General features: G+C 43.2%; 1 long non-coding RNA gene across 1 annotated transcript; it reads left to right on the top strand.

Moving 5' to 3' along the window:
* Window positions 1-46,237: 46,237 nt before the first annotated feature.
* Window positions 46,238-68,537, top strand: LOC139555198 (uncharacterized). The gene is made up of 4 exons (XR_011670955.1): window positions 46,238-47,346; window positions 59,221-59,375; window positions 62,461-62,557; window positions 68,266-68,537. It is a non-coding gene; the product is annotated as an uncharacterized lncRNA (long non-coding RNA).
* Window positions 68,538-72,089: the final 3,552 nt, after the last annotated feature.

Below are 72,089 nucleotides of genomic sequence, written 5' to 3'. Positions count from 1 at the left end.
TGTTTATTTCACTTTTGTTTATCTATTTCACTTGCTTTGGCAATGTAAACACATGTTTCCCATGCCAATAAAGCCCTTAAATTGAAATTGAATTGAGTGAGAGAGACAGAGAGAGAGAGTACTTGCTTTGGCAATGTTAACACATGTTTCCCATGCCAATAAAGCCCCTTGAATTGAATTGAATTGAATTGAGAGAGTGTGAATGAGAGAGAGAGTGTGAATGAGAGTGTCAGTGTGAGTGAGTGTCAGTGTGAGTGAGTGTCAGTGTGAGTGAGTGTCAGTGTGAGTGAGTGTCAGTGTGAGTGAGTGTCAGTGAGTGAGTGTGAGTGAGTGTCAGTGAGTGAGTGTCAGTGAGTTAGTGAGTGTCAGTGTGAGTGAGTGTCAGTGAGTGTCAGTGAGTGTGAGTGAGTGTCAGTGTGAGTGAGTGTGAGTGAGTGTCAGTGTGAGTGAGTGTCAGTGTGAGTGACTGTGAGTGTCAGTGAGTGTGAGTGAGTGCCAGTGTGAGTCAGTTGTCAGTGAGTGTGAGTGAGTGTCAGTGAGTGTCAAGTGTCAGTGAGTGAGTGTGAGTGAATGTGAGTGAGTGTGAGTGAGTGTCAGTGAGTGTCAAGTGTCAGTGAGTGAGTGTGAGTGAGTGTCAGTGAGTGTCAGTGTGAGTGCGTGAGTGTCAGTGTGAATGAGTGTCAGAGTGAGAGACAGCGTGAGAGAGAGTGTGTGTGTGAGAGTGTGAATGAGTGAGAGAGTGAATGAGTGAGAGACAGTGTGAGTGATAGAGAGTGTGAATGAGAGACAGTGTGAGTGAGAGTGTGTGTGTGAGAGTGTGAATGAGTAAGAGAGAGTGTGAATGAGTGAGAAAGAGTGTGAATGAGTGAGAGAGAGTGTGAATGAGTGAGAGATAGACTGTGAGTGAGAGAGAGTGTGAATGAGTGAGAGAGAGTGAGTGAGGGTGTGAATGAGTGAGAGTAAGATTGAGTGAGAGAGGGTGTGAATGAGAGACAGTGAGAGTGAATGGGTGAGACAGTGTGAGTGAGAGAGAGTGTGAATGAGTGACAGTGTGAATGAGAGACAGTGAGAGTGTGAATGAGAGACAGTGAGTGTGAATGAGTGAGAGAGAGTGTGAATGAGTGAGAGAGAGTGTGAATGAGTGAGAGTAAGATTGAGTGAGAGAGGGTGTGAATGAGAGACAGTGTGAATGAGTGAGAGTGTGAATGAGAGACAGTGTGAATGAGAGACAGTGAGAGTGTGAATGAGAGACAGTGAGTGTTAATGAGTGAGAGTGAATGAGTGAGAGAGAGTGTGAATGAGTGAGAGAGAGTGTGAATGAGTGAGAGAGAGTGTGAATGAGTGAGGGAGAGTGTGAATGAGTGAGAGTAAGATTGAGTGAGAGAGGGTGTGAATGAGAGACAGTGAGAGTGAATGGGTGAGACAGTGTGAGTGAGAGAGTGAGAGAGAGTGTGAATGAGTGACAGTGAGAGTATGAATGAGAGACAGTGAGAGTGTGAATGAGTGGCAGTGTGAATGAGTGAGAGTGTGAATGAGAGACAGTGTGAATGAGTGAGAGTGTGAATGAGTGAGAGTGTGAATGAGTGAGAGTGTGAATGAGAGACAGTGTGAATGAGTGAGTGTGTGAATGAGAGACAGTGAGAGTGTGAATGAGAGACAGTGTGAATGAGTGAGAGTGTGAATGAGAGACAGTGTGAATGAGTGAGAGTGTGAATGAGAGACAGTGTGAATGAGTGAGAGTGTGAATGAGAGACAGTGTGAATGAGTGAGAGTGTGAATGAGAGACAGTGTGAATGAGTGAGAGTGTGAATGAGAGACAGTGAGAGTGTGAATGAGAGACAGTGAGTGTGAATGAGTGAGAGTGAATGAGTGAGAGAGAGTGTGAATGAGTGAGAGAGAGTGTGAATGAGTGAGAGAGAGTGTGAATGAGTGAGGGAGAGTGTGAATGAGTGAGAGAGAGAGTGAATGAGAAACAGTGTGAGTGAGAGTGTGAGTGAGAGAGGGATGCTGTCACTTGAATAGAAAGTTAGCAGAAATCTGAACATTAGTGGGAGATCCTGTTTATTGTCCCCTTGACAGCCGTCTGTCTACCGGGTTTTGAGAGGCTGATGTTTACACAATATCTAAACCAACCCTGCCTATCTATCTCTCTCTCTGGGTACACACGTGCATGCACACACACAAACACACACTCACTAACTCACTCACACACACAAACACACACTCACTAACTCACTCACTCACACGCACTTATATCATCCCCTTCAAATTAGTGTATGAAGGACAAACACTAGAACAGCTCTCTAAAACCCCTCTTTTTCCAACACTCCATCTGGTCCTCCAAATAACAAAACACTTCTTTCATTATATTGCCTTTGTTTGATTTATGTTGCTCCTCCAGGTCATTGTTTAATTTGCACCATTGTTGCAGTTTTTTTGCCCTTGCTGCTCCCAAGCCAGCCCCTAACCCGTCTATGCCCGGGGGTCAGGGAGGCTGGTCCAGCCAGGCCTGTTGCCCCTTTCTGCTGGGTAAGACTGGTGCTCCAGCCCCGTTATTAGTGGAGTAGTGTTGAGACCCATAAACTGCATCCTTCAAAAACTGCAGTGTGATCTTCTAGACACTTATCTTCTCTATTGTCACTTTCACATCAGGAAATCAAAACAACACCTTTTTTGGTAATGGTAAATATTGGTTCAGACAAGGACGGATATGTGGTGTGAGACTGGCTGCAGGCTCCTACTCTGTCATGGTAATGTGGTGTGAGACTGGCTGCAGGCTCCTACTCTGTCATGGTAATGTGGTGTGAGACTGGCTGCAGGCCCTACTCTGTCATGGTAATGTGGTGTGAGACTGGCTGCAGGCCCTACTCTGTCATGGTAATGTGGTGTGAGACTGGCTCCAGGCTCCTACTCTGTCATGGTAATGTGGTGTGAGACTGGCTGCAGGCCCTACTCTGTCATGGTAATGTGGTGTGAGACTGGCTGCAGGCCCTACTCTGTCATGGTAATGTGGTGTGAGACAGGCTGCAGGCCCTACTCTGTCATGGTAATGTGGTATGATACTAGCTACATGCCCCTACTCTGCCATGGTAATGTGGTGTGAGACAGGCTGCAGGCCCTACTCTGTCATGGTAATGTGGTGTGAGACAGGCTGCAGGCCCTACTCTGTCATGGTAATGTGGTGTGAGACAGGCTGCAGGCCCTACTCTGTCATGGTAATGTGGTGTGAGACAGGCTGCAGGCCCTACTCTGTCATGGTAATGTGGTGTGAGACAGGCTGCAGGCCCTACTCTGTCATGGTAATGTGGTGTGAGACAGGCTGCAGGCCCTACTCTGTCATGGTAATGTGAAGAGGGAAAGAGGGATACCTAGTCAGTTGTAAAACTGAATGTATTCAACTGAAATGTGTCTTCCACATTTAACCCTCTGAATCAGAGAGGTGTGGGGGGCTGCCTTAATCAATGTTCACGTCATCGGTGTCTTCCACATTTAACCCTCTGAATCAGAGAGGTGTGGGGGGCTGCCTTAATCAATGTTCACATCATCGGCGCCCAGATGTTCTTGGGGGTTAACTGCCTTGCTCAAGGTCAGAACAGCAGATTTTTCTACCTTGCCGATTCGGGGATTCGAACCAGCGACCTTTCGGTTACTGGCCAAACACTCTTAACCGCTAGAGAGATGGTAGAGTCATTCACAATGCTCCCAAACTGAGAAGATATAGCTTCCCCCCCTCTAATCTCTATTCTATCCTAAGATTAGTTTGTGGTTAGATTGTGTGTGTGTCTGTGTGTGTGTCTGTGTGCGCCAATTAATGTGCCTGTGTGTGTGTCTTCTGCAGTATGAATCATCAGGTCTGGGTTTGATCAGCAGCCGACTGAGAACAACACTGAACAGAATCCAGGAGAGCCTCATCCAAATGGTAGGCAAAAAATCTCTCATTTTCAAACTGTCTTTCTCGCTCTCTCTCTCTCTCTTCCCTCTCTCTCTCTCTCCCTCTCTCTCTCTCTCCCCTCCCCCCCTCCCCTCTCTCTCTCTCTCTCTCTCTCCCTCTCTCTCTCTCCCCTCAATCTCTCTCCCCTCTCTCTCTCTCTCTCTCTCTCTCTCTCTCTCTCTCTCCCCTCGATCTCTCTCTCTCTCCCCTCGATCTCTCTCTCTCTCTCCCCTCGATCTCTCTCTCTCTCCCCTCAATCTCTCTCCCCCTCCCCTCAATCTCCCCCCCCCCCCCCTCAATCGCTCTCTCCCCCCCTCAATCTCTCTCTCCCCCTCGCTCTCTCTCTCTCTCTCCCTCTCCCTCTCCCCTCAATCTCAATTCAATTCAAGGCGCTTTATTGGCATGGGAAACATATGTTAACATTGCCAAAGCAAGTTAAGTAGATTATATACAAAAGTGAAATAAACAATAAAAATGAACAGTAAACATTACACTCACAGAAGTTCCAAATGAATGAAGACATTGCAAATGTCATATTATGTATATATACAGTGTTGTAACGATGTGCAAATGGTTAAAGTACAAAAGGGAAAATAAATAAACATAAATATGGGTTGTATTTGCAATGGTGTTTGTTCTTCACTGGTTGCCCCTTTCTTGTGGCAACAGGTCACTAATCTTGCTGCTGTGGTGGCACACTGTGTTATTTCACCCAGTGGATATGGGAGTTTATCAAAATAAGGTTTCTTTTTCAATTTCTTTGTGGATCTGTGTAATCTGAGGGAAATATGTGTCTCTAATATGGTCATACATTTGGCAGGTTATGAAGTGCAGCTCAGTTTCTACCTCATTTTGTGGGCAGTGTGCAGATAGCCTGTCTTCTCTTGAGAGCCAGGTCTACCTACGGCGGACTTTCTCAATTGCAAGGCTATGCTCACTGAGTCTGTACATAGTCAAAGTATTTGATCATGTATATGTTTTTGCTGTTTGTTCTTTGTTCTTTGTTATAGGGCCAAAAAGACAGGATAAGTGGTTTATCTCCATTTTGGATAGATAATTTGTGTTGTTGTTTGTTTAGTGTTTTCCAATTTTCCCAGCAGTGGTTAGAGTCTATGGATTCTTCAATTACATTGAGCTTATTTCTGACATGCTGTTCCTTCTTTTTCTATAGTGTATTCCTGTAGTGTTTTAGTGATTCACAATAGTGAAGGCGTAGACTCAGGTTTTATGAGTCTCTATGTTTTTGGTTGGACAGGTTTCTCAATTTCTTTCTTAGGTTTTTGCATTCTTCATCAAACCATTTGTCATTGCTGTTAGTTTTCTTAGATTTTCTGTTGGAATTTTTATATTTGATAGGGAAGCTGAGAGGTCAAGTATACTGTTAAGAGTTTCTACTGTCAAGTTTACACCTTCACTATTACAGTGGAATGTTTTGTCCAGGAAGTTGTCTAAAAGGGATTGAATTTGTTGTTGACTAATTGTTTTTTGGTAGGTTTCTACACTACATTCCTTCCATCTGTAGCATGTCTTAATATTATGCAGTTTATTCAGCACTGATGCCTCATGATTGAGTATTGCTCTGTTCAAGTAGACTGTGATTTTACTGTGATCTGATAGGGCTGCAGTGGGCTGACTGTGAACGCTCTGAGAGACTCTGGGTTGAGGTCAGTGACAAAGTAGTCTACAGTACTACTGCCAAGTGATGAGCTATAGGTGTACCTACCATAGGAGTCCCTTCGAAGCCTACCATTGACTATGTACAGACCCAGCGTGCAACAGAGCTGCAGGAGCTGTGACTCGTTTTTGTTGGTTATGTTGTCATAGTTGTGCCTAGGGGGGCATATGGGGGAGGGAATGCTGTCACCTCCAGGTAGGTGTTTGTCCCCCTGTGTGCTGAGGGTGTCAGGTTCTTGTCTTGTTCTGGCATTTAGGTTGCCACAGACGAGTACATGTCCCTGGGCCTGGAAATGATTAATTTCCCACTCCAGGATGGAGAAGCTGTCTTCATTAAAGTATGGGGATTCTAGTGGGGTGATATAGGTAGCACACAGAAATAAATATTTCTCTCTTAAGATCATTTCCTTTTGAATTTCTAGCCAAATGTAAAGTGTTCCTGTTTTGATTAATTTAATGGAGGGAGCTAGGTCTGCTCTATACCAAATTAGCATACCCCCTGAGTCCCTTCCCTGTTTCACACCTGGTAGTTTGGTGGATGGGACTACCAGCTCTCTGTAACCTAGAGGGCAACCAGTGGGTCCGTCTCCTCTATACCATGTTTCTTGTAGGATGACAGTGTCTGTATTTCCGATTTCTTTGATGAAGTCCAGGTTCCTGCTCTTTAGGCCAAAGGCAGATGACCTCGGGCCTTGCATATTCCAGGATGAGATAGTGAAGGCTTTGTGTTCCATAAAGGGTCCAATGTTGTTAATTGTGTGGTTTGGCCTCAGGCCAGTAAGTGTGAGCAGAGCCTGCTGAGCATCTGGTACATGCCATTAGCTTGGGTTAGCGTAAGAGTGGGTGTTGGGCCTGTTTGCCTGCTCACGGCCTGGGCGTATGTGTGACTTCCATGTTGAGGCCCTCTTTGCGGAGGTGGGGTGCTTGGGGTGGGCAGGAGGGGCATAGGTCTGATCTGAGGGGGGCCTAAATGGGGTGTGGGCATGGTTGACTTGGGTGGGTGTTGATTGGGTGGGGGTGTGGATGTGGCTAGTGGTGTTGTTGTCTTGATGTAGGTCCTTTCGGCGTGGGTCCTCAATGTGCTCAAAGGAGTACAATCTGTGTCTTGTGTTTGTCCTCAGTGGGTGTGGGGGGGTTGTCAGGAGGGCTGACAGGTGTGATCAGAGGGGGTGACATCCCTTGGGACCGGGCTTCTTCATGTGTCTGTCCCGCTGTGATGTCGACATGGTCAGGGTCTGGGGTGGACTGTTCTGCTGTGGTGTCAAGACTTTTGTCGGGAGCTGAGGTGGGCTGTTCTGCTGGCTTCTCTGCGGGGGTGGCCACCTCTCTAGTGGGTCGTTCTCTGTCACATGCCATCCCCCTCACCCTCTCCTCCAGCAGTCTGATCCTCTCCTCTAGTACTCTGTTCTTCTCCTGCTCCTGCTTTTTCTCCTGTTGAAGTTGTCTCACCACAGTCCAGAGTGCAGATATGTCTCTCTCCACCTCCAGCTCTCCGGGTCTGGTTAAGGGGGTGTTGTTGTGCTGGACTGTTGTCTGGGTCTGTGCTGACTGGGTAAATGTATCCTTCATTTCAATGAGGGGTTAGTACTCTGTGCTGGGAGGTTGACTTTCCGCTTGGGGTTGCTCGTCTGTGGGGTTATATAATGAAGAGGTCTGGTCTGACCTGCTTGGGGTGGGGGTATCTTTCTCAAGGGAGAGCTTCTCCTGCTGGGCTAATTCTTTGATTAGGTGAAAGTCCAGCTGAAACTGTTTGGGGTTGCCCTGTACCAATACTCTCCCAGACTTATAGAGATTTATATTAACTCAGAGTCCTCGTTGTCTAGTATCCTGAGTTTCCACTCCTCGTTAACACCCCCTCTCTTAACAGAGGGGTAGTGTGCTAATATAGCACAGTGTCATGCCAGGGGATGGTCTGTGTGGAAGATGAGGTTGCTGATGTTCCCATTTTTATAATAGTCAGCAAAAAGTGTCTCTTGATTTTCCATAAGGAGCTTTATTTTGTGCTCTTATCGTGTCTTATCATTCTTTACATACACAGGGTACTGTATTTGAATTACCTCTGAACAGCGGGAGGCAGCTTCTAAGGCCTCTCCATTTGGTTGGAGTAGACTGTGCGACTCTCCTGCCATTGTTGGGCTAAAGGGCTTTGACACCTCTCACTTGACACGTCAGTGCTAATTCAGTCCTTATAAAGTAATGTGATGTATTTTTCATCTTGACTTTTGGAAATAAAATATAGCTTCAGACTAAACATTACTCACTCAGTTCCTGGTTGGATGGTGTTTTCAGGTTTCTGTTGTTTTCCAGAGCATTTGCTGTATTGTGTTGGAATAATAATCTTTGGTAGTTGTAAGCCTTCCAGGTGATTCTGTAATTCCGTCCATAATCAGATTTTAGGTTTTGAGTTTTGATTTGGAGTGAAGGTTATGTTGTAGAGGGTAGCATCCCGTATATGTTCCTGACAAAAAATCCAAGTTTATCTAACTCTAAATCTATATTTTCTTTAAGAATCTTTTTTTTTTCTCTCTCTCTGTCTCTCTCTCTCTCTCTCTCTCTCTCTCTCTCTCTCTCTCTTTCTCTCTCTCTCTCTCTCTCCCTCTCTCTCTCTCTCTCTCTCTCTCTCTCTCTCTCTCTCTCTCTCTCTCTCTCTCTCTCTCTCTCTCTCTCTCTCTCTCTCTCTCTCTCTCTCTCTCTCTCTCTCTCTCTCTCTCTCTCTCTCTCTCCTCCCTCTCTCTCTCTTCTCTCTCTCTCCTCCCTCTCTCTCTCTCTCCTCTCTCCTCCCTCTCCTCTCTCCTCAATCTCTCTCTCTCTCTCCCCTCAATCTCTCTATTTCTGTCTCTCTTCCTCTAATGCACCTATTTTCTCTTACCTGCTTTAAATGTCCATCAATTCCGGCCCTGCCTGTGTGTGTTATCTAAGAGGGAAATGGGGCGAAAGTGCTCACTGCTCGCCGTCTGTGGCCTTATCCCTCATTAAGGGTCATTATATCCTGTCCATAAGACTCTATGTAGGGAATAGGCTGCCATTTGGGACTCAACAACAGTATCCATTAAGAACTCTCAGGAGACCACCAGACCAGGGACGATCCACAATACAACAACACCCTGAGTTGTCATTACTGGGCGTTCATGCTCATCACCACTGTCCTTTCTTTTTCTAGCTTGCTTCTCTTCCTTTTTCTCACTCGCTTGTCCCTCTCCCTCTCTATCTCTCCCTCTTAATCTCTCCCCTCTCCTCTCTCTATATGTCTCTATTTCTCTCTCACCCTTCTCTGTCTCCTTTATCCCTACTGACCTCAGTTTCACATATGATACAATGTAATCCAGCCATCAATTCAACCTTCGACTGAACCATTTGTGTTGACTCTTGCTTTCCTGTCTCCTTGTGATTAACGCCATCTGAGAAAGAAAGCTATGGCCAGGAGAATACCAACATACTTCAACGGTGAGTGAGACTCAGTTGAGGCCATTCTCTTGTATGCTGTGTATTCTGCTTCTTCCAGTTCTTCCTTTATTTTTCTCATTTTGGAACACATCTTTGAAGTAGTTGATTACTCAGTGGTTATCTCTCACTTTAAAGAAGTCTCCTCTGAGTTGAACCACTAGGTCCCGAGGGGGAGAACATTCTGGAAGGGGCGGTCAATTCGGGGTAGTGCTGAAGTGACAGGTTGTCACGACGATCACCAAAGCGTGATGACGTAAGGTCGGTCTATCAGTCAGTCGATGGCTGCAAGAGGTCACGAAAGGTCACGGGTGAGTTTTCAGTCTTCATTCGGTGCTTCTCATGAACACACTATGGGCGAGATAATGTGTTGTCAGATGAGGGACAACCACACAGTTGTGTATCCTCCTCATATTCATCTGCTGTAGCTGATTCATTTGATCCATTACCAGCATCGCACTGAAGGGGGCACTGAAGGTGGGGTTTGTGACTGTTAGCAGAGGGGCCTCTAAATTTCTGAAAACTGTCAGCCCTGAAAAAAACGTCTGTGAGAACACACATCGCCAGGCACACACACACACGTACACACACTTGTGTGGTCCAGCATAGCCCATTTCTGTTGATACTGTAGGGAGGAGGGATGTCTGTCAGGGCTGTTAGATCACGTGACCGGGGACATTGAGCTCTGAGAGGAAGATAAGAGGTGCAGACTGGAGAGAGGGGCTGTAAAACAAAACAGTGCACAAACGCATGTCGGATCAGGGGAGAGGGAGAGAGATCCGCTCTTCTCAGGAGACTAAAGTGGTGTGAGGCCTTTTACACAGAGAGAGCATAATGATACCACTTTGTGACTAACCCTGTCCGCTTGATTAAGCGCTATTTAAAACATCCTCGCTTCAGCTGGCGGCGGAAACACAGAGACGCTCTCTCTAGTCCCTTTACATCGACTCATTCTATCTCCATTTTCATAGCATAACTCCCTTTTTTAACTTTCAAATGTATTGGAAAAAGCTTTTAGTCTTTTGTTGGAAGTACAACGTTAATTAGGGTCGATAAATCATTCATCACTTGAGATACATCCTCATCATTTCCCAAAAGTTATCTCTTTCTCTCACTTTCTCACTATCCCTCACTCTCCCTCTCTCCCTCACTCCCTCCCTCACTCTCTCCCTCTCCCTCACTCACCCTCTCACTCACTCTCTCCCTCACTCTCTTCTTCTCTCTCTCCCTCTCTCTCTCCCTCTCCCTCTCTCTCTCTCTCTCTCTCTCTCTCTCTCTCTCTCTCTCTCTCTCTCTCTCTCTCTCTCTCTCTCTCTCTCTCTCTCTCTCTCTCTCTCTCTCTCTCCCACAGTAAAACCTCTACAGCCTGCTCTCTTCCCCTTTTGTTTTCTTCTCCTAATTTAAACCACTTTATTAAATCAATATTTTCATTATTAGCGTTTATGTGTATATACTATGTACTGACTTTGTGATGATTAAGAATCAAGATCAGTGTTTACATTAGCAGTGTACATTCATTTAAAGTGATAATGCAGATTGGGCTTGACTTTATTACCAGTCATTTGCAATCTCCCCCGGTATAATTACAAAAAGGGACATTCAGATTATAAACTGTATTCTCTTATGGGTGAGTACACACACAAACTGATAAACGCACACACACGCACGCACACGCACGCACACACACAACTGCATAAATGCACAAACACACACGAGGGAGAGACCTCATTTGTAAACACATTATAAAGTCAATTACGCACCGCGTTTCAATTTGCAGAGGAATCCTTGTAGTTTAGCTCCCGTTTGCTACCTTGACTTGGTTTGATTTAAAAGCAAATTCTGTCATTGACTTGCATGCCAATATGTATGACACTCAGACTGAGGAGACATATCTTAGTGGCTGTCTCAATTTCCATGTCTAAGACACCAGACTGGCTGCCACCAGCCTATCAGGAAAGAGAGAGTGAAGTCTTCCCCCTCTTTTTCTCCTTCCCCTCTCCCCATCCTCTCCCCATTGGGGCGGCAGGTAGCCTAGTGGTTAGAGCGTTGGCCCAGTAACCGAAAGGTTGCTAGATCGAAACCCCGAGCTGACAAGGTAAAAATCTGTCATTCTGCCCCTGAACAAGGCAGTTAACCCACTGTTCCCTGGTAGGCCGTCATTGTAAATAAGAATTTGTTCTTAACTGACTTGCCTAGTTAAATAAAATAAATAAATAAAATTCCTCCATATCCTCCATACTTCTTTCTAAACCACATTTTGCTAAATTCTTTATGGTCTTTAAGGCCAGGGGTACTTAACTCTGACCCTACGAGGTCTGGAGCCTGCTGGTTTTCTGTTTTACCTGATAATTAATTGCACACACCTGGTGTCCCAGGTCTAAATCAGTCCCTGATTAGAGGGGAACAATGAACACATGCAGTGGAACTGGCTTCGAGGTCCAGAGTTGAGTTTGAGGGCACTAGACTGTAGAAAAGGAACTGTTTCCCAGACTCAGATTATGCCCATTCCTCAACTGGAAAGCACTTTCCATATCCTCCATACTTCTTTCTAAACCACATTTTGCTAAATTCTTTATGGTCTTTAAGGCCAGGGGTACTTAACTCTGACCCTACGAGGTCTGGAGCCTGCTGGTTTTCTGTTTTACCTGATAATTAATTGCACACACCTGGTGTCCCAGGTCTAAATCAGTCCCTGATTAGAGGGGAACAATGAACACATGCAGTGGAACTGGCTTCGAGGTCCAGAGTTGAGTTTGAGGGCACTAGACTGTAGAAAAGGAACTGTTTCCCAGACTCAGATTATGCCCATTCCTCAACTGGAAAGCACTTTCCTTTAAAATACTCCATTGAGCATGTTTTTTTAGTCCAGGAGCTTAATCTGGATCCAGGAACCTAGCCCTTCCTACCATCTCTCCATCCCTACATCCCTCTATCCCTCCTCCTTGTTCTACACCACTTTCTCAAAGCCAGGGCTCCCTGATAAAACTCTGTATAGAAAAGGACAAACCGATCGATCACATTTCTGAACTCTGCCAGTCTGAGCACCAGGTCTCAAATTCAACCGCTTTTCCACTGACATCCGATAGAGATCACCTTGACCCCATTACCCAGCCACCCATGTAACCTGACCACTGTTCACCTCCAGCAGTTATTAGGCCCTCCAGCAAGGAGGGTGCTGCTAATGCTAGCTAGCATAGAATTTCAATCAAATTCTGTCTCTCGCTCTCTCTCAATTCAATTCAAAGGGGCTTTATTGGCATGGGAAACATAGGTTTGCATTGCCACGGAAATTGAAATAAACAAAAGTAAGAAGAAACAAATTTAACAACATCAACACAATCTATTAGAAATTAGCAGTAAACATTGCACTCAAAAAGGTTTTAAAAAGATTAAGGCATTTCAAGTGTTATATTATCAGCTATGTGTTTAGCAGTGTTTTAGCAATGTGCAAATAGTTGTAGTACAAATAGTGGGGGGAGATAAATAAACAGATTAGTATTGGTTGTATTTACAGTGTTGTTTGTGCTCCACTGGTTGCCCTGTTTTCATGGCAACGGGCCACAAACCTTGCTGCTGTGACTGCAGATTGTGGTATTTCGCCTAACAGATATGGGAGTTTATGAATGTTGGATTTGTTTTCAAATTCTTTGTGGGTCTGTGTAATCTGTAGTAAATATGTGTCTCTAATGTGGTCATACATTTGGCAGGTGGTTAGGAAGTGTAGCTCAGTTTCCACCTCATCTCTTCTCTTGAGAGCCAGGTCTGTCGATGGCGACCTCGCTCGATAGCAAGGCTATGCTCACTGAGTCTGTACATAGTCAAGTATTTTCTTAATTTTGTGTCAGTCACAGTGGTCAGGTATTCTGCCACATTGTACTCTCTGTTTCGGGACAGATAGCATTCCAATTTGCTCAGTTTTTTTGTTAAATCTTTTCAATGTGTCAAATAGTTATCTTTTTGCTTTCTCATAATTTGGTTGGGTCTAATTGTGTTGCTGGCCTGGGGCTCTGTGGGGTCTGTTTGTGTTTGTGAACAGAGCCTCAGAACCAGCTGGCTGAAGGGACTCTTCTCCAGGTTCATCTCTCTGTAGGTGATGGCTTTGTGGTGGAATGTGTGGGCATCGCTTCCTTTTAGGTGGTTGTAGAATTTAACAGCTCTTTTCCGGATTTTGATAACCAGTGGGTATAGTCCTAATTCTGCTCTGCATGCATTGTTTGGGGTTTTGCGTTGTACTCAAAGCATATTTTTGCAGAATTCTGCAGGCAGAGTCTCAATTGGGTGTTAGTCTCATTTAGTGAATTATTGGTTGGTGAGTCGACCCCAGGCCTCACAACCATAGAGGGCAATGGGTTCTGTAATTTATTGAAGTATTTTTGGCCAGATCCTAATTGGGATGTAGGGTTTTATGTTCCTTTTGAAGGCATAGAAGGTCTTTCTTGCCTTGTCTGTTAGATCGTTCAAAGCCTTGTGGAAGTTACCTGTGGTGCTGATGTTTAGGTCGAGATAGGTAGAGTTCTTTGTGTGCTCTAGGGCAATAGTGTCTAGATATCATTTGTATTTGTTGTCCTGGCAACTGGAACTTTTTTGGAACACCATTATTTTTGTCTTACTGATGTTCACTGTCAGGGCCCAAGTCTGACAGAATCTGTGGAGAAGATCTAGCTGCTGCTGTAGGCCCTCCTTGGTTGGGGACAGAAGCACCAGATCATCAGCAAACAGTAGACATTTTATTTCCGAGTCCATGCCGGGTGATGCCGGGTGCTGCAGACTGTTCTTGTGCCCTCACCAATTAATTGATATACAGTGCATTCAGAAAGTATTCAGACCCCGTGACTTTTTCCTAATTTTGTTATGTTACAGCCTTTTTCTAAAATTGACTACATTATTATTTTTCCTCATCAATCTACACACAATACCCCATAATGACAAATGAATTGAAAATAATAACCAGATTTTTTATTTACATAAGTATTCAGACCCTTTGCTATGAGACTTGAAACTGAACTCAGGTGCATCCTGTTTCCATTGATCATCCTTGAGATGTTTCTACAACTTTATTGGAGTCGACCTGTTGTAAATTGAATTGATTGGACATGATTTGGAAAGGCAAACAACTGTCTATTGAAGGTTCCACAGTTGACAGTGCATGTCAGAGCAGAAACCAAGCCATGATGTTGACGGAATTGTCCGTAGAGCTCCGAGACAGGATTGTGTCGAGGCAAAGATCTGGGGAAGGGTACCAAAAATGTCTGCAGCATTGAAGGTCCCCAAGAACACAGTGGCCTCCATCATTCTTAAATGAAAGAAGTTTGGAATCACCAAGACTGTTCCTAGAGCTGGCAGCCCAGCCAAACTGAGCAATCCGTGGAGGTGACCAAGTACCCGATGGTCACTCTAAGAGAGAGTTCTAGAGTTCCTAGGGTGGAGGTGGGAGAACCTGCCAGAAGTACAACCATCTCTGCAGCACTTTATGGTAGAGTGGCCAGATGGAAGCCACTCCTCAGTAAAAGGCACATGACAGCCCACTTGGAGTTTGCCAAAAGGCACCTAAAGGACTCTGACCAAGAGAAACAAGATTATCTGGTCTGACAAAACCAAGCTTGAACTATTTGGCCTGATTGCCAAACGTCACATCCGGAGTAAACTGACACCATCCCTACGGTGAAGCATGGTGGTGGCACCATCATGCTGAGGGGATATTTTTCAGCGGCAGGGACTGGGAGACTAGTCAGAATCGAGGGAAAGATGAACGGTGCAATATACAGAGGGATTGTTGATGAAAACCTGCTCCAAAGCATTCAGGACCTCAGACTGGGGCCAAGGTTCACCCTCCAACAGGACAAAGCATACAGCCAAGACAATGCAGGAGAGGCATCGGGACATGTCTCTGAAGGTCCTTGAGTGGCCCAGGAAGAGCCCGGACTTGAACCCAATCGAACATCTCTGGAAAGACCTTAAAATAGCTGTGCAGCGAGGCTACCCATCCAACCTGACAGAGCTTGAGAGGATCTGCAGAGAAGAATGGGAAAAACTCCCCAAATAAAGGTGTGCCAAGCTTGTAACGTCATACCCAAGACTTGAGGCTGTAATCACTGCCAAAGGTGCTTCAACAAAGTACTGAGTAAAGGGTCTGAATAATGATGTAATTGTGCTATTTCTGGGGGTTTTCCCCAACCAAAAAGACATGTTTTTTCTTTGTCATTATGGAGTATTGTTTGCATATTGATGAGGGAAAAAATTATATTTAATCCATTTTAGAATATGGCTATAACGTAAGAAAAAATTGAAAAATTCAAGGAATCTGAATATTTTACGAATGCACTGTAAATTGCTAAGAGGTTGGGGCTCAATATGCATCCCTGTCTCACCCCACTGCCCTGAGGAAAGACATCTGTGTGTTTATTGCCAATTTTAACTGCACACTTGTTTGTGTACATTGATTTTATAATGTCATTTGTTTTTCCTCCAACACAGCTTTACACCAATTTGTATAGTAGAACCTCATACCACATTTTGTCAAAAACTTTTTTGAAATCAGCAAAGCATGAGAAGGCTTGATTTGTTTTATTTACTTGTAAATAAAGGTGTGCAGGGAGTATACACATTGTTTTCACTGATACAATGTTGTCTGCTGTTGATGATACTGCAGAGGATTTTTTTTAGATTGCTATTGACACAGATTCCACGGTAATTATTGGGGTCAAATTTGTCTCCATTTTTTGGGATTGGGGTAACCATACCTTGGTTCCAAATATTGAGGAAGATCCCAGAGCTAAGGATAATGTTGAAGAGTTTGAGAATAGCCAATTGGAATTTGTGGTCTGTATATTTGATCATTTCGTTTAGTATATCATCAATACCACAGGCCTTTTTGGGTTGGAGGGTTTCTATTTTGTCCTGTAGCTCATCCAATGTAATTGGAGAATCCAGTGTGTTCCGGTAGTCTTTTATAACTGATTCTACATTTAGGCAGTGATCATGTTTTTGTTCTTGGTTCTTTGTTGGAGAAGTGGTTTTTCCATACTTCTACAGTTTGGATAGGTAGCTCTATAGGTAGCTCTATAGGTAGCTCTATAGGTAGCTCTAGAGTTGTTTGTTCAGTATGTTCTAATTTTCCCAAAAGTGATTTGATTCTATGGATTCTTCAAATTCATTGAGCTGTTTTCTGACATGCTGTTCCTTATTTTTTCTTAGTGTAGGATATTTCTGTGCTGTTTTAGTGTTTCCACATAGTGAAAGTGTAAGCAAAAGTTTCCTGGTTCTGTGATTTTTGTTGAGTAGGTTTTCTTTGCATTCTTCATCAAACCCTTTCTCATTGATGTTCGTTTTCTTTTGTTTTCTGCTTGAATTGAAATTTGGCTTGTTAGCCGATAGGTCAGATATACTGTTCATGCTTCCTACTGCTAAGTTTACACCTTCAAATTTTGTCCAGGAAGTTGTCTATAGGGATTGGATTTGTTGTTGCCTAATAGTTTTTTGGTAGCTTTCCACACTACATTCCTTCCATCTATAGCATTTCTTAATATTACTCAGTTCCTTTAGCTTTGATGCCTCATGATTGAGTATTGCTCTGTTCAAGTAGACTGTGATTTTGTTGTAGTCTGATAAGGGTGTCAGTTGACTGTGAAAGCTCTGAGAGACTCTGGGTTGAGGTCAGTGATAAAGTAGTCTACAATACTACTGCCAAGAGATGAGCTATAGGTGTACCTACCATTGGAGTCCCCTTGAAGCCTACCATTGACTGTGTACAGACCCAGCGTGCAACAGAGCTGCAGGAGTTGTGACCCGTTTTTGTTGGTTGTTTTGTCGTTGTTGTGTCTAGGGGGGCACATCATATTCGGGAGGGAATACTGTCACCTGGTAGGTGTTTGTCCCACTGTGTGCTGAGAGTGTCAGGTTCTTGTCCAGTTCTGGGATTTAGGTTACCGCAGACTAGTACATGTCCCTGGGCCTGGAAATGGTTGATCACCCACTCTAGGGTGGAGAAGCTGTTGTCATTAAAGGATAGGGGTTCAATTGGGGGGGATATAGGTAGCATACAGGAGAAAAAGTTTCTCTTTTGAGATCATTTCCCTATGAATTTCTAACCAGATGTAAAATTCTCCTGTTTTAATTAATTTAAAAGAATGGGTTAGGTGTGATCTATACCAAATTAGCATACCCCCTGAGTCCCTACCCTGTTTTACTCCTGGTAGTTTGGTGGATGGGACTAACATTTCTCTGTAACCTAGAGGGCAACCAGTGGATCCATCTCCTCTATTCTATGTTTCTTGTAGAATAACAATGTCTGTATTTCTGATTTATTTGCTTAAGTCAGTCTTTATACTCTTTAGGCCAAAGGCAGATTACCTCATACCTTTAATACTCCAGCATAAGATGCTAAAAGCTTTGTGTTATATAGTGTCCATTCCTGTGGTTTAGTCTCCCCCTTCTCTCTCTGTCTGTCTGTGATTAGTGATTATCCCTCTGTGATGATGCTTTACAGCTCCCTAACCAACCAACCTGGTGAGCCGTGAAACTCAGAGTAAACACTGTCTCTTCAGGGCTAGCTTTGAACAAGCTTTATTTGTGCTGCCGGCAGAATAAACAGCAGCTGTGTGTGTGGTATGTTTGGTACCACATGTGTTTACCTTGTGTGTTTGTGTTTGTGCTGGATTTCAGCATTCAAACTCTGGGTAAGAATATACACAGAGGGTACAAAACATTAAGAACACCTGCTCTTTCTATGACAAACTAATCATGTGAAAGCTATGATCCCTTATTGATGTCACTTGTTAAATCCACTTCAATCAGTGTAGATGAAGGGGAGGAGACTGGTTAAAGAAGGATTTTTAAGTCTTGAGACATGGATTGTGTAGAGGGTGAATGGGCAAGACAAAAGATTTAAGTGTCTTTGAACGGGGTGCTGTAGTTGGTGTCAGATGCACCACTTTGTCAAGAACTGCAAGACTGGTCCACCACCCAAAGGACTTCCAGCCAACTTGACACAACTGTGGGAAACGTTGGAATCAACATGGGACAGCATCCCTGTGGAACTGCCTCAGTGTGAATGCACCAAAGGTTAAATTGTGATGATAGTAATCAGAAAGATTGAATTGTCTGTTAACTTCCATATCAGGTGACTGATTCAGCCACTACAACCATACACCTTTTTTTTTGTCTTTACCAGTGTTTGATTTTGGGGGTGGTTTCCCAGACACAGATTAAGTCTTGGTCTAAAAAGCTGGCTCAATGGATCATTTTTGTTGTTGTCCAGGACTAGGTTCAATATGTGTCCAGGAAACCACCCCTTGAAGTTTTGAAGGATTTGCTTTTACTCTTCAGCTCAGCACCAGTGTTGAATCAACACCGATAGGGGGTCAGAGGCGGGGTGTGAGTATTGATATTCATTGTTGGTGAATGGGGGCTCTGGGGCTGGTTGGAGGTTTTGGGACGGTGGCAGGAATCAGATCCATCCGAGATAATTTCCCCTCTGTAGAGCGCTGGAGACATTCCTGTAGGCACCAGCAATCTGCCAGCTAAAGCCTGCTGAGCTATCCAATACCCAGCCCGCTCGAAGAGTGCACACACACACACAGACGGGCACATGCATAAACTTGAGAACACGCACACATAGACACGCACACATTTTCTGTTCTCATCTCTCTCACTCACGCGTCTCTCTGCTTCGCCTGACAGCTCGGCAGTTAACTTAAGCATGTCGTCAGGTTGTGATTCACCACGCTGAGGCTTGGCACCGCTTGTTCCTCGGCATGGCACGGCCCCTCTCAGGGGGGGCACAGATTAACGCTGGCCAGGCAGTCTCACCAAGCCTCTTGAGTGCTGCTGACTAAGCTCGCCTACCGCCTCCCGTCTTCTCACTTTATGTTTGAATATGGCCGCCCAGGGGGAGTCTCAGTGTATGGTGAAATATGAGGCGGTTTGATGTCGAGTTTATTTAGTTGACGGCTCGCTGACAATAGACCCCAGTCTAGAGGAGCTAGATGTTGGAGGGCTGGGAAATGGACCCCAGTCTAGAGGAGCTAGATGTTGGAGGGCTGGGAATGGACCCCAGTCTAGAGGAGCTAGATGTTGGAGGGCTGGGAATGGACACCAGTCTAGAGGAGCTAGATGTTGGAGGGCTGGGAATGGACCCCAGTCTAGAGGAGCTAGATGTTGGAGGGCTGGGAATGGACCCCAGTCTAGAGGAGCTAGATGTTGGAGGACTGGGAATGGACCCCAGTCTAGAGGAGCTAGATGTTGGAGGACTGGGAATGGACCCCAGTCTAGAGGAGCTAGATGTTGGAGGACTGGGAATGGACCCCAGTCTAGAGGAGCTAGATGTTGGAGGGCTGGGAATGGACCCCAGTCTAGAGGAGCTAGATGTTTGAGGGCTGGGAATGGACCCCAGTCTAGAGGAGCTAGATGTTGGAGGGCTGTGAATGGACCCCAGTCAAGAGGAGCTAGATGTTGGAGGGCTGGGAATGGACCCCAGTCTAGAGGAGCTAGATGTTGGAGGGCTGGGACTGGACCCCAGTCTAGAGGAGCTAAATGTTGGAGGGCTGGGAATGGACCCCAGTCTAGAGGAGCTAGATGTTGGAGGGCTGGGAATGGACCCCAGTCCAGAGGAGCTAAATGTTGGAGGGCTGGGAATGGACCCCAGTCTAGAGGAGCTAGATGTTGGAGGGCTGGGAATGGACCCCAGTCCAGAGGAGCTAAATGTTGGAGGGCTGGGAATGGACCCCAGTCTAGAGGAGCTAGATGTTTGAGGGCTGGGAATGGACCCCAGTCTAGAGGAGCTAGATGTTGGAGGGCTGGGAATGGACCCCAGTCTAGAGGAGCTAGATGTTGGAGGGCTGGGAATGGACCCCAGTCTAGAGGAGCTAGATGTTGGAGGGCTGGGAATGGACCCCAGTCCAGAGGAGCTAGATGTTGGAGGGCTGGGACTGGACCCCAGTCTAGAGGAGCTAAATGTTGGAGGGCTGGGAATGGACCCCAGTCTAGAGGAGCTAGATGTTGGAGGGCTGGGAATGGACCCCAGTCCAGAGGAGCTAAATGTTGGAGGGCTGGGAATGGACCCCAGTCTAGAGGAGCTAGATGTTGGAGGGCTGGGAATGGACCCCAGTCCAGAGGAGCTAAATGTTGGAGGGCTGGGAATGGACCCCAGTCTAGAGGAGCTAGATGTTTGAGGGCTGGGAATGGACCCCAGTCTAGAGGAGCTAGATGTTGGAGGGCTGGGAATGGACCCCAGTCTAGAGGAGCTAGATGTTGGAGGGCTGGGAATGGACCCCAGTCTAGAGGAGCTAGATGTTGGAGGGCTGGGAATGGACCCCAGTCCAGAGGAGCTAAATGTTGGAGGGCTGGGAATGGACCCCAGTCTAGAGGAGCTAGATGTTTGAGGGCTGGGAATGGACCCCAGTCCAGAGGAGCTAGATGTTTGAGGGCTGAGGATGAGGATGTGAATGATAGTGCTGTCGTCGTAACACAGGTATTTATGAAGGAAAATTGTTTTGTTATAGGGGAGGGAGGTAGAATCGTTGTTGGTGGTAGTCATAGTAATGATAGAGCAGTATGCACTGATACACAGTGCCTGTGTAGGTAGCCTAGTGTGGGGTGGCAGGTAGCGTAGTGGTTAGAGCATTGGGACAGTAACCGGAAGGTTGCTGGATCGAATCCCTGAGCTGACAAGTTAAAAATCGTTAACCCATTGTTCCCTTGGTGCCGAAGACCTGGATGTCGATTATGGCAGCCCCCGGCACCTCTCTGATTTAGCATGTAAATCTTGGTGGGGCAAACTCCCATTTTTTTGTTGTTGATGCATGCCAATAAAGCCACTGCACACCACAACATTAAACAATACATTAATTGCACTATAACTATAACGGTGAAAGATGGCGCCGGAGAACAAGGCTGGTGTTTTACGTATTGCTAACCAAGTGTGTTTTTTTGCTCGTTTCTTTGTGTTGTTTGTAACTTATTTTTTTACTTATTTTGTACATAATGTTGCTGCGACAGCAACATCTCTTATGACCAAAAATAACTTCTGGACATCAGAACTGTGATTACTCACCACGGACTGGCAGAATCCTTTTTTTCCTTTAACGAGTCCGACGAGCCCGACGTGAATGATATACTGCTTTCCTCGGAACAGGCCCAGATCCCTGTCATTTGCGTGAAGAGAAGGCAGAGAAAAAGGGGCCAGAGGGCGGGCTGCCTTCTGAGAATTTGTAGGTGATCGAGTAAACCCCGACTTCATTCCATTCTGCTAGCAAACATACAATCTTTGGAAAGTAAAATCGATGACCTACGCGGAAGATTAAACTACCAACGGGACATTCAAAACATTCTTATGCTTCACGGAGTCGTGGCTGAACAATGACATTATCAACATACGTGAGCTGGCTGGTTATACGCTGTATCGGCAAGATAGAACAGCGGCGTCTGGTAAGACAAGGTGTGGCGGACTATGTATTTTTGTAAATAACAGCTGGTGCATGATATCTAAGGAAGTCTCAAGGTTTAGAGTTAGAGTATCTCATGATAAGCTGTAGACCACACTATCTACCTAGAGAGTTTTTATCTGTATTTTTCGTAGCTGTCTACATACCACCACAGACTGATAATGGCACTAAGACCGCACTGAATGAGCTGTATTCCGACATAAGCAAACTGGAAAACGCTCACCCAGAGGCGGCGCTCCTAGTAGCCGGAGACTTTAATGCAGGGAAACTTAAATCAATCTTACCAAATTTCTATTAGCATGTTAAATGTGCAACCAGAGGGGAAAAAAACTCTGGACCACATTTACTCCACACACAGAGATGCATACAAAGCTCTCCCTCCATTTGGCAAATCTGACCATAATTCTATCCTCCTGATTCCTGCTTACAAGCTGAAATTAAAGCAGGAAGCACCAGTGACTCGATCAATAAAAAAGTGGTCCGATGAAGCAGATGCTAAGCTACAGGACTGTTTTGCTAGCACAGACTGGAATATGTTCCGGGATTCCTCCGATGGCATTGAGGAGTACACCACATCAGTCATTGGCTTCATCAATAAGTGCATCGATGACGTCGTCCCCACAATGACCGTACGTACATACCCCAACCAGAAGCCATGGATTACAGGCAACATCCGCACTGAGCTAAAGGCTAGAGCTATTAACAGGATGTGTACTGCGAGCATCCGCTGACCAACTGGCAAGTGTCTTCACTGACATTTTCAACCTCTCCCTGTCTGAGTCTGTAATACCAACATGTTTTAAGCAGACCACCATTGTCCCTGTGCCCAAGAACGCTAAGGTAACCTGCCTAAATGACTACCGACCCGTAGCACTCACGTCTGTAGCCATGAAGTGCTTTGAAAGGCTGGTCATGGCTCACATCAACACCATTATCCCAGAAACCCTAGACCCACTCCAATTTGCATACTGCCCTAACAGATCCACAGATGATGCTATCTCTGTTGCACTCTACACTGCCCTTTCCCACCTGGACAAAAGGAACACCTATGTGAGAATGCTATTCATTGACTACAGCTCAGCATTCAACACCATGACAATGCCACCGGCCAAACTAATCGTTCTGTGCGTAATTTTCTGCAAGACAGGAATGTCAGCGTTCTGCCATGGCCGGCGAAGGGCCCGGATCTCAATCCCATTGTGCACGGCTGGGACCTGTTGGATCGGAGGGTAAGGGCTCGGGCCTTTCCCCCCAGAAATGTCCAGGAACTTGCAGGTGCCTTGGTGGAAGAGTGGGGTAACATCTCAAAGCCAGAACTGACAAATCTGGTGCAGTCCATGAGGATGAGATGCACTGCAGTACTTAATGCAGCTGGTGGCCACACCAGATACTGATGGTTACTTTTGATTTTGACTCCCCGTTGTTCAGGGACACATTATTCCGTTTCTGTTAGTCACATGTCTGTGGAACTTGTTCAGTTCATGTCTCAGTTGTTGATTCTTGTTATGTTCATACAAATATTTACCCATGTTAAGTTTGCTGAAAATAAAACACAGTTGACAGTGAGAGGACGTTTCTTTTTATGCTGAGTTTATTTAGCCTATGTATAGTTGTACTGTACAAGCCTTGACTTCATTAGATTATTCCCGACTGTTTGAAATGCTGTATATTGACCTTTAATTATGCAACGTAGCTTAGAGAAAACGTTTTAAAACATCAAGATATGAATCATGAATTGCCGATAAGTTTGAACATATTTAGATATGCGTTTTAGTCCATATCGCCCAGCCCTAACATCTAAATCTCAAAATCTCAAATTCAGGCTGTAACTCAAATTCTGAAAACACTGTAGATGAGTCAGTATGCAGTACACACACACACACACACACACACACACACACCTTCCGTCTGTCTAAATGATGAGTTGTGAGTTTTGACAGTTTGTCATACATATTGATAGCCTTGCGCAAAGTCATAAAATACAGACAGCAGCCCTGATCCAGGGCAGCTAGTCCTCTAGGACCTGTGACTCAACATCTCTGAGCGACTGCTGTCCTAAAGTTCTTCCTGAGTTCTGTTGCATGACTGCTTCCCACAAAGTGACAGTTCAGTTGTGGTGAGAAGCTGATTTGTATTTCAGCGATTTAAATCTTTCCTTTTTTATTTTTCCCACTCATCACAATAAAAGCGTATTCCATTCTCCTTTTTTAAATCCAGCTGATTTAAATTCCCCATCTCCAGCAAAGCAACAAAGAGAGCCTGGCTCTTTGGGAATCTTGGAAAGTTAATCAGGCTGAATGGAAGCTGGGTATCTTGTAATAAACCGTGAGACTATATGACCCTAAAGGGTAAGCAGATCCATCCGCCATCTTTAGAGGAGGAGCTGCCAGTGATGATGGCGTGGCTGTACATCACAGAACAAATGATAGCTCTAATTCCTTTCGACACACTTCTAATGAGAAGTGAAATTACGATATTACCAGCGGATGAAGGCCGCTGGGATTGCCTAGCGACCAGGCCGCCCTGCATGGTTCTAATTCTCAACGGGGCGGAATACAGAGGAGAGTCATTTCAGGGCCTCTAAGATGGTATCAGAGATGTTAAAAGATCACATTTCTCTCATACTAAATGTCTTCTGTCAAAAGGGTGATTAGATTATGAAGCCCTAAATGTTTTGAAAAGTTTCGTTTTTATTTAATTTAACTACGCAAGTCAGTTAAGAACAAATTCTTATTTACAATGATGGACTACTGGGGAACAGTGGGTTAACTGCCTTTTTCAGGGGCAGAACGACAGATTTGTTTTTACCTTGTCAGCTCGGGGATTTGATCCAGCAACCTTTCGGGTACTGGCCCAACATACTCCATAGCTTTCTCTGGAACTTCTTTACCAAGGCCTGAGACAATGTTTGTTCGAAATTGGTTTCAACCAATAGGTTGAGTGATCCCCCCCCCCTCAGTCCTCAGGAGAGTAGTGCAGACCTCCCTCCGCTCTACCCAGGTGTGGGCCGTGGCAGGGAGGGACAGCAGCTTCAACGCACCAGCCATTCCAGCAGCGAACATGAAAGATGGTTTTCAAAAGGTTCGCCCAAAAATACCTCCAGCAGCGCCTCACAGCCCACTGTTCACACAACCAATCAGTCGCCCCCACTCAGACGGAGACACAAAATAATTCAGTTGTTTTCATCAGCAGGATGGGCCAGCCTGATTCAGCAAGCACTTCTAAAGACCACGGTGTGTTCTGAGTAAACCTAGATTATTAAATGATGCCAGGTGAACCTTCCCAAAGCCAACAATCACTGGGTAGGTCTGGGTCGCTGTGTTTCCACACGTGTGCTGTGGTCAGATTTACGCTGCAAAACAAAATGGGGGGAATGTTGTCGTTATACTAACGACACCACAGATATGTGTTGTCAAGGTCTGGCTGTGGTGCCTATAGCAATACCAACCTAAATGAATTGTTTGAATGAAAGCCAACATAGATAAGCCGTGAACAGACCGTGGAGACCTCCTGGTACTGTAGATCTTGAATGATGCTTCAGACTTGAATCAAGCAAAACCCTGCTAATTCATTTGAAGTTGGCAGTATATTATAGAGAGTGATCATTCTCTAAGGGTCTGTTTACTGTAGAGAAAAAACATTCCCAAGGGACCTACAATAGAATGCTCCATATAAACTCCATGTTCTAATCTGTACATGATCTACAGCGGAGAGCAACCAATTATTATCCTTTAATATGACTGAACAACTCTCTCTCTCTTCCTCTCTCTCTTTCTTTCTCTTTTTCTCTCTCTCCCTCTCTTCTCTTTTCTCTCTCTCCACCTCTCCTCATTAAGGAACTTTTCAAATAAGCAGATAAAAACAAGATATCCTGACTCTCAGGCTTTGATCTTTGTGGGAACGAACAATCAACGGTACATTTGATCTCAGCAGATGCAGATACATATATAATCAGAAAGACTGTTTAGTTTTGACTAAGTCAAGTCAATGCTATGCCAGCTAGAAGGCTGTTCGGGTCCTTCCCAGGGCAGTCAGTCATCATATTAGTTCTGTTTTCATTGGGAAGTCCATGGCTTCATTTCTAATCATCAAGTGCAGCTAGATAAGCTCCCCGAGCTTTGATGCTGATGCCTGGATACAGAAAATACCACATGTACAGTCGTGGCCAAAAGTTTTGAGAATGACACAAATATTAATTTTCACAAAGTCTGCTGCTTCAGTTTGTATGATGGCAATTTGCATATACTCCAGAATGTTAAGAAGAGTGATCAGATGAGTTGCAATTAATTGCAAAGTCCCTCTTTGCCATGCAAATGAACTGAATACCCCAAAAATATTTCCACTGCATTTCAGCCCTGCCACAAAAGGACCAGCTAACATCATGTCAGTGATTCTCTCGTTAACTTCTTATGGCTGCAGGGCAGTATTGAGTAGCTTGGATGAAAGGTGCACAGAGGTGCCCATAGTAAACTGCCTGCTCCTCAGTCCTAGTTGCTAATATATGCATATTATTATTCGTATTGGATAGAAAACACTCTGAAGTTTCTAAAACTGTTTGAATTATGTCTGTGAGTATAACAGAACTCATATGGCAGGCAAAAATCTGAGAAGTTCCACTTCCTGTTTGAATTGTTTCTGAGGTGGCAGATTTTCAACCAAGCTCTCATTGAAATTACAGCGAGATATTGATGAGTTTTTGTGAAGGGGGGCCGAAAGAGACAGGAATTAGTAATCACTGCCATGAGGTGACCACGCATTGAACACGCGCCCATGAGGAGGACCTCCGCTCTTCTGAAGTCAATCTAATTCTCCGGTTGGAACGTTATTCAAGATGTATGTAACAACATTCTAAAGATTGATTCAGTACATCGTTTGACATGTTTCTACTGACTGTTACGGAACTTTTGGACATTTCGTCACGTTATAGTGGATGCGCTTTGTGACTGTCACGATCGTGTGGCGGATTAACGGACCAAAATGCAGCAGTTGGAAAATATGCCATCTTCTTTTATTTTAACACGAAGATGAACACGACACAAAAACACTTTAACAAAATAACAAAACGACCGTGAAGCTACAAACGTTGTGCACAAACATACAGGCTACTAACGTTCTTACATAGACAATTACCCACAATCAATGAGAGCCTATGGCTACCCTAAATAAGGCTCCCAATCAGAGACAACCGAAATCAGCTGTCTCTAATTGGGAACTCATTCAGGTAACCATAGACTCTCCTAGATAACTAACCAACATAGACAACGCTAGACATATACACTCAACACAAAACCATCTACTACACCCCATAACCCCTTTACCAAATAAACACCCAAAACCAACAAAACATAAACATTCCCCATGTCACACCCTGACCTAACTAAAATAATCAAGAAAACAAAGAATAATAAGGCCAGGGCGTGACATAACCCCCCCCTTGAGGCGCGAACTCCGGGCGCACCATACACAGTCTAGGGGAGGGTCTGGGTGGGCTTCCATCCACGGTGGCGGCTCCGGCTCTGGTCGCGGTCCCCACGTCACCACAGTACCTAAACACCTCCTAGGCTTCCTCCAAACGACCCCCCTCCACCTTAACCCCATTGCATTCAGGGGCAGTTCCGGACTAAGGGGCAGTACCAGGGTAAGAGGCAGTACCAGGGTCAGGGGCAGTACTAGGGTCAGGGACAGTACCAGGGTCAGGGGCAGTACCAGGGTAAGGGGCAGCACCAGGGTAAGGGGCAGCACCAGGGTAAGGGGCAGCACCAGGATAAGGGGCAGCTCCGGACTGAAGAATGGCAGCTCCGGACTGAGGGACTGCAGCTCCGGACTGAAGGACTGCAGCTCCGGACTGAGGGATGGCCCATGGCTGGCTGACGGATCTGGCTGCTCATGGCTAGCTGACGGATCTGGCTGCTCATGGCTAGCTGACGGATCTGGCTGCTCATGGCTAGCTGACGGATCTGGCTGCTCATGGCTAGCTGACGGATCTGGCTGCTCATGGCTAGCTGACGGATCTGGCTGCTCATGGCTAGCTGACGGATCTGGCTGCTCATGGCTGGCTGACGGATCTGGCTGCTCATGGCTAGCTGACGGATCTGGCTGCTCATGGCTAGCTGACGGATCTGGCTGCTCATGGCTGGCTGACTGATCTGGCTGCTCCTGTCTGGTTGGCGGCTCTGGCAGATCCTGTCTGGTTGGCGGCTCTGGCAGATCCTGTCTGGTTGGCGGCTCTGGCAGATCCTGTCTGACGGACGGCTCTAGCGGCTCCTGTCTGGCTGGCGGCTCTAGCGGCTCCTGTCTGGCGGACGGCTCAGTGGGCTCATGGCAGACGGGCGGCTTTGCAGGCTCATGGCAGACGGGCGGCTTTGCAGGCTCATTGCAGACGGATGGCTCAGATGGCGCTGGGGAGACGGATGGCTCAGATGGCGCTGGGGAGACGGATGGCTCAGATGGCGCTGGGGAGACGAGCAGTTCAGTCATCGCTGTGCAGACGGCAGACTCCTGCCGGCTGAGGCGCACTGTAGGCCTGGTGCGTGGTGCCGGGACTGGTGGCACCGGGCTGGGGACACGCATCTCAGGGCTAGTGCGGGGAGCAGGAACAGGGCATACTGGACCCTGGGGACGCACATTAGGCCTAGTGCGTGGGGCCGGAACTGGTGGTACCGGACTGGGGACACGCATCTCAGGGCTAATGCAGGGAGCAGCAACAGGATGCACAGGACTCTGGAGACGCACAAGAGGCTTAGTGCGTGGTGCCGGAATTGGTGATACCGGGCTGGAGACACGCACCATAGGACGAGTGCGTGGAGGAGGAACAGGGCTCTGGAGACACACTGGAAGCCTGTTACGTGGTGTAGGCACTGGTGGCACTGAACTGGGGCGGGGAGGTGGCGCCGGAAATACCGGACCGTGCAGGCGTATTGGCTCCCTTGAGCATTGAGCCTGACCAACCTTACCTGGTTGAATGCTCCCCGTTGCCCGACCAGTGGGGGGAGGTGGAATAACCCGCACCGGGCTATGTAGGCGAACCGGGGACACCATGCGTAAGGCTGGTGCCATGTAAACCGGCCCGAGGAGACGCACTGGTGGCCAGATATGTAGGGCCGGCTTCATGACATCCGGCTCAATACTCAATCTAGCCCTGCCAGTGCGGGGAGGTGGAATAACCCGCACCGGGCTATGCACACGTACAGGAGACACCGTGCGCTCTACTGCGTAACACGGTGTCTGCCCGTACTCTCGCTCTCCACGGTAATTACAGGGAGTAGGCGCAGGTTTCCTACCTGACCTCGCCACTCTCCCTTTAAGCCCCCCCCAAAGAATTTTTTTGGGTTTTCCCACAGGCTTCCTACCGCTTCGTCGTGCTGCCTCCATTCGCCGGTATCCCTCCTCGCACTGCGCCAGAGAATCCCAGGCGGGCTCCGGCACTCTCCCTGGGTTGATCGCCCACCTGTCGATCTCCTCCCACGTAGTGTAGCCCAGATCCTTTGTAGGTTCCCTTTCCTGTCTCCGAGCTAGCTCCTCATATCGCCGCCTCTCTGCTTTCGCTGCCTCCAGCTCAGCTTTGGGGCGGTTATATTCTCCTGGTACCTCCCGGTCTAAAATTTCCTCCCATGTCCATGAATCCTTGTATTTCTCCTGTTGCCGCTGGTCATGCCGCTTGGTCCTATGGTGGGTAATTCTGTCACGGGTGACGCTCTCCTCATCCTCGGAAGAGGTGAGGAGAGAAGGATCTTCAGACCAAAACGCAGGCTCAGGGAAATAAGCCATCTTTATTATAAATTACGATGGCACACGAAACGAAACAAAACACTTTCCAAACTACAAAATAACAAAACGACGTTGACGAAACCTGAACATAAACTTATATAACTAAACATAAACTTACGTACAGGAAACAGACGACATCGAAACGAAAACGAAACAAACAAACGCTACAGTCCAGTGTGGTACGAACAAAACATACTGACACAGGAGACAATCACCCACAACGAACACTGTGACAACGCCTACCTAAATATGACTCTTAATTAGAGGAACGCCAAACACCTGCCTCTAATTAAGAGCCATACCAGGTAACCCAAAACCAACACAGAAACAGAAAACATAGAATGCCCACCCAACCTCACGTCCTGACCAACTAACACACAAAAACTAACAGAAATAGGTCAGGAACGTGACAGTGACTTTGGAATTGTTTACCGCTAACGTGCTAACCAAAGTAGCTAATTGGACATAAATAACGGACATTATCGAACAAATCAAGCATTTATTGTGGACCTGGGATTCCTAGGGCTGCATTCTGATGAAGTTCATCAAAGGTAAGGAAACATTTATCATGTATTTTCTGGTTTCTGTTGACCCCAACATGGCGGCTAATTTGGCTATTGTTCTGAGCTCCGTCTCAGATTATTGCATGATTTGCTTTTTCCGTAAAGTTTTTTTGAAATCTGACACAGCGGTTGCATTAAGGAGAGGTATATCTATAATTCCATGTGTATAACTTGTATTATCATCTACATCTATGATGAGTATTTCTGTTGAAACGATGTGGCTATGCAAAATCACTTGATGTTTTTGGAACTAGTGAATCTAACCAATGTAAACTCAGATCTTTTGTTATAAATATGAACTTTATCAAACAAAACATGCATGTATTGTGTAACATGAAGTCCTATGAGTGTCATCTGATGAAGATAATCAAAGGTTAGTGATTAATTTTATCTCTATTTCTGCTTTTTGTGAAAGCTATCTTTCGCTGGAAAAATGGCTGTGCTTATTGTGGTTTGGTGGTGACCTAACATAATCGTTTGTAGTGCTTTTGCTGAAAAGCATATTTGAAATCGGACACTTTGGTGGGATTAACAACAAGATTACCGTTAAAATTATATAAGACACATGTATGTTTGAGGAATTTTAATTATGAGATTTCTGTTGTTTGAATTTGGCGCCCTGCACTTTCACTGGCTGCTGTCATATCGATCCCGGTAGCGGGATGCAGCCATAAGAAGTTAACATAGGTGGGAGTGTTGACGAGGACAAGGCTGGAGATCACTCTGTCATGCTGATTGAGTTTGAATAACAGACTGGAAGCTTCAAAAGGAGGGTGGTGCTTGGAATCATTGTTCGTCCTCTGTCAACCATGGTTACCTGCAAGGAAACGCATGCCGTCATCATTGCTTTGCACAAAAAGGTTCACAGGCAAGCTTCACAAGCAAGGATATTGCTGCCAGTAAGATTGCATTTAAATCAACCGTTTATCGAATCATCAAGAACTTCAAGGAGAGAGGTTCAACTGTTGTGAAGAAGTCTTCAGGGCGCCCAAGAAAGTCCAGCAAGCGCCAGGACCGTCTTCTAAAGTTGATTCAGCTGCGGGATCGGGGCACCACCAGTACAGAGCTTGCTCAGGAATGGCAGCAGGCAGGTGTGAGTGTATCTGCACGCACAGTGAGGCGAAGACTTTTGAAGGATGGTCTGGTGTCAAGAAGGGCAGCAAATAAGCCAGTTTTTCAACAGGACAATGACCCAACACACCTCCAGGCTGTTTAAGGGCTATTTGACCAAAAAGCAGAGTGATGGAGTGCTGCATCAGATGACCTCCACAATCACCGAACCTCAACCCAATTGAGATGGTTTGGGATGAGTTGGACCACAGAGTGAAGGAAAAGCAGCCAACAAGTGCTCAGCATATGTGGGAACTCCTTCAAGACTGTTGGAAAAGCATTCCAGGTGAAGCTGGAGAATACCAAGAGTGTGCAAAGCTGTCATCAAGGCAAAGGGTGGCTACTTTGAAGAATCTCAAATATAAAATATATGTTGATTTGTTTAACACTTTTTTGGTTACTACATGATTCCATATGTGTTATTTCATAGTTGTGATGTCTTCACTATTATTCTACAATGTAGAAAATAGTACAAATAAAGACAAACCCTTGAATGAGAAGGTGTGTCCAAACTTTTGACTGGTACTGTATGTCTCATCCACTTGGGAGAGCAATTAGGGTCCTAAAGCCTTCATGATACTATATCACTGGTGGTTAAAAAGCATAAAGAAGAATCTGTGGGCTCTTGGATTGCTAATCTATATCCATGTCTCTGTGGATTGGAGACTACATGAGAATTCCTGTTTCGCGGTTAGTTAGTTTTGGCTTGGACTTTGTTTTGATCCAGCTTGTTTTTAATCATCAATTTGGATCGTTCTCCAAAGATAATGGCCAGATTTTTGTCTGCATGTACCAAGGCTGATGTCATAGTCTATCCATTGCTTAACGCCTCACTCTCTTTTCATTGTCTACGATCATGAAGATAAATATCAGGACTGCAGGGTTAAGTACTTGCATCATGTTAATTTATATATAAGATCGAGCACACAGCCAAGCGCGCTCCATAGACAAACATTGGCATTAGAATGGCCTTACTGAAGAGCTCAGTGACTTTTAACGTGTCACATAGTAAAATTTCTTCCCTGGTCAACTGTAAGGGCTGTTATTGTGAAGTGGAAATATCTAGGAGCAACATCGGCTCAGCCGCGAAGTGGTAGGCCACACAAGCTTACAGAACGGGACCGCCGAGTGCTGAAGTGCGTAGTGCGTAAAAATCGTCTCTCCTCGGTTGCAACCGAGTTGCAAACTTCCTCTGGAAGCAACATCAGCACAAGAACTGTTCGTCGGGAGCTTCATGAAATTGGTTTCTGAAATGGCAGAACAGCCACCCACAAGCCTAAGATCACCATGCGCAATGCCAAGCATCGGCTGGTGTGGTGTAAAGCTCGCCGCCATTGGACTCTGGAGCAGTGGAAATGCGTTCTCTGGATTGATGAATCATGCTTCACCATCTGGCAGTCCGACGGATGAATCTGGGTTTGGCGGTGCCAGGAGAATGCTGCCTGCCCCAATGCATAGTACCAACTGTAAAGTTTGGTGGAGGAAGAATAATGGTCTGGGGCTGTTTTTCATGGTTCGGTTCATGGTTCGTGCACAAAGCGTTGTCCTTACAGTTTTTTGGGGGAGATCGGTGTGGAAGAACTTGACTGGCCTGCACTGAGCCCTGACCTCAACCCCATCGAACACCTTTGGAATTAATTGAAACGCAGACTGCGTGCCAGACCTAATCGCCCAACATCAGTTCCTGACCTCACTAATGCTCTTGTGGCTGAATGGAAGCTAGCCCCCGCAGCAATGTTCCAGCATCTAGTGCAAAGCCTTCCCAGAAGAGTGGAGACTGTATAGCAGCAAAGGGGGGACCAGCTCCATATTAATGCCAATGATTTTGGAAGGAGATGTTCAACAAGCAGGTGTCCACATACTTTTGGTAATGTAGTGTATGTTGGGAATTACTACATCAGCCTTACTCAATGCACAAAGTACTGGAGGCTTAAATCTTGATTCTTTCCACTCTTCTTACTGATATATGTGTTTGTGTCAACTCTGATCAGTTCGTTTTCTATATTATTGCTGTGGAATACTGTAGGCTCAGTAAGGACATGGTGAACCCTATAACCCTCTGTGGCTACAAATGAATGTGTTTAATCCACTCCTACTCATCATCTCATCTACACCGTTCATGCTAATGTAACCTAGCCTGGGTGCCAGTCTGTTTGGTAATGTAACCTAGCTTGGGTGCCAGTCTGTTTGGTAATGTAACCTAGCCTGGGTGCCAGTCTGTTTGGTAATGTAACCTAGCCTGGGTACCAGTGTGTTTGGTAATGTAACCTAGCCTGGGTGCCAGTCTGTTTGGTAATGTAACCTAGCCTGGGTGCCAGTCCGTTTGGTAATGTAACCTAGCCTGGGTACCAGTCTGTTTGGGAATGTAACCTAGCCTGGGTGCCAGTCCGTTTTTTGGTAATGTAACCTAGCCTGGGTGCCAGTTCGTTTTTTGGTAATGTAACCTAGCCTGGGTGCCAGTCTGCTTGGTAATGTAACCTAGCCTGGGTGCCAGTCTGTTTTGGTAATGTAACCTAGCATGGATGCCAGTCTGTTTGGTAATGTAACCTAGACTGGGTGCCAGTCTGTTTCTGCTCTTTTGCCAACTCCTTAAGGAATTGTCATGCTACTTATTTGGCATGACAATGGAGTGGGCAAGAGCACGAACAGATCTGTGTGCTGGTGTAGAAGGTAATCAAGCTTCATTAAGGACTGGGCATGTTGAGTCCCGGATAAACCATAGTGACAGCCAGACAGACGGAGGGAAGGGGGGACATGTTGACTGAGGGCTCTGTCTGTCTATGTTACCAGTTACATTGCAGGGCATGGCACAGGAACAAAGACAGTGAGTTAATTTGTGTAATATTGCGTGTCTAAGCTCTCTAGCCCCCTCCCTTCCTGACATTGTCATTGGAGACTATTGGCAGATTTAGCCTGGGAGGGAGAGAGAGAGAATGATGATATATAGAAAGAGATGAGCGAGAGTATGGGGAGCATTTAGGATAAGGTATTTAAGTGGGTAGAGAGAGGATGGGGAGCATTTAGGATAAGGTATTTAGGTGGGTAGAGAGAGGATGGGGAGCATTTAGGATAAGGTATTTAAGTGGGTAGAGAGAGGATGGGGAGCATTTAGGATAAGGTATTTAGGTGGGTAGAGAGAGGATGGGGAGCATTTAGGATAAGGTATTTAAGTGGGTAGAGAGAGGATGGGGAGCATTTAGGATAAGGTATTTAAGTGGGTAGAGAGAGGATGGGGAGCATTTAGGATAAGGTATTTAAGTGGGTAGAGAGAGGATGGGGAGCATTTAGGATAAGGTATTTAAGTGGGTAGAGAGAGGATGGGGAGCATTTAGGATAAGGTATTTAAGTGGGTAGAGAGAGGATGGGGAGCATTTAGGATAAAGTATTTAGGTGGGTGGAGAGAGATGTGAATAGTTGGCTTGAATAAGTGAGAGCGTAGAGCATGAGGAAAGGGCCAGCATCTGAGTTATTAATTACATCTAATTAGCATTTTAGACTGTACTAGTTTTAAATGAATGAAATTGACCTAAATACAGAATGATTGAAAAATGATTTCCAAATGATTAACATTACCTTGAATCACTAAGATTCTCTCTCCAGTGTCTGTCTGCATTTTATTTCTCGCTGCGCAGTTGTTTTGTGTAATTGCCGTCATAATATTTGCATGTTTTATTTGCTCAGAACAGCATTAGTGCTGTGATGACTCAGTTCTCAGTAAAATCAGTGAATTAACCAGTGAATAAGTGTGAAGATGTTGATGTCAGCTTCAGTCATTTCTCCATGGAAGGTGTGAAAAAGACCCTGTCACTACCTCAGTGACCAATTACATTTTAAAGGGGTTTTCGTGCAAAAAGGCTATCCTTAGGTTACTCAAAATTTCAGTCATAAGTGGTTCTTTGTGTGTCACGTTGTCAAAAATGTGCTTACCATATAGACACAAACTGCTCAGACACCTAATTTTTATATGCACTGTCTACCTTACTTTGAATTAGTGATATGGAGTTTTTGGTTCTGATACTATGAAATCAGTACAATTCAAAACACATTCTACCCCTGGAAGTGTATTCTCCCAGTGAAAGACTTATGGGTCTCCTCATGAGATTCAGTCAGATGTCTTGAAACTATTAATTACCTCATGTACCAAATTTGACCGGCACATAATTAAAGTGTGGTGCGTTCACAATGAAATTCATTATTCTTTTTATCTCCTCCATCCTCTCTTTTCCTTTATTATTGCTTTCCCTCAGATACAACTGAGCATTCAACAGACTCCACAGAATAGGATTACCCCTCTATGTACCATACCAACAGTGTGCTATCTAAATTCGTTATTTAAAAAATAATAATAACTGCTCTGGAGAACTTTCAGTTTATTCAGAGTGAAATGAAATTGATGAAATGTATGAGAGTTTCTGTAGTGGAAGAGATCAGCTATTGATATCATTGGTCTGACCTGAAAGAACAGGAACCCTGAGTGACTCCGCTTGTATTTAAATTAACTTTCACTCATGGCAGTTAACCCTTTATTTGGGGATTTTGTTATGGTGATTGGTAAAATACAGTCAAATCAAAGTGTATTTGTCACACACAATGCATACTTGCCACTCTTCCTCAACGGTGCAGAATAATGTAAAGTAGCAAAGCTATTCAGTCATGTTTGTAAGGTGCATGGAGTAATCTCAAAGTCATATCTGTGACACCAGGTATTCCCAAACTGGGGTACACGCAATGCCGTCGGGGGTAAAGCAAATAAAAATGTGATTTATATATTTTTTTTACATTTTCAAACAGTCCATTTATATTTTCCAACGGGGCTATACATTTGGGAGAGGTTTTTTTCCCACCTGAGTAGCCTCGTTTCACTGCCAAAAATAAAATTAAACCATCTAGTGTTCAGCGAAATAACAACACAATGTCAAATACAGGTAGCCTAGTCAAATAATTAACATCCAATCACGTTACTCTCTCGCGGGAATTCCACTAACGGTCCGTATGTAGCCAAATGTAGCTTCTGCTCATTCCATTTGCTTGAAAATTGATGAATGGTTAAAAATAAGTAAGGCCATAGAGACACATACCAGCTCTACTGGTAGTACTGCTACTACCAGCTGTACTACACCTGCACCTGTTGACAACACAAGTTGTTCTGCTTCCACAAGCACATCCAATGCTAGCATCAGTAATTCTACATTTGTTGTTTGCCAAGCTAGCATGGACACTGACAGTTGTGAATCTGATGCAGCCGAAGAGCTACTGCCCCCTTACCCAGGAAAGCACCGAACAACAGACAGGGACGTTGGACCATCGAAGAGGTGTAAATATGATGAGAACTACATTGATTTGGGGTTCACTTATATTGGGAGTAGTGCCTTTCCTCAGCCACAGTGTGTTATATGTTACTCACAACTCAATGAAACCTTCACTCTTGTGCAGACATTTAGAAACAAAACATGCCAATTTGAAAATTAAACCACAGGAGTTTTTGGAGCAAGAATTAAGTCGACTTTCGACTAGTAAGACACGTATAAAATCAACAGATACCATTAATAAGAAGAGGCTAGAAGCGTCTTATATGGTGAGCTACCGAGTGGCTAGGACAGGCAAGCCCCATACTATTGTGGAGGACTTAATTCTTCCTGCTGCTGCGGATATGGCTGGGACAATGCTGGGGGAAAAGGCCAAAAAAAACTATACAGACAATGCCTTCATCAAACAACACTGTTTCACAACGCATCAGTGACATGGCAGGAGATGTTTTGAAACAATTACTGCTTCGCATACAAGCCAGTGTATTCTATGCGTTACAGCTGGAAGAGTCAACAGACTTGGCGGGCCTGGCACAGCTCCTGGTATATGTCCGTTACGTTTACGGGGGGTGAATTATGGAAGACATCCTCCTCTGGAAACCAGGACAACAGGAGCGGATATTTTTCAAATGACTGGACATCTTGGTGACATCAAATGGACTTTGGTGGTCAAGATGTGTTGGTATCTGTACTGATGGGGCAAAAGCCATGACAGGGAGACATAGTGGAGTGGTAACACGTGTGTGCAAGCAGTTTGTCCCGACGCCACTTGGGTACACTGCAGCATCCACCGAGAGGCTCTTGCTGCCAAGGGAATGCCTGACAGCTTGAAATATGTTTTGGACACTACAGTGAAAATGGTTAACTTTGTTAAAGCAAGGCCCCTGAACTCTCGTGTTTTTCCTGCACTATGCAATGATATGGGCAGCGACCATGTAACGTTTTTACAACATACAGAACTGGTTATCAAGGGGCAAAGTATTGACACGTTTTGTTTTTTAATTGAGAGACGAGCTTAAAGTTTTCTTTACTGACCATAATTTCTCTGTCTGCATTAACAAGGACAACACACAGGTCTTTCCATCATTGTATGATTTCTTTGTGTGCAAATGCACTCAAGCTTACGGACAATGTCAAATGTGATATAGCGAAGCATCTGAGTGAGCTGGGTGCGCAATTACGTAGGTACTTTCCCGAAACTCATGACACAAACAACTGGATTCAGTATCCCTTTTATGCCCTGCCTCCAGTCCACTTATCTGTACAAGTGAGCCTCATCGAAATTGCAACAAGTGGTTCTGTGAAAATTAAATTAAATTTAATCAGAAGCCACTGCCAGATTTCTGGATTGGGCTGCACTCAGAGTTTCTTGCATTGGCAAATCGCGCTGTTAAGACACGGATGCCCTTTGCAACCACGTACCTACAGTTGAAGTTGGAAGTTTACATACACCTTAGCCAAATACATTTAAACTCTGTTTTTCACAATAGTACTCGCGTACTATTGTTTGTACAGATGAACGTGGTACCTTCAGGCGTTTGGAAATTGCTCCCAAGGATGAACCAGACTTGTGGAGGTCTTGGCTGATTTCTTTTGATTTTCCCATGATGTCAAGCAAAGAGGCACTGAGTTTGAAGGTAGGCCTTGAAATACATCCACAGGTACACCTCCAATTGACTCAAATGATGTCAATTTAGTGTATGTAAACTTCTGACCCACTGGAATTGTGATACAGTGAATTCTAATTGAAATAATCTGTTTGTAAACAATTGTTGTAATAATTACTTGTGCCATGCACAAAGTAGATGTCCTAACCGACTTGCCAAAACTATAGTTTGTTAACAAGAAATGTGTGGAGTGGTTGAAAAACGAGTTTTAATGACTCCAACCTAAGTGTATGTAAACTTCCGACTTCAACTGTATGTGAGAGTGGATTCTCGGCCCTCACTAGCATGAAAACTAAACACAGGCACATACTGTGTGTGGAAAATGATTTAAAACTTTGACTCTCTCCAATACAACTCAACATTGCAGAGTTATGTGCATCCTTTCAAGCACACCCTTCTCATTTACCTGTGGTGAGTTATTCACAATTTTCGATGAACAAATAAGGTTTTATATGTAAGATGGTTAAATAAAGAGCAAAATGATTGATTATTATTATTTGTGTCCTGGTCCTGTAAGAGTTTTTTGTCACTTCCCACGAGCCGGGTTGTGACAAACTCACACTCATTCTTATGTTTAATAAATGTATTGTATAGTGTGTGTGTGTGGCAGGCTTACAATGATGGAAAAAAAAAAACATCTGATTGTGCACTGACTCTGGTGCTAGAGGGGGTATGCAGCTGTAGGTTGAATGTTTGAATGGGTACGGGACTATAACAAGTTTGGGAACCACTGTGTTACACTTATGTTTTTCTATATTTTGACATAAGCTACTTCCATACTCTGCAGTACCTGTACAAGTGGTATAATGGTATAACTAATGTTTAATGACTAATGGTATAATGACCCTGAACGGTGTTTGATCCATTTAATATAGTAACTGTTCTAGAACTCTTCAATCGCTAAGATGGGTAAGTGACTATTCAAAGGTGGTCTCTGAGAGAGGCTATTGCTAGGCTATTGTTTTCAAGCGGGTTGCTTTTGATGCCACTTTTTGTCTTTAGACGCCCTCTGTGAGTGCCTGCGTCAGAGTTGAGGCAGCGTATCACTGTGACAAATTAATAAAGTCAGCCCATAGTGTTGTTCTGGTTCCTCTCTCAATAATGCTCTTGTTTTCACTCTGCATTATTTTTACCCCGAGTGTCAGTGGACCCATCGCACAATGTTCTTTGATTTTCTAAATGGGCGTAGCAGCACTTTGAGGGATGGATGAAGTACGTCGGGCACTAGTAGTGGAAGTGTGTACACAATACGTCTTTGAGAGGGAAAAAAACACATTTCCCTTTAATTTCGTGGGAATCTATAACCGTACTGTTTCAATGTATTTACTGTAACACGCTCCTGTTCTGTAAAGGAAATGTCCTGATTTTAAAGGGACAATCTGGGATTCTAAGTGGGCACCCCTCCACTTTTTTGGTAAACTTCTAAGGGATGGGACTGGAGAAATGTCACCACAATTACATTAATCACAAACAATGGAGTTAAACAAGCTCTATTTTCTTTTAGTTCTGATGGGGTAAGAAAGTTGAACTAAACTCACAAGGCAATTTACATAGTGATGTACTCCAAAAGTCTGAAACTGGATGTAATCATCCCAGATTGCCCCTTTAATCCCTCAATTCTATTGAACTCTATGAAGTTGACAGAAGTTTAGAGGTAATGTGCATTAGTTCCAGCAAGGAAGCAATCCACATGAGCTGCACTTTTATGTTTCTTTAAGCATCTATTGATCTTGACTGATTTATTCTTCAGAGGATATGCTTTTAGATATTGAATTCTTCGTCTCGCTGTGAGTGCCTTATCTATGGTTATAATATTCAGCCACGGGGCTCTTCAACTGATTTTACACTTTATTGACTCCTAATTTTCCCCGTCTTTGATGCTCAGCTCAGTTTTGATGGAGGCTATAGAATGAATGCAAAGCTTTCCCAACACATTGGCTCACCCGATATTTATTCAACACTCACTAAACTTCTATTCTCTGTCTTTTTTTCCCTTTCCGCTCAGATTTTCTATCAGAGGATTCACCCCGACTTTGTAAATGTTTCAGATTTTTCTTTTTAATCACCTAAACAATTTCTCAACCAAGAGTGATTTTGCATGATTGCGCTGGCTTATTCAGGTTGAATGAACGCCTTCCGAGACAGCAGCAAATGGAATTGCAACACAGTGTTTTGTTAGCATGTGTGAGGATAAGCGACTCGCATACAATGCCTTCAAAAAGTATTCATAACCCTTGACTATTTCCACGTTTTGTTGTGTTATAGCCTGAATTTAAAATGGATTAAAATAAGATTTTATTTCACTGGCTACAGACAATACCCCATAACGTCAATGTGGAATGATGTTTTATTACATTATTTACTAATTAATTAAAAATGAAAAGCTGAAATGTCTTGAGTCCGTAAGTATTCAACCCCTTTGTTATGGCAAGCCTAAATATGTTCAATAGTAAAAATGTGCTTAACAAGTCACATAATAAGTTTCATGGACTCACTCTGTGTGCAATAATAGTGTTTAACATGATCTTTTAATGACTACCTCATCTCTGAACCCCACACATACAGTACAACTATCTGTAAGGTCCCTCAGTCGAACAGTGAATTTCAGGTAGATTCAACCACAAAGACCAGATAGGTTTTCCAATGCGTCTTAAAGAAGGGCACCTATTGGTAGATGGGAAAAATAAGCAGACTTTGAATATTCCTTTGAGCATTGTGAAGTTATTAATTGCACTCAGTCACCAGAAAGATACAGGCATCCTTCCTAACTCATTTGTCGGAGCGGAATGAAACGCCCCAGGAATTTCACCTTGAGGTCAATGGTGACTTTAGAACAGTTACAGTTTAATGGCTGTGACATGAGAAAACTTAGGATAGATCAACAGCATTGTAGTTACTCCACAATACTCACCTAAATAACAGAGTGAAAAGAAGGAAGCCTTTACAGAATACAAATATTCCAAAACATGCATCCTGTTTGCAACAAGGCACTAAAGTAAAACTGCAAAAAATATGTGGCAAAGAAATTCACTTTATGTCCTGAATACAAAGCGTTGTGTTTGGGGCAAATCCATCACAACACATCACAGAGTAGGACTATGGAGTTTTTAGGAAAGAAAGAAACGTAATAGAGCTAAGCTGTCATGCACTGACCTTAGAGAGCCTTTTTATGTCTCTATTTGGTTTGGTCAGGGTGTGAATTGGGGTGGGCATTCTATGTTTTTGTTTTCTTTGATTTTGTATTTCTATGTTTTGGCCGGGTATGGTTCTCAATCAGGGACAGCTGTCTATCGTTGTCTCTGATTGGGAACCATACTTAGGTATCCCTTTTCCCTCCTTTCAGTGTGGGAAGTTGTCTTTGTTTGTGGCACTATTGCCTTAAGCTTCACAATATTTTTTTTGTATTGTTTATTGTTTTTGTCGGCGTCATCCTAAATAAAAAGAATATGTACGCTCACAACGCTGCGCTTTGGTCTACTTCTTACGACGGCCGTGACATAAGCACAGCTAAAATCGTAGAGGAAAACCTGGTTCAGTCTGATTTCCAACAGACACTTGGGAGACAAATTCACCTTTCAGCAGGACAATAACGTGAAGCACAAGGCCAAATATACACTGAAGGAGCTTACCAAGACAACATTGAATGTTCCTGAATGGCCTAGTTACAGATCCTATGGCAAGACATGTAAATGGCTGTCTAGCAAGGATCACCAACCAACTTGACAGAGCTCTTAGAGACTTACCCAAAAAGACACATAGCTGTAATCGCTGCCAAAGGTGATGTATTGACTCAGGGGTGTGAATACTTATGTAAATGAGATATTTCTGTATTTCATTTTCAATAAATTTTCTAACATTTATAAAAATGTGTGTTCACTTTGTCATTATGAGATATTGTGTGTAGATGAATTCAAGCTGTAAGACAATAAAATGTGGAATAAGTCAAGGGGTATGAATACTTTCTGTCTAGCAGACATACCGCCTCTATAGAGTAAATATACAGCCTCCAGAGAGTAGATATACCGCCTCTATAGAGTAGATATACCGCCTCTAAAGAGTAGATATACAGCCTCAATAGAGTAGATAAACAGCCTCCAGAGAGTAGTTGTTATACAGCCACTATAGCGTAGATATACAGCCTCTATAGAGTAGATATACAGCCTCTATAGAGTAGATAAACAGCCTCTATAGAGTAGATAAACAGCCTCTATAGAGTAGATATACCGCCTCTAAAGAGTAGATATACAGCCTCAATAGAGTAGATAAACAACCTCCAGAGAGTAGTTGTTATACAGCCACTATAGCGTAGATATACAGCCTCTATAGAGTAGATATACAGCCTCTATAGAGTAGATAAACAGCCTCTATAGAGTAGATAAACAGCCTCTATAGAGTAGATATACAGCCTCCAGAGAGTAGATATACAGCCAGTATAGAGTAGATAAACAGCCTCCAGAGAGTAGATATACAGCCAGTATAGTGTAGATAAACAGCCACTATAGAGTAGATATACAGCCACTATAGAGTAGATATACAGCCACTATAGAGTAGATATACAGCCACTATAGAGTAGATAAACAGCCTCTATAGAGTAGATAAACAGCCTCTATAGAGTAGATATACAGCCTCCAGAGAGTAGATATACAGCCACTATAGAGTAGATAAACAGCCTCCAGAGAGTAGATATACCGCCTCATTCAGGCAAACAAGCCATTTTTGGACGTCTCTCAAACAGTAAAGTAATGGAAACTACGACTCTGTATACGTATCTTCCCAAATATCAGAAGCCAGCTGTACAATGTCAATAAGTCAACTCAATGATTTCTCTCCTGATATAAACTCTTGTATATAGGAAAGTCTGTTTTCCCCCAGTTTTCTGGAAGGAGAAAGCATGATGCACTTTAATGGAATAAAACTACGTGGAGAATGTCTCCCATGTCAGTGGATGAAAAGTTGCTCAGTAACAACAGCGTTAGGGCATGTGGGGAGTGACTGAATCTACTGCAGCAGTTAAATCGCTCAGTAAGACATTCCTGCATGCGCTTTGCAACGTGACCGGCCATTAGAATGTGCTTTGGTCCTGTCTCATTCATTTTTCACGTCAAATCATTTTGATCTCTGAGTAATTGATGGTGTGACATTTCATTTGACGAATACAACATTTGTTGAATGTTTAATATGACATTAATATTAAATGTCTCGTTGTCCTAGACAATGTCAAACACACTGATACTTCAACTAACAGTCAAATAAGGGGACATCTTGTGTCTAGAAGATATTAAACCTTATAAATAATAGACTAACCTGACAGTATTGTCAAGCAACAGTTGGTGGGAACTGTCTGAGGACAGAGATTGTATTATTTCCTTGTGACACCTGTAGGTTTAATGAACATTTCACAGTATTTTTTATTTAATTTTTATTTCAACTTTATTTAACCAGGTAGGCCAGTTGAGAACAAGTTCTCATTTACAACTGCGACCTGGCCAAGATAAAGCAAAGCAGTGCGACAAAAACAACACAGAGTTACACATGGGATAAACAAACGTACAGTCAATAATACAATAGGAAATCTGTATACAGTGTGTGCAAAGGGAGTAAGAGGTAAGGCAATAAATAGGCCATAGTGACGAAGTAATTACAATTTAGCAAATGAACACTGAAGTGATAGATGTGCAGATGATGATGTGCAAGTAGAAATACTGGTGTGCAAAAGAGCAGAAAAAACAAAAAACAAAAATGGGGATGAGGTAGGGAGTAGGTTGGATGGGCTATTTACAGATGGGCTGTGTACAGCTGCAGCGATCGGTAAGCTGCTCTGACAGCCGATGCTTGAAGTTAGTGAGGGAGATATAAGTCTCCAACTTCAGTGATTTTTGCAATTTGTTTCAGTCATTGGCAGCAGAGAACTGGAAGGAAAGGAGGTGTTGGCTTTGGGGATGATCAGTGCAATATACCTGCTGGAGCGTGTGCTACGGGTGGGTGTTGCTATGGTGACCAGTGAGCTGAGATAAGGCGGAGCTTTACCTAGCAAAGACTTATAGATGACCAGTGGGTTTGGCGGCGAATATGTAGCGAGGACCAGCCAACGAGAGCATACAGGTCGCAATGGTGGGTAGTATATGGGGCTTTGGTGACAAAACGGATGGCACTGTGATAGACTGCATCCAATTTACTGAGTAGAGTGCTGGAGGCTATTTTGTAAATGACATCGCCGAAGTCGAGGATCGGCAGGATAGTTAGTTTTACGAGGGTATGTTTAGCAGCATGAGTATGTGGCCTCCGTTTCAGATTCGGCTGATCAGAACATTGGAAGGCGTTTGTTCTCTTCCACGGGACACCATGATTCTGTGCCTGGGTTTCCTTGATGAAGCTCTGAATTCCAAAAACTGGAGTGATGTGTTGTGTCTACGGAGGGGCCAGGAACCTCTGATGATTAGAATGTGAATCATTACTTACTGCTGCGGGTTTAGGAACCACGCAATCCAGTGAGGAAGTTTATAATCCTTCGTAAAAAAGAAAGAATAAACCCTTTAATCCCATTACCATCTTTGGTATATTTTTTGCAAAAAAAATTATTACAATTTCAGTCTGATTAGTATGTATCCAGCTCCGTGAATTCCTTCAATGCAAGATGTTTTCTCAACAAGTATGGGCTTGATTTGATTTAATGTTTGCTGGTGTATTATCCATGTAGGCCCTACGGTAATGGTAAATATTCAGGATGCACTGGTAGATTTTCTGTCCAAAAATGATGCAGAAAAATTAATCCATGCATTTGTTACTTCTAGGTTAGACTACTGCAATGCTCTACTTTCCGGCTACCCGGATAAAGCACTAAATAAACTTCAGTTAGTGCTAAATACGGCTGCTAGAATCCTGACTAGAACCAAGAAATTTGATCATATTACTCCAGTGCTAGCTTCCCTACACTGGCTTCCTGTTAGAGCAAGGGCTGATTTCAAGGTTTTACTGTTAACCTATAAAGCGTTACATGGGCTTGCTCCTACCTATCTTTCCGAGTTGGTCCTGCCGTACATACCTATACGTACGCTACGGTCACAAGACGCAGGCCTCCTAATTGTCCCTAGAATTTCTAAGCAAACAGCGGGAGGCAGGGCTTTCTCCTATAGATCTCCATTTTTATGGAACGGTCTGCCTACCCATGTGAGAGACGCAGACTCGGTCTCAACCTTTAAGTCTTTACTGAAGACTTATCTCTTCAGTAGGTCATATGATTGAGTGTAGTCTGGCCCAGGAGTGTGAAGGTGAACGGAAAGGCTCTGGAGCAACGAACCGCCCTTGCTGTCTCTGCCTGGCCGGTTCCCCTCTCTCCACTGGGATTCTCTGCCTCTAACCCTATTACAGGGGCTGAGTCACTGGCTTACTGGTGCTCTTTCATGCCGTCCCTAGGAGGGGTGCGTCACTTGAGTGGGTTGAGTTACTGACGTGATCTTCCTGTCTGGGTTGGCGCCCCCCCTTGGTTTGTGCTGTGGTGGAGATCTTTGTGGGCTATACTCGGCCTTGTCTCAGGATTGTAAGTTGGTGGTTGAAGATATCCCTCTAGTGGTGCGGGGGCTGTGCTTTGGCAAAGTGGGTGGGGTTATATTGTTCCTGTTTGGCCCTGTCCGGGGGTATCATCGGATGGGGCCACAGTGTCTCCTGACCCCTCCTGTTTCAGCCTCCAGTATTTATGCTGCAGTAGTTTATGTGTCAGAGGGCTAGGGTCAGTTGGTTATATCTGGAGTACTTCTCCTGTCTTATCCAGTGTCCTGTGTGAATTTAAGTATGCTCTCTCTAATTCTCTCCTTCTCTCTTTCTTTCTCTCTCTCGGAGAACCTGAGCCCTAGGACCATACGTCAGGACTACCGGGCATGATGACTCCTTGCTGTCCCCAGTCCACCTGGCCTTGCTGCTGTTCCAGTTTCAACTGTTCTGCCTGCGGTTATGGAACCCCTACCTGTCCCAGACCTGCTGCTTTCAACTCTTAATGATCGGCTATGAAAAGCCAACTGACATTTATTCCTGATTATTATTTGACCATGCTTGTCATTTATGAACATTTTGAAAATATTGGCTCCCTCTAATTCTCTCCTTCTCTCTTTCTTTCTCTCTCTCGGAGGACCTGAGCCCTAGGACCATACGTCAGGACTACCGGGCATGATGACTCCTTGCTGTCCCCAGTCCACCTGGCCTTGCTGCTATTCCAGTTTCAACTGTTCTGCCTGCGGTTATGGAACCCCTACCTGTCCCAGACCTGCTGTTTTCAACTCTTAATGATCGGCTATGAAAAGCCAACTGACATTTATTCCTGATTATTATTTGACCATGCTTGTCATTTATGAACATTTTGAAAATCTTGGCTCTCTCTAATTCTCTCCTTCTCTCTTTCTTTCTCTCTCTCGGAGGACCTGAGCCCTAGGACCATACGTCAGGACTACCGGGCATGATGACTCCTTGCTGTCCCCAGTCCACCTGGCCTTGCTGCTATTCCAGTTTCAACTGTTCTGCCTGCGGTTATGGAACCCCTACCTGTCCCAGACCTGCTGTTTTCAACTGTTAATGATCGGCTATGAAAAGCCAACTGACATTTATTCCTGATTATTATTTGACCATGCTTGTCATTTATGAACATTTTGAAAATCTTGGCTCTCTCTAATTCTCTCCTTCTCTCTTTCTTTCTCTCTCTCGGAGGACCTGAGCCCTAGGACCATACGTCAGGACTACCGGGCATGATGACTCCTTGCTGTCCCCAGTCCACCTGGCCTTGCTGCTATTCCAGTTTCAACTGTTCTGCCTGTGGTTATGGAACCCCTACCTGTCCCAGACCTGCTGTTTTCAACTCTTAATGATCGGCTATGAAAAGCCAACTGACATTTATTCCTGATTATTATTTGACCATGCTTGTCACTTATGAACATTTTGAACATCTTGGCCATGTTCTGTTATAATCTCCACCCGGCACAGCCAGAAGAGGACTGGCCACCCCTCATAGCCTGGTTCCTCTCTAGGTTTCTTCCTAGGTTTTGGCCTTTCTAGGGAGTTTTTCCTAGCCACCGTGCTTCTACACCTGCATTGCTTGCTGTTTGGGGTTTTAGGCTGGGTTTCTGTACAGCACTTCGAGATATTAGCTGATGTACGAAGGGCTATATAAAATAAACTTGATTTGATTTAGACAGTTATATTTGAAGTCAGAAGTTTTATCTTGTCACGTTCCTGACCTGTTTTGTATTTGTTTTAGTTGGTCAGGGCGTGAGTTGGGTGGGTTGGTCTAGGTTTGATTTTCTATGTTGAGATTTTGTGTTCGGCCTGGTATGATTCTCAATCAGAGACAGCTGTCAATCGTTGTCCCTGATTGAGAATCATACTTAGGCAGCCTGGGTTTCACCTGTGTTTTGTGGGTGTTTGTTCCTGTGTCAGTGTTTGGGTCACACAGGACTGTTTCAGGTTAGTCACGTTTGTTTGGTTGTTGTATTTTGTAGTGTTTGTTGTTTTCCCATTAAAATATGAATACTTACCAATCCGCATCTTGGTCCGATCCATGCTCCTCCTCGTCTGAGGAGGAGAACGACTACGACAGCCGTTACATATCTTGGCCAAATACATTTTTCACAATTTATGACATTTAATCCTAGTAAACATTCCCTGTCTTAGGTCAGTTAGGATCACCACTATATTTTAAGAATGTGAAATGTCAGAATAATAGTAGAGAGAATGATTTATTTCAGCTTTTATTTATTTCATCACATTCCCAGTGGGTCAGAAGTTTACATACACTCAATTAGTATTTGGTAGCATTGCCTTTAAATTGTTTAACTTGGGTCAAACGTTTCGGGTAGCCTTCCACAAGCTTCCGACAATAAGTTGGGTGAATTTTGGCCCATTCCTCCTGACAGAGCTGGTGTAACTGAGTCAGGTTTTTAGGCCTCCTTGCTCGTACACGCTTTTTCAGTTCTGCCCACAAATTTTCTATAGGTTTGAGATCAGGGCTTTGTGATGGCCACTCCAATACCTTGGCTTTGTTGTCCTTAAGCCATTTTGCCACAACTTTGGAAGTATGCTTGGGGTCATTGTCCATTTGGAAGACCCATTTGCGACCAAGCTTTAACTTCCTGACTGATGTATTGAGATGTTGCTTCAATATATCCACATAATTGTCCTACCTCATGATACCATCTATTTTGTGAAGTGCACCAGTCCCTCCTGCAGCAAAGCACCCCCACAACATGATGCTGCCACCCCCGTGCTTCACGGTTGGGATGGTGATCTTCGGCTTGTAAGTCTCCCCTTTTTTCCTCCAAACATAACGATGGTCATTATGGCCAAACAGTTCTATTTTTGTTTCATCAGACCAGAGGACATTTCTCCAAAAAGTACGATCTTTGTCCCCATGTGCAGTTGCAAACCGTAGTCTGGCTTTTTTATGGCGGTTTTCAAACAGTGGCTTCTTCCTTGCTGAGTGGCCTTTCAGGTTATGTTGATATAGGACTCGTTTTACTGTGGATATAGATACTTTGTACCTGTTTCCTCCAGCATCTTCACAATGTCCTTTGCTGTTGTTCTGGGATTGATTTGCACCTTTTGCAGCAAAGTAAGTTCATCTCTAGGAGACAGAACGCATCTCCTTCCTGAACGGTATGACGGCTGCGTGGTCCCATGGTGTTTATACTTGCGTACTATTGTTTGTACAGATGAACCTGGTACCTTCAGGTGTTTGGAAATTGCTCCCAAGGATGAACCAGATTTGTGGAGGTCTACAATTATTTTCTGAGGTCTTGGCTCTGTTCTTTTGATTTTCCCATGATGTCAAGCAAAGAGGCACTGAGTTTGAAGGTAGGCCTTGAAATACATCCACAGGTACACCTCCAATTGACTCAAATTATGTCAATTAGCCTATCAGAAGCTTCTAAAACCATTACATCCTTTTCTGCAATTTTACAAGCTGTTTAAAGGCACAGTCACCTTAGCATATTTAAACTTCTGACCCGCTGGAATTGTGATACAGTGAATTATAAGTGATATAATCTGTCTGTCAACAATTGTTGGAAAAATTACTTGTGTCATGCACAAAGTAGATGTCCTAACCGACTTGCCAAAACTATAGTTTGTTAACAAGAAATGTGTGGAGTGGTTGAAAAACGAGTTTTAATGACTCCAACCTATTCGTATGTAAACTTCCAACTTCAACTTTATGTTAATGCATTTTCATCTAATCAACAGCTCATGCATGTCTTTTTGAGCATGTAATGGTAATATATTACTAATACATATGTAATGGCTTGACAGCAGCATGTGTTATACTGTAGCAAAGATTGTTATATGAAAGTGAAAAATTGTTTAATCTCTCAGAAGATTAACATATTTAGCTCAAGATTTTACAATACCAGGTCGTTTTTTTAATTCATGAGCTACAGTGTGAATCCAAACGCTTCCCACCGTCAGGAAAATAACATATTCTTTATCTTTCCCTTAGAAAATGGACTCTATTTTTATGGGGGTCGTCAGGATTTTCGTAGCGTGTTAAATCCAAAGGAAGAAGCTATGCCGAGTTATGAGCAACGTGAAGGGAAACGTATAGTAATTTATCTGTAGCCTTCAGGGGGAAAATTTCCTTTCCTCTTCGTAATAAGTGATTGTTTACGCCTTTGGAGCATGGTCAGTAAAATGACAAGTGTGTTTACTATTTTCTGCATTGTAGAATAATAGTGAAGACATCAAAACTATGAATTAACATATGGCATCATGTAGTAACCAAAAAAGCATTAAACAAATCTAAATATATTTTATATTTGATATTCTTCAAATAGCCACCCTTTGCCTTGATTACAGTTTTGCACACTCTTGGCTTTCTCTCAACCAGCTTCACCTGGAATGCTTTTCCAACAGTCTTGAAGGAGTTCCCACATTTGCTGTGCACTAGACAAACCAGATGGGATGGCGTATCGCTGCAGAATGCTGTTGTAGCCATGCAGGTTAAGTGTGCCTTGAATTCTAAACAAATCACATACAGTGTCACTAGCAAAGCACCCCCACACCATAACACCTCCTCCTCCATGCTTTACGGTGGGAAATACACATGCGGAGATCATCCGTTCACCCACACAAAGACACGGTGGTTGGAACCAAAAATCTCCAATTTGGACTCCAGACAAAAGGACACATTTCCACCGGTCTAATGTCCATTGCTCGTGTTTCTTGGCCCAAGCAAGTCTCTTCTTCTTATTGGTGTCCTTAAGTAGTGTTTTCTTTGCAGCAATTCGACCATGAAGGCCTGATTGACAGTCTCCTCTGAACAGTCGATGTTGAGATGTGTCTGTTACTTGAACTCTGTGAAGCATTTATTTGGGGTATAATTTTATGAACTTATCCTCTTCCTTTCCTGTGGCGGTCCTCATGAGAGCCAGTTTCATCACAGCACTTGATGGTTTTTGTGGCTGCACTTGAAGAAACGTTCAAAGTTCTTGACATTTTCCAGATTGACTAACCTTCATGTGTCTTCTTCTTCTGTATACCCCCTGTCACGCCCTGGCCTTAGTTATCTTTGTTTTCTTTATTATTTTAGTTAGGTCAGGGTGTGACATGGGGGATGTATGTGTTTTGTATTGTCTAGGGGTTTTGTATGTTTATGGGGCAGTGTCTGGTCTAGGTGTATGTATGTCTATGGTTGCCTAGATTGGTTCTCAATTAGAGACAGCTGTCTATCGTTGTCTCTGATTGGGAACCATATTAAGGCAGCCATATTCATTAGGTAGTTCGTGGGTGATTGTCTATATGTAAGTTGCCTGTGTCTGCACTTATTGTAATTATAGCTTCACGTTCGTTTGTTGTTTTTGTATAGTTTAAGTGTTCTTCGTCTTCGTTATAAATAATAGAAGATGTATTGTTATCACGCTGCGCCTTGGTCTACCTCTCTTCAATGTTACGACGAACGTGAGACCCCCCCCACCTTGTCACAACACAACTGATTGGCTCAAACGCATTAAGAAGGAAAGAAATTCCACAAATTAACATTTAACAAGGCACACCTGTTAATTGAAATGCATTCCAGGTGACTCCCTCATGAAGCTGGTTGAGAGAATGCCAAGTGTGCAAAGCTGTCAAGGAAAATTTGAATAATCTCAAATATAAAATATATTTTGATTTGTTTAACTGTTTTTTGGTTACTACATGATTCCATATGTGTTATTTCATAGTTTTGATGTATTCTCTATTATTCTACAACGTATAGAAAATAAAGAAAATCCGTTGAATGAGTAGGTGTTATAAAACCTTTGAACGGTAGCGTATATATATATACACAGTACCAATCAAAAGTTTGGACACACCTACTCATTCCAGTATATACAGTATGTATATTTAAGGACAGCCTTTTTATCAGCATCAGACAGACAGATCTGCTCGAGATTAAATTAATTTGCATGGTGTCCATAGTAGGACAGGCTTACCAAGTCAAATCAAATCAAATTGTATTTGTCAGTTGTGCCGAATTCAACAGGTGTAGACCTTACAGTGAAATGCTTACTTACAAGCCCTTAACCACCAACAATGCAGTTTTAAGAAAATACCAACAAAAACCCAAAAAAGTAAGAGATAAGAATAACAAATAATTAAAGAGCAGCAGTAAATAACAATAGCGGGGCTATATACAGGGGGTACCGGTACAGAATCAATGTGAGGGGGCACCGGTGTCGAGGTAATTGAAGTAATATGTACATGTAGGTAGAGTTATTAAAGTGACTAGTTAAAGTCCTATTGAGACTTACGTTTTCCTTATATGGACACCGTCAATACATTTTGATTTTGGATCTTGTCCACAATATTGCTCTTTAAATCCTTTGACCTAATAGCTTTAATCGGTCTGTTGTGATGGACTCATAGATTACTTTACTTCCACAGCTTTGAAAAGCTTTAAAATATTTTTTTTCACGCAAATCCCGATAAGTCTCTGTTGAGAACAAATCAATATTTGTTGTTTGTGTTCTGCAAATGGAGGGTGAGCAGTTTCTGCTGAGGTTTTGGAGGCTGAGCAGTTTCTGCTGAGGTTTTGGAGGCTGAGCAGTTTCTGCTGAGGTTTTGGAGGCTGAGCAGTTTCTGCTGAGGTTTTGGAGGCTGAGCAGTTTCTGCTGAGGTTTTGGAGGCTGAGCAGTTTCTGCTGAGGTTTTGGAGGGTGAGCAGTTTCTGCTGAGGTTTTGGAGGGTGAGCAGTTTCTGCTGAGGTTTTGGAGGGTGAGCAGTTTCGGCTGAGGTTTTGGAGGGTGAGCAGTTTCGGCTGAGGTTTTGGAGGGTGAGCAGTTTCGGCTGAGGTTTTGGAGGGTGAGCAGTTTCGGCTGAGGTTTTGGAGGGTGAGCAGTTTCGGCTGAGGTTTTGGAGGGTGAGCAGTTTCGGCTGAGGTTTTGGAGGCTGAGCAGTTTCGGCTGAGGTTTTGGAGGCTGAGCAGTTTCGGCTGAGGTTTTGGAGGCTGAGCAGTTTCGGCTGAGGTTTTGGAGGCTGAGCAGTTTCGGCTGAGGTTTTGGAGGCTGAGCAGTTTCGGCTGAGGTTTTGGAGGCTGAGCAGTTTCGGCTGAGGTTTTGGAGGCTGAGCAGTTTCGGCTGAGGATTTGGAGGCTGAGCAGTTTCGGCTGAGGTTTTGGAGGCTGAGCAGTTTCGGCTGAGGTTTTGGAGGCTGAGCAGTTTCGGCTGAGGTTTTGGGTTGTCAGTTCATAAATGACTTTTACTTTTGGGTTTCTTTTATCATGAATCACAATCGGGCTCAGAATAGATTGGGAAGTCTAATGGGTTTTCTGGATCAACTCCACCAGCGCAGGATGTTAATCATGTTTATGCTTCAGTTTACTGCACGTAGTTTAGTGGTTTTACTCTGTGAAGGTATTGTGCACCGAAATTGCTAACTTGCATCATCTAATGGTTCTCTAGACAGGAGTGGATGGGATTTGGAAAGTTAGCGAGCCAAAACTAGCCTGGTTCCAGATCTGTTTGTGTTATCATGTCAAATCTATGTTTGGCATGATAATGAGTGAAAATGAGTTGATGTGATAGCACAAACACATCTGGGACCAGTCTACCTAAGACATTGTCAAACTAGTATTTGACACACACATTTAACCCCAGGGAAGTTAATGGGTGACCGAGCATTCTGCCATTGTTTTTCATTATAAAGTTTTGGTTTGATATTTGACTGCTCGTTCTGCCAATGGGAGCATTACGCTCCAGGTACAGATCTAGGATCAGCTTCCCCTCCCTCATTCCTAACCTTAACCATTAGTGGGGGAAATGCAAAAGTGACCCAAGAGCAGCGTCTCGGGGCAACTTCACCCGACTCCGAACTTCATCTGAATGCTCATATTCCAGTGATATGAACATTGTCGTCTGTTAAATGCTGCATGTTGAATGGCAAATCCTTCTCTGATTCTTTGACATGCATTCATCCTTTAGACCCGCCCCTCTTATCGTTGATTAATGGATTCTAAGTTGACTCAGATAACTCTTTATTGATAATTAATCAGTAATTAATTAGTAGGCCCCAACGGGGCTATTACCTACCCATTACAAGCCCATAAGTAAGTAGCCTTGGCTTGTGCGAGCTGAACGGAGCCTGTCTCCTGTTTCTGTAGTGTGAGGCAGCTTGATGGACAAGGCTACACCCCCCGGACAGGACACTAGTCTATTGCTGGGCCTTGCATGATTTATAATATCTAATTAGCTACCAAACCAAATAATTAAAGGTAATTTAGCCATTTATGAGCAATTAGTTAGTGGTTTAATGTCACCTGTTCCTTCATTCTTGAATGTTTAAATGTTTTGACTGATTTATATGGAGCTTGGGGCTCTGATCAGAATTAGAATAAGCAGGAAATCCTAAGCATTTTGCGAAGGTTACTTGACTTTTGCAACCCTATTTAGTATTATTCGGTAACCTGAGATGTGTTCTTCTCCCCAGATGACTATGGAGCATGTATGTATGCAAGTGGATGATGGTGGACAGGTTTAATGGCTTTCCATTTGTTCATTACTTACTGGATGTGATTGCTATTGATTTGCCCCTGCTGTTCTGCTTCTGTTTCAGGGATACACACACACAGCTTGACAGCCCGCATGATCCATAATCAGGCTCAGATGAACCTTAACAAAATATTGTGATTCTTCTGCCTTCTGCTGAGAATTCTGTCTTTTAGTGCTTGGGTTATATTGTTATGATTAATGGACATGGCCCGTGGGACAGGGTTGATTTTCTCCTGAATTTCACAACTGTAGAAAAGCCAGAAAAGTGTGTGTGAGTTTGAAATGTGCTGGAGCATATTAACCCATAAGAGTCTAAGCCCTGTCAAAGCCAGGTGGGTTCTACTGTACTTAGTTATATGGAATTGTTTTAAGAAGGTCATACCAAGGATCAATTTGCTATTTGATTTGGAATTTTAAGACCCCTTGAAGTATCCTCCCAAAATTGTAAAAATATTATTTGATGTAAAAAAAATTTTTTTCCCTCTGCTGTTTCCTCTGCTGTTTCCTGAAGTCCACGATCATCTCCTTTGTTTTGTTGACGTTGAGTGAGAGGGTATTTTCCTGACACCACCCTCCGAGGCTGTCTCGTCGTTGTTGGTATTCAAGCCTACCACTGTAGTGTCGTCTGCAAACTTGATGATCCAGTTGGAAGCGTGCATGGCCACGCAGTCATGGGTGAACAGAGAGTACAGGAGAGGGCTGAGAACGCACCCTTGTGGGGCCCCAATGTTGAGGATCATTGGGGTGGAGATGTTGTTTCCTACCTTCACCGCCTGGGGTCGGCCCCTCAGAAAGTCCAGGACCCAGTTGCACAGGGGGGAGTCGAGACCCAGGGTCTATAGCTTAGTGACGAGTTTGGACGGTATTATGGTGTTAAATGCTGAGCTGTAGTCAATGAACAGCATTCTTACGTAGGTATTCCTCTTGCCCTTTCCACTACATGGAACAACAGATTGCCCCCCCCCCCCCAATAAACAAAAGGGAAGTTTGTTCTTAAGTGTCTGTCCTATAACTGAGAGATTTATATTTTTGGCACTAAACTGTCTCCATATATACCACCATACATTTTTTCAACTGGTGGGGGACCTTCAGACGAGTCTTGTGAGGACTGTAAAATGATACAAATAAAAAGTATTTATTTGTAATTTTCTCTATTTTTTTTTATACTGATTGTTATCAGATCTTCAACCAAAACCTAATATTTGATAAAGGGAACCTAGGTTTACAAATAACAAAACAAATTATACTTTTATTTATTTAATTAACAAAGTTATGCAACACCCAGTTCTCCTGCCACCAACCAAACACTTCCTGTAGTTCTTGATCAGTCTCTCATATTGGGGAGGTTTTGGCACTCTCTTGCATGCAGAACTGCTTTAACTCAGCGACATTTGTTGTTTTTCATTGGGTGTTGCATAAATTAGTTTATGAAACAAATGAAATATGTAATTGTTGTGTTATTTGTTCACTCAGGTTCTCTTTATCTATTACATTTTGGTTGAAGATCTGATTTTAAAAAATATGCGAAGGTAGAGAAAATTAGAAAGGGAGCAAATACTTTTTCGTAGCCCTGTACACTGAATGAAGTGGATTTAACAGATTCAATCAATATGGGATCAACGTTTTCACCTGGTCAGTCTATTTCATGGAAAGAGCAGGTGTTCCTAAAGTTTTTTACACTCTGTACAGTTATAGTTATATATACAGTACCAGTGAAAAGTTTAGACCCACCTACTCATTCAAAGGTTTTTCTTTATTTTTACTATTTTCTACATTGTAGAATAGTGAATACATCAGAACTATAACTCATATGGATTCATGTAGTAACCAAAAAACAGTTAACTTCTCTGGGATATGTGGGACGCTAACGTCCCACTTGGCCAAAAGCCAGTAAAAATGCAGAGCGCCAAATTCAAATAAATTACTATAAAAATCTAACTTTCATGAAATCACACATGAAAGATACCAAATTAAAGCTACACTTGTTGTGAATCCAGCCAACATGTCAGAATTTAAATAGGCTTTACGACGAAAGCACACCAAGCGATTATGTTAGGTCAGAGCCAAGTCACAGAAAAACACAGCCATTTTTCCAGCCAAAGAGAGGAGTAACAAAAAGCAGAAATAGAGATAAAATTCATCACTAACCTATGAGGATCTTCATCAGATGACACTCATAGGACTTCATGTCACACAATACATGTATGTTTTGTTCGGTAAAGTTCATATTTATATCCATAAATCTATAAAAATCTAACTTTCATTAAATCACACATGAAAGATACCCAATTAAAGCTACATTTGTTGTGAATCCAGCTAACATGTCAGAATTCAAATAGGCTTTTCGGCGAAAAAAATCGATGCTATTATCTGAGGATAGCAACAGAGTAAACAAAGAGAGAGAAGCATATTCCAACCCTGCAGGCGCGACACAAAACGCAGAAATAAAAATATAATTCATGCCTTACCTTTGACGAGCTTCTGTTGGCACTCCAATATGTCCCGTAAACATCACAAATGGTCCTTTTGTTCGGTTAATTCCGTCGATATATATCCAAAATGTCAATTTATTTGGCGCGTTTGATCCAGAAAAACACTGGTTCCAACTTGCGAAACGTGACTACAAAATATCTCAAAAGTTACCTGTAAACTTTGCCAAAACATTTCAAACTACTTTTGTAATACAACTTTAGGTATTTTTTTACGTAAATAATCGATAAAATTGAAGACTGGATGATCTGTGTTCAATACAGGATTAAAACAAACTGTAGCTAGCTTTCTGGTCACGCGCCTCTATCTAACAGGACACTTCAAGTGACCCTCGTTCAAGATGGCCGTACTTCATTACACAAAGGAAAAAACCTCAACCAATTTCTAAAGACTGTTGACATCCAGTGGACGCGGTAGGAACTGCAAGAAGGTCAATTATAAATCTGGATTCCCAATGAAAACCCATTGAAAAGAGAGTGACCTCAAAAAACAAATTTGAATGGTTTGTCCTCGGGATTTCGCCTGCTAAATAAGTTCTGTTACACTCACAGACATGATTCAAACAGTTTTAGAAACTTCAGAGTGTTTTCTATCCAAATCTACTAATAATATTAATATCTTATTTTCTGGGGATGAGTAGCTGGCAGTTGAATTTGGGTATGCTTTTCATCCAAATGTGAAAATGCTGCCCCCTATCCTAGAGAAGTTAAACAAATCAAAATATATTTTAGATTCTTCAAAGTAGCCACCCTTTGCCTTGATGACAGCTTTACACACTCTTGGCATTCTCTTAACCAGCTTCATGAGGTAGTCACCTGGAATGCATTTCAATTAACAGGTGTGTCTTCTTAAAAGTTAATTTGTGGAATTTCTTTCCTTAATGCGTTTGAGCCAATCAGTTGTGTTTTGACAAGGTAGGGGTGGGCATACAGAAGATAGCCCTATTTGGTAAAATACCAAGTTCATGTTATGGCAAGAGCAGCTCAAATAAGCAAAGAGAAACAACAGTCCATCATTACTTTAAAACATGAACATGTCAAGAACTTTGAAAGTTTCTTCAAGTGCAGTAACAAAAACCATCAAGTGCTATGAGGACCGCCACACGGGAAGACCCCGAGTGTCCTCTGCTGCAGAGGATAAGTTCATTAAATTGCAGCCCAAATAAATGCTTCACAGAGTTCAAGTAACAGACACATCTCAACATCAACTGTTCAGAGGAGACTGCGTGAATCAGGCCTTCATGGTCGAATTTCTGCAAAGAAACCACTACTAAATGACACCAATAAGAAGAAGAGACTTGTTTGGCCCAAGAAACACGAGCGATGGACATTAGACCGTTAGAAATCAATCAAATTTATTTATGAAGAGCTTCATACATCAGCTGAAATCTGTCCTTTGGTCTGATGAGTCCAAATTGGAGATTTTTTGGTTCCACCCACCGTGTTTGTGAGACGCAGAGTAGGTGAACGGATGATCTCCGCATGTGTGGTTCCCACTGTGAATCATGGAGGTGTGATGGTGTGGGGGTGCTTTCCTGGTGACACTGTCAGTGATTTATTTAGAATTCAAGGCACACTTAACCAGCATGGCTACCACAACATTCTGCAGTGATTCACCATCCCATCTGGTTTGCGCTTAGTGGGACTATTTTGTTTTTCAACAGGACAATGACTCAAAACACACCTCCAGGCTGTGTAAGGGCTATTTTACCAAGAAGGAGAGTGATGGAGTGCTGCATCAGATGACCTGGCCTCCACAATCACCCGACCCCAACCCAATTGAGATGGTTTGGGATGAGTTGGACTGCAGAGTGAAGGAAAAGCAGCCAACAAGTGCCCAGCATGGAAACTCCTTCAAGACTGTTGGAAAAGCATTCCTCATGAAGCTGGGTGAGAGAATGTCAAGAGTGTGCAAAGCTGTCATCAAGGCAAAAAGGGTGGCTAATTTGAAGATGCTCAAGGATAAAATATATAAAATATATTTTGATTTGTTTAACACCTTTTTGGTTGCTACATGATTCCATATGTGTTATTTCATAGTTTTAATGTCTTCACTATTATTCTGCAATGTGGAAAATAGTTAAAATAAAGAAAAACCCTTGAATGAGTAGGTGTCCACATTTTTGACTGGTACTGTAAATAATTGTATCTTACTGCTGTAGCTCACTGTTTGAGCTCTGTGGTAAAACCAACTCTCATATCTGGCTGATATAGCCTGTGGTCATAGCTCACTGCTCCAGCTTTAACGGTTGGCCACTGAGCTAATGTCTGTGGTGCTATTAGCCTGTAATCCACAGAGTGTATCCAAAGAATGTCTATCTCTGTGTCTCCCTGGTCTGTCAAAGCCAGCTCATCTATCCCTCTCTCTCTGTCACTGTTCTTTCAAAGCTAACTGGTGTTTCTTTGTATGTCTCACTCACTGACTCACTCATTCTGGGTGGCAGGTAGCCTGGCGGGTAGGAGCATTGGGCCAGTAGCCGAAAGGTTGCTGGCAAGGTAAAATCTATCATTCTGAGTAAGGCAGTTAATCTACTGTTCCCTGGGTGCCGATGACGTGGATGTCTATTAAGGCAGCCCCCCACACCTTTCTGATTCAGAAGACACATTTCAGTTTAATACATTCAGTTGTACAACTGACTAGGAATCCCCCGTTTCCATTCTCTCTCTCTCTGTCTCTCTCTGTCTCTCTGCCTCCCTCTTTATCGCAAAGTGAATGTGTCTTTCCCCTTCTCTGAGTATCTGTGGTCTATCAAAGGTTTAACTCTCCGCTCTCTGTGTGTGGGAGGAAGGAGCAAGTCAAGCTAACTATTCTCTCTCTCTGTCCCCCTGTTTTAGGAGTCTCTGGGGGAAGGCGGATCCAGCATCCAGGGTGGCCCAGTGGAGGAGAGGAAGGAGAAGGTGCCCAGCCCTCACCTCAGCCAGCTGGTTGTTCTGACAGCCAGCGAGACACTCTACGGCCTGGCCCAGAGGGTGGTCACCACAGAGTCACTGTAAGAGATAGTCTTTAGACCCCCATTTGAAATCCTGTTTATATCTCTTTAGAAGTCCCTAGAGGGTGGTGGCCACTGAGGGTCGTTCCAAATGAAATCAATCCCAGAGCTCCAGAGTGCGACACTGACTTGGCTGTGCGAGTTATACACTGTATTGGTGCATCGATGCAAGCTGGACATTCTACACGCTCACCTCACTCCAAACTTAAAAGGTTTTCAGGCTACTAAAACCATGATTTGGTCAAACAATAATGTGCATTATCCTCATCATTACTGTAATAAAAGTCTCTGCCCTGTCCCTGTTTCGCTGGGGCCTGTTGCTGAGTGACCCGCTGAGTGACCCGCTGAGTGACCCGCTGTCCTCCACACTCCGGGAGAGAAATGTTATGATTGTAGGCTGTAACATTTCAAAATCCGATTGGGAGAAAAACACAACTTTGGAAGTAACTACTGTTTTCACTGTTGAAGAGATCTCAGCTTTTTATAGGTATTTCTCAACTCTTAATATTGAGCTTTATAGCAACTATTTTACAACCAATATATTTGATATGGCTTACAGAGACGGAGCGTGTGACCTGCATGGCCACCAGCAGTGGGTATCATATTTAGAGTTAGCGATCTAGCTAATGTGTTTTGAGTTCCCACTTACTCAGATGGTTAATTAGCCCCAAATAAATTAGACAATGATATTAGTGCACATAAAGATGTAGGCAAATTCATCTCTATTGAACAAAATACAATTCTGAAAATTCTGGAGCCCTATTTAACAGTACAATATAACAATAGCCTAATTGTCAACCCAAAATTCATGACAATCACTGGATTAGGTTGCACATCAAAATATCTTGAATCATGCATTCCTGCATGGACATGTTAGGTATTTCCTGAATACCACCTCTTAATAAAAACAATTGTGAATGACTTGATAAGATGACAAAAACAATATTCCACAGTACATGTACAGTACATCTCTCAGATATAGGACAGACTTCAGAACAAAGATCCTACTGATATGTTTTGGGGACTGTCTGGGTTTTTTTATACTTCAAGGGGTCTTAAAACTAAAAATCAAATAGCAAAATGATGCTTGGTATGACCTTAAAACAATTCCATATAGCTTAGACAGGGCTTAGGCTCTTCAGGGGTTTTAAAGGAAGGAAGAATGGAATGGTCCTTAGGGGAGAAGACATACCCCCCCCCCTCAGAGAATGGAATGGACCTTTGGAGAGAAGACATTACCACCCCCCCCCCCTCAGAGCAGTTACTGTAGCGGTGGAAGGGGCTTACACACCACCTAACCCCTCTGTCCTAGCACCCAGACATGCTCAGCATACAATACTCCATTTTGAATAAAGCCATTACTGACTATGGGAGCCTCGTAAAGGGCTGCTCTACCTTTAACGGCTCATTTAGCCATGCTTTAATGGAATAATCAATGAGGGCCCGCCACCCCAGTGCCCTGAGCAAAGATCAAGATTATAGTTGCGAAAGATAAGTGCCTCTCGTCATTGTCTAAATGACGTATTTATATAAGCATAACCCGATAAATGTCAGGGCTTTGCTTGTTATCTCTCCCCGTGGTAACCATGAGATTTGTGGTCATGGTGGGCTGACAACTCACAGATAATGCCATTTTTCGAGTCCATAAAAACAAACGTGTTTGCCCAGGTTCATTTGTGGGAATGTTGTCATATTAAAGGGAGGCAGGTGCAAGCTGTGTGTATGTCTCGTGGCGTATTGGACATCACTTGCGCTTGTTAATGTTCGATGGTTGAATGTAATGCAGTCTGGAAAGGTAATGGTCTTTGTTGAGGTTCTAATTTTGTCCTAGATACTCATTTATTTGGCACACATAGATTTGCAATTCGTTTCAATGTGTTTCAGGCCCGCTTTCAATTATTTCTCAGTAGGCAGCTAGTTTCTACTGCAACAAGCACTTATTAAAAAAGAATGTGTCAACACAATGTGGTTATGTAAGGATCATCTTGGATTACACATAACAGACATTCACATGTTTTGTTCATTTCTCTAACATCTGAAGGGGACGTGTTGCATCACCAAATGTAAAACCCTGTTCCATGGCTAAACGATTTTGATTCATTCTCTCCTTCTCTCTCAAATGTATCTATTCCCAACTGAACTTTCGGCTCCAGCTCCAGCCTACTAAGTAGCATTTCCACCTGCTGCCCTAGGATGTATCCTAAATGGCACCCTATTCTCTTCATGGTGCACTACTTTTGACCAGAGCCTTATGTGTCAAAAGTAGTGCACTATATAGAAAACAGGGTGTAATTTGGGACACATCCCTAGTCCGTAGTGTACAATATTGTTTATTTAACAGTTACCATACTGTTATAATGAGGTCCATTCATCTCTATGCCTTCCCCTTGCCTTGCGTTGACCTTGTCGCATGGCCAGTCATTAACGCTTATCACCAGATTTGCACACTCAGTTGACTCTCTGCCCATCATTAAACTGAACTTATTTTCTTGAATTTTGTTTATGTAAAAAATTTAAAAGGATAATAATAGCATTGATGATGCTGACACATTTGAAAAATGTCTTCAATCCCCCTGTGCCCCATTTTTACACTGGACTAGCTTTTATTTTTGTTTCTATTGATTTTAATTAATAGTTTTTTTCCCCTACAACTTTTCTATGTGGCTCAGTGTTTGCTAATGTATAGCTGTAGTGATGAAAACACAGTGAATGTAAATACTCCCACTGTTTTAGGCTTCATGGCCTGATATGGTGCTGATTTAAACCAACAAGAAGGTGCATTATGACCTGGCCAAAACTCAATTTCTAGCTACTGTACCTCCTACACCCTTCCTCCATCTGATGCTAGGACTGAAACTGCCTCATTAACAAGCACAGGGGATCAGGAGAAGTTTCTAAAGCTCAGGAGAGAGAGGGGGAAATGGTCTGTCGGCAATATCCCAATCCATTCAGCTAAAGCCCCTACTCCCCTCTCCCCTCCTACCTCTCTCCGTACCCCTCTAACACTGCTTCAATCTCTGATTTGGTGGGCCTATCCGCCTAGCTAAAAGCCTGTACTGATTTCACTCTCTGTCTCTCTTCCCAGGGTGTTTCTGGCCAAGCAGTTTCAGTTCCTTCGGTCTCACCTGGATACTATGATGCCTGCAGCCAAGAAGCCGTTCATCCAGCAGTTCTACTCACAGGTCAGTCAGTCCACAACTCTATGGATGTATCCCAAATGGCACCCTATTCCCTAAAAAAGTGCACAGGGGCGTTGCACAGTCCGAGTGGCACGAGACGTATGTGATCTTGTCTCAATGTCATCAAGGTATGAAATTATTGTTATTTTCAAATACAATCTCTTTTTGGGGTTAGTTGTGAACAATTTTTAGTGTACAAATTATTATAATTATTACCTGCCACCCCCGACCATTTGCGGCAACAAAAATAGGCCCGTGGCTGAATCTAGTTGCCTACCCCTGTTATAGGGATTAGGATGCCAAATTACAAACGCAACCTACACTACCGTTCAAAAGTTTGGGGTCACTTAGAAATGTCCTTGTTTTTGAAAGAAAAGCTAACTTTTTTTGTCCAATAAAATAACATCAAATTGATCAGAAATACAGTGTAGACATTGTTAATGTTGTAAATGACTATTGTAGCTGGAAACGGTTGATTTTGTATGGAATATCTACATAGGTGTACAGAGGCCCATTATCAGCAACCATCACTCCTGTGTTCCAATGGCACGTTGTGTTAGCTAATCCAAGTTTATCATTTTAAAAGGCTAATTGATCATTAGAAAACCCTTTTGCAATTATGTTAGCACAGCTGAAAACAGTTGTTCTGATTAAAGAAGCTATAAAACTGGCCTTCTTTAGACTAGTTGAGTATCTGGAGCATCAGCATTTGTGGGTTCGATTGTATCTGGTGTGGCTCCTCCACATATGCTGAGCACTTGTTAGCTGCTTTTCCTTCACTCTGTGGTCAAACTCATTTCAAACCATCTCAATTGGGTTGAGGTCGGGTGATTGTGGAGGCCAGGTCATCTGATGCAGCACTCCATCACTCTCCTTCTTGGTCAAATAGCCCTTACACAGCTTGGAAGCGTGTTGGGTCATTGTCCTGTTGAAAAACAAAATAGTGCCATTAAGCACTGTTAGGTTCTAATTCTCAGAGTATAAAACTCAATGGACACTATGAAAGCTTAACCAAGTTTATTCTCCCAGAGGGTCAATACAGCTGCATTAGACAAAGACATTTTCACACAAGCACTGATATTTAACCGTTCCTCAAGGCTGAGTCTCCTCCTACACATGTATAAAACATCATTCTTTACTGCTAGGCAGGACACTAAGTGATATGGGCCATAAACCTTTATTTCACCCTTAACGTGACCTGACCTGATCTCAACCCCCGTCCATCACTAATCCATGGCTCTCTCCCCTTATCAATGCCGTCCACATGTGATTGCTTCCCTACACTCAACACACGGCTATCATGGTGCCTGGTACCAGACTGTGTTTCTTCTCCTCCCAGAGGATTCCTCCCATAGGATCCCTGATGGCTAACAATAACATATCCTGACATAATGTAAACGTTATACATTACCCTCTCTCCCTCAGTGACATGAATACGTATATTTCATATTCTCAGAACCCAACAGCACAAACCAGAAGGGATGGCGTATCGCTGCATAATGCTGTGGTAGCCATGCTGGTTAAATGTTCCTTGAATTCTAAATAAATCACAGTGACACCAGCAAAGCACCATCACACCTCATCCTCTATGCTTCACGGTGGGAACCACACATGCAGAGATCATCCGTTCACCTACTCTGCGTCTCACAAAGACATGGCTGTTGGAACTAAAAATCTCAAATTTGGACTTATCAGACCAAAGGACATATTTCCACTGGTCTAATTGCTCGTGTTTCTTGGCCCAAGTAAGTCTCTTCTTACTGGTGTCCTTTAGTAGTGGTTCCTTTGCAGAAATTTGACCATGAAGGCCTGATTCACACAGTCTCCTCTGTGTGATTATGTGTCTGTTACTTGAACTCTGTGAAGCATTTATTTGGGCTGCAATTTCTGAGGCTGGTAACTCCAATGAACTTATCCTCTGCAGCAGAGGTAACTCTGGGTCTTCCTTTCCTGTTGCGGTCCCCATGAGAGCCAGTTTCATCATAACGCTTTATCGTTTTTGTGACTGCACTTGAAGGAACTTTTACATTTCTTGAAATTTTCCGAATTGACTGACCTTCATGTCTTTAACGTAATGATGGACTGTCGTTTCTCTTTGCTTATTTGAGCTGTTCTTGCCATAATATGGACTTAGCCCTATTTGGTAACACCATCTTCTGTATACCATCCCTACCTTGTCACAACACAACTGATTGGCTCAAACGCATTAAGGAAAAAAATGACACAAATTAACTTTTAACAAGGCACACCTGTTAATTGAAATGCGTTCGAGGTGACTACCTCATGAAGCTTATTGAGAGAATGCCAAGAGTTTGCAAAGCTGTCATCAAGGCAAAGGGTGGCTACTTTGAAGAATCTCAAATATATATTTTGATTTGTTTAACACTTTTTTGGTTACTACATGATTCCATGTGTTACTTCATAGTGTTGATGTCTTCACTATTATTCTACAATGTAGAAAGTAGTACAAATAAGGAAAACCCTTGAATGAGTAGGTGTTCAAAACCTTTTGACAGGTACTGTATATATTTTAATAGAATTGATTGTGTGGTGGAGCTGCGGACCCCTGACCATATCAGATCACACAATATACTGTATTGACATTACTTCTTAGCAAAGCATACTGTAACGACCCTAGCCTTAGTAAGCCCATTACCAAAGGTAATAGTAGTCATTCTCCTGGGGTGACCCGTGTTCTAACCCCCCTAGGATGGTACTCTCTTCCACTGTTCGCTACTACAATAGCATTAAATGTTACATATCAACCCAAGGAAAGATCTCCCCAAGGCACTAGCAATTACCATAAATATTCTACAGGATTATGCAAGGCATCCTTTAGTATAGTAGCTCTCACTCTGTTGAAGATTTATGAGTTTACCATAGTAGTTAATGGGTTGAATTTACACTGAGCTTCCCCTGTTCTCAAAGTACTTTACATTGTCTACCGACAACTCAATCACAGATCTAATCTCATCTACACTACATGGCCAAAAGTATGTGGACACTGGCTCATTGAAAATCCCATTCCAAAATCATAGGCATTAATATTTGCTGCTGTAACAGCCTCAACTCTTGTGGGAAGGGTTTCCACTAGATGTTGGAACATTGCTGCAAGGACTTGCTTCCATTCAGCCACGAGCGTTAGTGAGGTTGGACACTGATGTTGGGCGATTAGGCCTGGCTCGCAGTCGGCGTTCCAATTCATCCCAAAGCTGTTTAATGGGGTTGAGGTCAGGGCTCTGTGCAGGCCTGTCAATTTCTTTCACAGCAATCACGACAAGCAATGTTTGTATGGACCTTGCTTTGTGCACGGGGGCATTGTCACGTTGAAACAAGAAAGGGTCTTCCCTAAACTGTTGCCACAAAGTTGGAAGCACAGAATCGTCCAGAATGTCATTGTATGCTGTAGTGTTAAGATTTCCCTTTACTGGAACTAAGGGGCCTAGCACAAACCATGAAAAACAGCCCCAGACCATTATTCCTCCTCCACCAAACTTTAAAGTTGGCACTATGCATTTGGGCAGGTTGCATTCTCCTGGCATCCACCAAACCCAGATTTTTCAGACTGCCAAATGGTAAAGCGTGATTTATCACTCCAGAGAATGCGTTTCCACTGCTCCAGAGTTCAATGGCGGCGAGCTTTACACCATTCCAGCCGACGCTTGGCATTGCACATGGTGAGCTTAGGCTTGTGTGCGGCAACTCGGCCATGGAAACCCATTTCATGAAGCTCCCAACGAACAGTTCTTGTGCTGACGTTGCTTCCAGAGGCAGTTTGGAACTCGATAGTGAGTGTTGCAACCGAGGACAGACACGCTTCAGCACTCGGCGGTCCCGTTCTGTGAGCTTGTGTGGCCTACCATTTCGCGAGCGAGTCTTTGTTGCGCCTAGACTTTTCCACTTCACAATAACAGCTCTAGCAGGGCAGAGATTTGACGAACTGACTTGTTGGAAAGGTGGCATCCTATGACTGTGCCACGTTGAAACTCACTGAGCTCTTCAGTACGGGCCAGTCTACTGCCAGTGTTTGTCTATGGAGATTGCATGACTGTGAGCTCGATTTTATAAACCGATCAGCAGCAGGTGACTAAAATAGCCAAATCCTCTAATTTGAATGGGTCCACATACTTTTGTGTATTTTAGTTAAGCTAGACCACGTAGTTAAGCTTGTACCACAGTAGTTCAGGTTAAGTGCTGTTCTTATGGATCCTACAGTACACTTACAGGACCTCAAGGGAAACCAGCACCACACATCCTCCAAACATGGCCATCTCTCTCCTATTCCCCCTATGAACATTCAATTGCACTGCAGGAAGAAAAACATTGCAAATATAATTTTTGTGGCAATGGGATTTTTTTTCCGGCTAGGCTTCCTGGTTAGGAACTAAAGATGATACCTCTCTTTTGAGACTGTCTATTGGAAATGTATTTGAAATACAGTGAGATCTTTCAAATATGGATTATTTTTTAAATCAAATTTTCCGGTAATTCCGGAAACACAAGGTCATCGATAACTTTTAATCTCTTTCAACATGTCGAGATCTTTGTTTAAAGTTTTCTCTTCTCATTCCCCTAACCACTCCGAGAGGTCTTCCGATATCAATTATTTGCCAGTTAGGATTTGAATAATTCATATAACGGAAGAAGTTTGGGGAGTTTAATGCAGATTCAGGAAGCTAAGTTTGAGGTTTGTTAAGGAAAGGTGAGTTTCTTAGGTCCCCTCCTGTAACTATCTCCAGGCTTAAAATTCTCTTCCCAAATGAGTATCAAATTGTTATTCATTCCTTCCACTTATCCCATCATGCATTTTGCATGGGGACGTGTGGCTCGGCGTGGCGTGATGAGCATGAAGCCGGAGCATACGGAGAGAGGGGGCCCTAGTGTTGAGGAACAGATGGGATTTTGCAGTGGAAGCGTGACCGTGGGCCTTACTTGTGAGGCGGAAGCTAAGAGATTCCCCCAAATATGCATAAGCATTTCTGTCTGAACAGCCATAGCTTTAAATCCCGAACCACATCGAGCAAACCACTACACAGCCTTCTAATGAAATACTCAGGCTCACCTTTCTGGATCTGTGGATCGGCTGGAAGACGGCTCTCTGCGAGCATTATTAAGCCGCTCTAAGCCAAACTAATTATGTTTAAGCCAAATAGTCAGAGGAAAAGTGTCTGCCTCACTGACTTGATTTAAACGTATTTGCCATATTGATGATCGCAGCGGACCTAAGAGTTTAATTTACACGACAAGATGAGAGTAACGGTCAGGCTGAGATGTATGCTGCTCATCCAATCTTTTTAGACATAGTATAGTAGTGGTGTGCGGGTCAGCTGTTTGTTCACCTGCCCGAAATTGCTAATAACCCACCCGCCCGACTATATTTAATAAGGTGAAAATCTGAGGCCTGCACCCAACCCTCACCCACTAATATAGAAAATGTGCTCTAGGCTACTATCACAAAAGGCAAAACAATTTTTGGACACGGGGTGCAGGATTTATTTTTACGGATTGAAATGTTTCTGCTTATAATTTTCAACATTTTAGTAGGCTATTTGTTAGTCAACTTGTCTAAAATTAGATACATGCAGCTTCTCTTCTGTCATTATATGTTGCCCTAGAAGACTAAGTAAACCCTTGCTCACCAGAATATCATAAATCGATAGAATAATTACTTCAATCTAGTTCAAGTTTTCTCTCATCTGCTTCTCTCACAGAGCCAAGACATTTAGGGACTGGGGAGAAAATGCAGAAACTCAACCCTCCAAAAAACGAAAATTTCCGAAAGACATCAGTTTGACCGGTTGTAAGGAAATAGAAAGCTGTGAAAACGACCCAACATGTCTTCAGTTTGGCTTGGATGCATATTTTATATGGCACTATCAGCTTTTATGATGCTGATAAAGATAGCACCTATACAGACGGTATCTAGCTGCACATTCACATTCTCTCAAGATCTGAAATGAATAAATAATATTTCTACACCAAAGAATGTGCCTAGATTTGGTGTATCATTTAACTGCAAGAAATGCTGAGAGGTTATAGACCTACAGTCAGTGTCCAGATTTCAGTTTCCATTTAACCCACCTTAACAGTAGGCTACAGTTCCCTTGACGTGCGATAGGCCTATTTGAAGTTCCGTCTTGTGACTGTCGAATTTGTATAGAGCCTCACAATCATCACACATAACATAGCAGGCACTGCTTTCATAATCTTTTACCACATCAACAAATCTTTCCCAAACATGACTTTTCTGGCCCTCCCTTCTCTTTATTTTCATCTCTCTATTTCACAGCTTTTCTCTTTTTGAATTAAATTCGACCTTTTTGCCTCCGTGTATCGATGTTATCTTTTTCTGCTCGTTACCAAAAGCATTTGGCGGTTGGCGTGTAGGTTATTCGGCGTGCGTACAGTTGGTCCCTAAAGCTTAGGCTGATGCACTAATGCCAGATAGCCTAAAATAAAAACCTCAACGTAGCCTATAGATATAAATGACACAATAATTACACTTTTATGGATTTTTTAAAGGTCTTTTTTTCTTTTTATTCAGCCCGCCCACCACCCACCCTTCATCCACACAATATTTAATGACCCTAAACCCACCCGCCCCGTGGATATAAGCGCGGGGAACTGCGGGTTATGAGTCAACCCATGCATCACTACAGTATGTTTTATGATTGATACAGGGTTGTATTTGAGAGGAGATTATGTATGTTGTAGTCATGAGTTTGTGTTGAATATTAGCATCCAATATTGGCATATATTTGCATTTAGATTGGAAATTGTGTCAGGGGTACTGACGTTGTCTCATTTACAAACCAGGCTATTCAAAATGTGAGCGTTTGATGGCACACTTGTTGTTTGAAAAGACATTCAATGCAGTCCTTGGGTACTTTCATGCATCAAAATAATGTGTGAGAAAATATATTTTTAGGTTTATGACTGTATGATGATTTTCAGATGCATTTTATTTCTCCTCGTGAATTCTGCCAGTCAGATGCAATACCTTGTACCACCTTTTTAGTGAAAAATGTGTCACCTTCAATTCCCTTTCCAGTGTTCTGCAGTTTGCCAACATGAACCACTACACCCTTCACCATAATTACATCCATTCAAATCGAATTGAAAATTGCAGACTGTGTAACAAGCGTACAAGCTTCTGGTACAGTGAGTGAGTGAGGAAAACATTTCGCCTTTTTCTGAAACCCCAGTCTGTACTATTGTGGCGTTTGTATCAGCAACAAACAAGGTGTAAGAACACGGTGAAACATGTAGCTTTTGGCATATGGAGAGCGTCAGAGCGATGGGTCTTTGTGTCTAAAAAGCAACATATATTTTTGGGGGTGAAATTAAAGAAAAATGAAAAAGGCCTGACCAGCTGCATCAACACGTCCATGACTGATGTGTCTCTGCTGCTCATGTTGGAATGGAGCGCGGCCAGCAGCCATCTTGTATGGCAAGGGTTGCTAGGACATCTGTGGTGCAGGGGAGTATGTGAGGGCTGAAAGGTTGGATGGATGTCTGCTCAGCTGTGTTAATGAGAACTCATGTCGACTAACATTATTCACCAGCTCAGCTGTAGAACTGGGTGTTAGCTCATCAACACACAAAATAAAAAAGTACAATCAACAATACTAATGAAAGTATCTCTGCTTTAAAATATAGCTAACTAGACATGACACTTTGGGGATTTTGAGAAGTCATGAAACCCAGAATGATGTCTTTGTAATATATTTATCAGTGGACCAAAAATGTTAATAAAAAAACGAACCAAATGTTATGGTTTTTCTATTCCTCGGGAGTTTGAGGAGTGTTGAGGATGGGGGCGCTGTTGTGGCTATTTATGCTAATCGTGTAATTTTTTGAAACGGCTTCCCACAAAGTTCTTGATCGTACAATATGCATATTATTATTATTATTGGATAGAAAACAGTCTATAGTTTCTATAGGAGTTGAAATTTTGTCTCTAAGTGGAACAGAGCCCATTCTACAGCAATTTCCCTGACATGGAGTCAGAATTCAGAAATTTTGGCCACTGTTCTGGAGTCAGTTAAAAGGGCACTGTTATTGCTATGACTATACGGACACTGCTTACGTCTTCCCCTGGATGTCTTTACGTGATGACGATTTGAATGGGGTCGATTGCGCGTTCACAGGCACTATAAATTAAAAAACCCTGAGGCTAGTCACTCTTTTGGAGCTGCGTCATGCGCCTAGAGGACACCGACCCGCACCTGTTCCAAGCATTAGTGGAGGGAGTAATATTACTCTGGTCATGTTTCTACTCGTTATGGGAGTTAAAAACATCATAAGGTAGTTAATTTAAAGCGTTTTATAGCAATTTATATCCGTTTAGTGCGATTTTGGGACATTTATTTCTGAAACGCTGTGAATTGCTGGGCACGCTTCCAGTTCATCCCGAACGCAGTTGGCATTTCCACATGGCAAGAGGACAGCTTTCCACCAAAAGACGATTGGACCCAAGAAAGGATCCTTTGCCCAAGATACCGATGGAAGAACAGCTCAAAGTAGGACATTTTTATTATGATAAATCGTGTTTCTGTCGAAAAATGTTAGTGGCTTCGGACGCCATGTTTTTTGACGTAGCTTCGCTTGGCGCAAGCTGTATTGAAAAGTAAGGATAATTTAAAAAATGTAATTCCGCGATTGTATTAAGAATTAAATTGTCTATCAATCCCTGTCCACCCTATATTTTTTAGTCACGTTTATGAGTATTTATGTATAAGAGTAGATCACTGTCTAAGTGGCGCACAGACTTTTTCTGACCAGCTGAGCTACATTTCACATTGTCTAACCATGATTTTGGTGGCTAAATATAAACATTTTCGATCAAACTCTATATGGATTGTGTAATATGATGTTACAGGAGTGTCATCTGAAGAATTCTGAGAAGGTTAGTGAAAAAATTAATATATTTTGGCGATGTTTACTTTTATCGCTCACTTTGGCTAGAATCAATGCTGGGCTGCTATGTGCTATGTGCTATGCTAATATAACGATTTATTGTGTTTTCGCTGTAAGACACTTAGAAAATCTGAAATATTGTCTGTATTCACAGGATCTGTGTCTTTCGATTCGTGTATGCTGTGTATTTTTACGAAATGTTTGATGATTAGTAAGTAGGTAAACACGTTGCTCTAAGTAGTTTTTCTATTCCATTTGTGACGGTGGGTGCAATTGTAACCTATGCCATCTACCTGAAATATGCACTTTTTTCTAACAAAACCTATCCCATACCATAAATATGTTATCAGACTGTCATCTGATTAGTTTTTTTCTTGGTTAGGGGCTATAAATATCTTAGTTTAGCCGAATTGGTGATAGCTACTGGTGTTGGTGGACAAATAAAAGATGGTGGATTATGCTAATGTGTTTTTAGGTAATAGATGTACATCTTTACATATTGTGTCTTCCCTGTAAAACATTTTAAAAATCGGACATGTTGACTGGATTCACAAGATCTGTGTCTTTCATTAGCTGTATTGGACTTTAATGTGTGAAAGTTAAATATTTAAAAAAA

The sequence above is a fragment of the Salvelinus alpinus genome, chromosome 26, assembly GCF_045679555.1.
Source record: "Salvelinus alpinus chromosome 26, SLU_Salpinus.1, whole genome shotgun sequence".
Lineage (NCBI taxonomy): Eukaryota > Metazoa > Chordata > Actinopteri > Salmoniformes > Salmonidae > Salvelinus > Salvelinus alpinus.
This window is presented reverse-complemented; position numbering and strand designations above follow the sequence as displayed.